Genomic DNA, 72,089 nt, shown 5'->3' on the forward strand with positions numbered 1-72,089 from the left:
GTCACTTCATTTGTAACTTGCTAAACTTGTGTTGTTATTGAGTGTTTACTGAAATTATTCACTATTTCAATTCAAATAAAACCAATACAATTCTCTCTTCGGTCTCAGGGTTGTACTGAAGTTGCCATATTAGGAGATCTTAAAGTTATTTAATCCTCGGTGAAAAGGCCTAAAGTTTTCTGCAGAATATTTAGATTTGCAGCTTGTCAGTTTTATAGCAAATTTTTAACTAAAGACTAAAATTAACCAACTCTCCTTGAAGGCATCAGACATAAAATGATAAGTTCCTTCTGGCAAGCCTGATGCATGATTCACAGGCAGCTATCTCTTTTTTTCCACCATCTTTTGTGCTCCCTGTTGTTCCTAAAATCCGTTTGACTTTCATTCTCACTCTTTTCTTTGTCTTTCTCTCTTTAGGCAGCCAAAGTTGTCAGAGGTCACTACTGTAAATCTGCATGCAGCTGATTGCCGTCCTTCCCAACTTCCTATTCTCCCCCATCCTCACCCACTGTAAACAGTCCTCCAGTTTGTCTCCATACTTTTGTTTGCGCCTCTTTGATTCCTTATTTCTTTAGTCTGGTGTGTGGGGTGTATAATGGTAACAGTTTGGTATCTACTGCATTCCAAATCCTCAACCTGGCAGCTTACACCTGCTGCTGCACCCCACACCCCCTGACTGGAATTTCAAAGAGGCTACAAACAGAGATGTGAGATGAAAAAAATAAAGGTGCAGTACACAAGGCTACCACTGCGAGGTTCTGTTTGACACTGGGGACATGAAACAGTGCAGTCATTTGAAAGTCAGTCAGTATTATTATCATCATCACTGGTAAACATGTGGACTAAATGAAAACACAAAGATTTAAAAATATAAGCCTAAAATTTGTTTAAGAACATGAAAACAGTGTGAAACATTTGCTCACTTTCACTTCACTAACATTTACAGTTCTTTCTGCATGCTTATTTTTGATGTTGGTCTTCAGTATTTTTGGAAAATACATGATAAAGGTATAAACCTAGGGATACAACTTCATGTTAAAGCAGGAGTATAGAGGATTCAGCCAGTTTTTGTAAATGGAAAACTGCAAAGACAGACATCAGTTCACAGAGCAATAGTCAGTGTGCTGTTTACTGTGATCAAACCCATGAAAAGCCAAGAAACCAACAATGCACTGGGTTGTCTTTTAGCACTGTTTTACATGCTCACTCTGTCTTTCAGTAAATATAAAAAAAACCGGCAATGAATATAAATCAATTCATCTTAAAAAGGCAATTCACTACCTGTTTAAAATTGAAGATGCCGTTTTCAGCTAAGATGTTTTCCACTGATGTTTTCATCTGCAACATTGTGTTTCACTCATGCTTTTAGGTCTAAAAGTTGCTATATCAGTTTATCCACCATTCTTTCTGTAAAGGGGATATTTGTAGATTTGCATGTTTAGTCCAGGAGTCCAAAAGAGTGCAGCCCCTCGGTTAATCCTCTCTCTGTAATCAATCTGAAAGCTAATGACTAGTTCACAGCTGCCAGTAATACAGGTTTTAATCATACCTTGTGGATAATAGATTAGTCAGGGTTAATGATTTCTGGGTCATTTCAAATGATATTACAAAGGCAAGTGGTCATCACGGGAAATTTCACCACTTTGTTTACTTGCATGTAGCCAAAACTCTCAGATGCAACTGGTTAGAGCATCTTTGATGATCAGCAAATTAAAAATGGAAGCTAAAATTCTTCCGCAATTGATATTTTGTCCCTTGCCTTTTCTTCATACCATTCATGAGTAGATTATCTGTTAAAAAGTGGTTCTAGCTAGCGTCAAGTGACATGAGCAAATAAAGGGGATGAGGTAACACAACTCCTTCCCCAGCCACAGTCACAGATGACAGATTAATCAATGAGGTGGCTTAGAACTTATTGGAAATACCACATAATGACCGGTAATGAGGTCATTATCAGACTTTGCTCCTTAAACACGTTTAAACTTCATAACAGTGAATAAGGAAAAGCATAACAGGTTCCGATTAAATTTGGTTATGAAACATCTGGCAAGCTGAGAGGTGTACTTTCAGTTTGTGGATTTTCTTATTTCTTCCCTAAATATCAGTCTGATTGCAGTATGACATTAATGTTTTATAAGCTGTGGTTGCTAGATGAACCACTTAGACCAGCAGCAAGTTAAATAAACATCACACACCTGCAGTAACAAAACTTGTCCAACCCTCCTTAGAGAAGATGACTTTTCATATTTGATTTTTATACTCAGATCATATATAACTTTATAGTGCAGTATATAAATTCCATATTGCAAAGGTTTTACTTTTTAGATTAAGTGAAACTAAATAGCAAACTCTTAAATCCTGTTTTCAACATTCTTGGATCTTAGAGCTCTGACAATGGCACTGTCTTAAAAAACAAAGGAAAAAGATACCTCTGAAAGAAAAAGATATTAAGAATAACACACATAATTAGTCCATAGTTGACAGCAGTCATCACAGCATGTCCGACTTTTGCTAAACATTATTTGTTTTGACTAATCTGAAAAGAAAGTTAATCTAAACCACAGCAAAAGACAAAAGATATAGAGAGTGATCATTGTAAAGGACTTGTATTTGTGAAGCGGCTTTTAAGATGTTTATTATATTTAAAAAAGAAAAAAAAAGAGCCTGTCAGAGAATGTAGTAAAACATTCAGCCTGTCCTGTCATCGAACAGTGTGGCAGAATGAAAGAAAAAAATGTGTAGCAACTATTTTTATATTGCTAGAAATAGTTAGAGAGAAATAAAAGAAATATATATTATTTATTATTTTCTGTATTTAAAATGTTATTTATTTGCTACTTATTTATCTTAATTTGTACCTCTTGTCGAATGTGAGCTGTTTTCTTTGTGTTTTATGTACAAATGATTTAATTCTCGATGCATTTCTTCTTAGAATGACAAAATCTTTGGATTCCCACTGTGTATGTATGTGTGCAGCTGCCATTCCAACAGGGATTAGTTAAAGTGATGAAATCTGGTTCCCAGCTAAACTGTTTCAGAGTGAAACCAAAGCCCTGTTAACACTGTATCATTTACAAAGCCCTTGTGCTGTAATAACCTACAGCCTTTAGGCTCAGTTGCTTATATGACACCAGGGTTACTGCAGGTTATCAAGAACTGATGCAACTCTGTCTTATCCCGCTGACACACACTGTCTCACACACACATTTATAGCATCTCATCAGCCAGTGAGGTGTTTGACCTTTGAAAATACATAAAGTAGGTGCAGTCTGCAATATCTGAACAGATAAGTGGACCGTCTCACTGTCCTAACTCGCCAATAAACGGTCAGTCTTTCTCTGCTGCCCTTCCGATCAGACAGTCAATATGAGAGAATCAAGACTGACAATTGTGGGACTGTACTGTGAAGGTGCCTGTGTTTCCTTTATGTTCTGGGAAAGTCAGGGACTATTAGAAAAGTTCATTAGAAGAGCTATTGTATTTTGGCTTTCTAAGACCATTTAACTGGCTTCAACCAGATGCCCCGTGGCTGTGATGTGACCCACAAATATGGATTTTATTCACTCTATTTTCCAATACCTACACATGTCTTACACCTCTGGAAAGCGATGATTCATGAGATATGAATGATGGATGCCATTTCAGGCTACAATCATAACTGTATTCAGTAAACACTTATTTCTGACCAGTCACCAGTGCAGTTCATCTTTGATGCCATACTATATTCCAGTAGATGATACTGCAACAAAATCAGGCCTGTTTAATCAGCAAGTCCAGTAAAAGTAGTCTAGTAAAACAGCTGGTCCACAACAAGTATATTAGCCATAAAAAACCATTTTGGGCAAAAATTGAATTATATCAAGGGGTTAAATAAAACAAATGAACTACCACACATACTGGCCAAATGATAGTGGACATCATACATGCATATGTTGGGTTGAAAAGAAGCACATACAATAACAACAAACACATTTGTGTTAATGATGGGCCTTAAATTAAACTACGCTATATGTTTTAACTGGAAATATGTAAAGTGAGGCTCAAACAGTAACCCCTTATTGAGCAAACCTGTGTTTGATCCAGATGTTGTGTGGAAATCATACAGAAAGCACGACAAACACATGCAGAAGAGGGATATTGTCCAAACTTCTTTTTTGTTTAATTGATACTTTGGAAAATGTTATTATAAAGTAACTAAGCACACACAAAAATGAATTACATTAATGTCTAAGTTTTTTTAAATTATTTTGACAATGACTGAATGATTTATAAAGTAATTGTGAGGATACTTTAAGTTATGTACTTTAATAATCAAACATTTTCCTTTTCTCCCTGGAGCACAGACCAGTCACAGATCAACTTATCCAATTAATGTACAACACTGACTTTAAAGAAATAAATTCTTAAATTTTTATTGTGTTATTGTTTGTGCCTCCTCTCCCCCTTTACTCTGAGTATGTAACACTGCAACTGTTTGAATTCGGTCACTGAATTTGGGGTTAAATGTGTTTACATAACCTAGATGTCCTGAAAGTAAAGGGTCAACCTGATATCGACCAATGAAACAGATATTCCCCTGATGTGCACTGTGGTTGCACACTTAGTTGCATATATAAAGGATGAGTGAAGAATTGTTATTTTTTATACTGTTTTGTCTCATTGTTTTGTTTGTCTTACGTTAATTGCAAACAATATAAAAAATATTCTGGCAAGATAAATAAAGTGTGATACTGTATCCTGAATATACTGAAATAACTGGAATGATAGAGTGGTTGCAAAATGTCTGTGTTTGTTTGTACAGTTGTGTCTTGCTTGATTTGTTTATAGTATGTGATGTAGTGCATGGAGTACTATTTTCTGTGGCTGCTGAGAGACAGCTTTCTTATCATGTGAAAACAAATTTCAATAAATATGATCCTGTGTCCATAAACTTGCTGGTTTTGTTTTTATTTAAAGGCATATTGTATAAAAAATATTTTCAAAGTTGATGTCATTATGGAAATAATTTGAACTTCAAAATATAGAGGTTATAATGATAACAATCTCACAGGTTGATAGAGAGCCAGGATGGTAAAATTGGCTTTAAAAAGAGTTTCAACGCTGTGGTCAATGTATTTTACAGACAAAAAAAAAAATAGTTCTTACACTAAAATTATGTTCATATGCCATCTTCATCTTTTTATAGATTACATATAATTGAAGCTGTAGCATAGTTAGCCTTGAGATGGACAAATTAGCAAAGCAAGACTATTTGCCATTACCGTCATTATTTAACGAATTACAGGGAAAACTCACAACACTGTTTAAGATAGTAAGTTATTTCTATTCTATTCTACAGTCTTTTAGCACAGAAATCCTCAACCCAGGTCCTCGGCAACCAGTGTTCTGCAGGTTTTCCAAGTGTTCCCGCTGCAACACACATGATTCAAGCAGCAAGGACACTAGGAAAACCTGCAGGGCACTGGGTCTTGAGGACCAGGATTGAGGATACCTGATTTAGCAGACACTTTCATTCAAAGCGAGTTACATATAAGAGTGAACACAACACTCTTTTGTATTTAACATAGGTGATCCCCCAGTATCACCTATGTTAAATACAAAAAATGAATACCAAAATATTTGTTGCAAAGAACTGGGCTACGTATTCAAACAGACACATATAGTTAAACTAAAGTGTGGAAATATTCCTCGAAGAGCTGAGTCTTCAGCTTGCTCTTAAAAGTAGACAAGGACTCCACAGATCAGACAGAGTTTGGGAAGTCACTCCACCATTGTGGCACGACAGAGGAAAAGAGTCTGGCTAGTGATTTAGCGGATTGGTTGAAGACCAGACATGCTGTGGCATTCTGGATCATCTGCAGAGGTTTAACTAAGTATGCAGGCAAACCTGCCAGTAGGGATTTGCAGAAACTGATGTGTAAAATGACCAGAGCCTGAACCAAAAGCTGTGTTGTGTGTTCTGTCAGGTACGGTCTGATTCTCTTGATTTTGTAGAGAGTGAATCGCCAAATATGGGCAACCAAGGCAACATGGGCCATAAAAGTAAACTAATCATCAACCATGACACCAAGATGCTGAGCAGCAGGCGTAGGCACAAGTGTGATAGAGTCGACCTTCACACTTATTTGCGAAGGTAAAGAAGAATTGACTGGACAGACAATGAGCATTGTCTTGGACTGAGCTGAAGGTGGCGAGCCTTTATCAATGCAGAGAGAGACGGTTGTGTCATCTGGTGGGAAGGAAAGGAAAAGCTGAGTGTCATCAGCATAACAGTGGTAGGAGAAGCCGTGAGAGCTTTTGACAGCACTGAGTGAGGAGGTGTATGGTGAAAAGAGAAGAGGGCCAAGCACCGATCACTGAGGCGCCCCTGTGTTCCACTCATGCAATCTGGACACTTCTCCTGAGGATACTCTCAAGGATCTTCCTGTGAAGTAGGACGTGAACCATGAGAGGATAGATCCAGAGATGCCAAGCTCAGAGATTGTGGAAGGGAGAATCTGATGGTTGACTGTGTCAGCCGCGGCAGACAGGTCCACCAGAATAAGGGCTGAGGATTGACCACCACTGGCAAGTTGTAGGGAGTCAGTAACAGACAGGAGAGTGGTTATAGTGGAAGGGCCATTCCTGAAGCCAGACTGCTATGAATGAAATAGGATTTTATCATGGAGGAACTGTGACACTTGGCTGAAGACAGCATGCGCTGGTAGTTTTGATGAGAATGGCACCAGTGAGACTGGCTGGTGGTTCTACAGCTGGGCAGGGTTGAGTGTGGGTCTCTTCAACATAGAGAAAGATACTTTTCTAAAGAGGAGTTGATACTATGGGTCATTGTAGCTTTGATTGTAGGAGAAATGCTCTGCAGGATATTGGTAGGGACTGGATAAAGTGGACAGGTAATAAGTTTATAGTTTAGTCAAAGTTTTAAAACTTTACTCTTATTCAGAGGGCAGAAGGTGCAAAGTGAGGCACCACTAGCTGAATGTGGTGATCTGAGTTGGTCAGGCTCAGAGAATTGATTACTGATGGTAGCAACCTTTTCTGTCAAAAAGGATGCAAGGCTGGGCAGGTGGTGGAGAGAGAAGAAAGTTAAGTGCCATGAACAGCTGTCGTGTGTTAGGAGCATCGTGGATCTTGTTCTGATAAAAGTCTGTTGCAACCTTTAGGCTGCACGTGAAGAGTGAGAGTTTTTGCCAGTGCTCTGACAAGTCAGTGAGTTCTTTTGATTTGCGTCTCTTTCTTTCTGGTGCCCTGAGAGCTGCTCTGTGACACCTTAGAAACTCAGTGAGCCATGGACTAGGTGAATTTCGTCTAGCTGGTTTGGACAGCAGAGGACAGGGATCCAGAGAGGAGCAGAGCGTTTTTGAAGCCTTATTAACAGACAGTAAAGAGAAGTCTGAGTCAGAAGGGAGGGTAGAGTGAACCTCATCAGACACTTGTCGGGGGCTGAGAGATTTCAGGTTTCTGCGGTAGGAAAACCATTTTTAGAGCCTTTTGAGAGCCATGAGAGAGAAAGGCTGAGAATTTGACTGGGAAGTGGTCTGAGAGGTGCAGTAGGGTGACTGACAGATCCGCTGTGGAGCAGTTTTTGGTCAGTACCAAATCAAGAGCATTGCCAGCTTTGTTTGTTGGAGGAGTCTGAATTAGTTAGAGACTGAAGTTGATGAGATTTAGAAAGTAACTTGCCTGTGTTCAAGTCTCCCATGACAATTCACGGTATGCCATCATCAGGTATGTCAGAGAGTAACATGTCCAAATCAGAGATAAAGTCATTCATATTGCCCTCTGGACGATATATGACCAGAATGTATGCATTGATTTGTGTAGAAACACTTATTGCATGATACTCAAGACATGAGCAGGTAGCCCTAGCACAGAGAGGAAAAGTTCCCTTGTTTAGGAAACAGGATGCCTGTTTCACCTCCTTGTCCGTCAGAGTGAGGTGTTGTGGGTGGGTGAATTCAGCATATTTGACAATCATATAGTAAAACATTTTTTCTAATCCAAGTTGCTTGTCATATTAAAATACTATTGAAATATTGTGTTTTGTTTTTTTTTTTATCTCTTTCTTTAGAACAAAATCATACTTGATATTACTTTAATTTTCTGTGAAGTATTAAGCTGAGGTACATAGCATATATGTAAATAAAAGAGAAAAAATTCTGATGTGAAAGACAAGAACTTGTGATAAACAGAATAATTTTAAAGTTTATTTTTGTTTATTTTCAAGAACTTCAAAACTGTACACAAAATAAAACATGTGTGGCACATTGTGTTTACTTGGAGCAAACTGCTTGAAATCAGATCAAGGTGTCATGGAAGAATCTGTCTTTAAGCCTGGAAGAAAAAAAACCCAAAAGAAACCATATTCAAGGATATAAATGTTGAGGATGCATTGTGGATTATCTGCATTGACAGTATCAGTCTTGATAAGGTGAATTTAGTGCTGTTCTTATCAGCAGGTGAGTCAAAACTGTACAGCTCTGTTTTTCAATATCAAAATGGAAACTTTATAACTTTGGGGTCCTTTTGTAATTTCACTTCTTAAAACTACTTGAAAAAGAGACAGCTGGAAAATGTTTTAAAAATTGCAACATTTCCTGTTAATTATAAATTAATGTAAACATGTACATTTTATTAATTTCAAAACATTTGCTTCACTTTAACGAAAATTACTCATCTTGAAAGCCTCAACTTTAATGATTAGCCCAGCAGTAGTTGGCCAATTTGGTGTTCACAAGTTAAAATCAGATTAAAGGAAAAAAATTTCACATTCAGCAGCTGAGAGATGAATCAGCTGTCTAGATAATTCATTTGTATTAATATATTTCTAAACTGTGTTAACAAACACATATTTTATCTGTAACAAGATTTAATAATTACCTCTAAATGTATATTTTGGGATGTCAAGTGAAAGTAATAATATATCTTTCAGTCTGGATCTTGCGTGACTGTATGACTTCAAGCAGCAAGTGAGGTGAAGAGGGGCTGGGCAGCAGAGGCTCTGGCTGGCTCAGGCCAGGAGCCAAAAGGCCAAAGTGCAAAAATATCTGTAAAAGAGGACAACACACATCACAAGAGCCATGACGCAGTCTTGCTTAAACATACACTAGCAGGTCTTTGTCAGTGGGAATCCTCAACACAAAGGTGCCTCTCAGCGGGCGACTGCCTCAGGACTGTGAGTATAAACCTGTCTGTGACATCTGTCACTTTCCTTGTTTACATTTAGCAGATTCTGCTGTCTGTAGTTTTTGAGTTGCAGTTTAGATTTAACAATGATGAGATCAAGTTTTTACAGGGTTTTCTTCATTTATAGTCCTTCTGACTGCAAATCTGATCAGTATTAACTTTAAAGTATTTGTTGTAATGGATTCAATAAAAGTGAACAATAAAATCCAAAATATATTTATATTGAATGTTACATCTATCCCCAACTTATATGGCAAATGACAATGTTAATTATTTTGCAAATTGATTTGCACATTTTAGGATATTTGATCTCTCTTGTTTAATTTAATACATTCATCTTACAGTTTATATTGTAGCTTTCTTCTCTATAATCAATATTTTTACTATTTTGAGATTAAAAGGTTATATTTTTTATTTCAGTTTGTATAGACATAAGAGCCACAGTGCTGTCCAGATATAAATTATGTATAATAAAAAAGAAACACAGCTGTGCAGGCTGTGGGCCTTTCTGTATTCGTAACATGCTAAACCCTCATATAACCCTCATATTTCCTTTGCTACATTATTAGGTTTTATGATTTGCCTTATATAAATACTGACTGGATCACAGTGAATTGGCTCAAATTAATCTGCCTGTAAAATGCCCAAAGATAACTTTGCTGTGAATTGGTTTGATGGACATAATGCTGAATTGAACATGCAGAACTACAAACAGAGCTGAATGGTTCAAAGGCTCTTCAATGCCTAAAGCTGCAGTATACAAACAATATTGCTACCTGTAGCTACAGAAGTATCAAAAAGGCATCCCCTCTCGCCTCCTTTTGGATTTTCTCCCTGTTTTGTGCAAATGGAAGTAGGTCATCTCCCTAATTTTAACTTCAAAAGCACCAGAATTCAAAAACCCACATTTGTTTAACATGCGTTTTATTCTTGTTTTGAACATGTCATGTTCATCACAATGAGCAAGACAGAGGAAACAGGACAGTTAAGTGAATATTCTCATCAACATGTGGAGGAATGATGCTCAACTTATCTAAAACTAAATTTAGACTGATTATGTAAGTCTCATTTAGCCATCACATCATCTGTACTCAGTAAAATCAGTTTATTCGAGCAAAGATTATCTGCTATATTGGCATTTCTCATGAGAAGTGATTAAACATCATAGATTAGTAAATGAGGTTACTCTGTGTCTTTCACCCCTTGCGAGAAGTCTGCACAACACAACCCCTGTGTGAGTTTTCTGCATATCTTATCTATGGTATGTAAACCTCCTCTGGTGGCAGGAAGGTTTATCATTATTTACATTTTTTAGCTTGAACTACAATGACTCCTGATATCTTATGGAAGATCTCTTTGAGGGTCACCATTGTTCAAAACTCCTGACTTACATGTCCCCACATTGTGCAGTACCTCATCCAGCCAGTAATGCTCCAACGACCTGATACAATCTCCTGCTTCATAGCTTGAGCTGTTTTATTCCATACCAAACAAACAAAGAATAAATCCAGCTCACACGCAACGTGGGGATTAATCTTACTACGTTGTACAGTGATGTCGAAACACTTAAAAGAGGGAAAAAATTACCTTATCTAATGCTATGTACAGTGTGCAGATAGCAGAGCTTTTGCATTTCCATCTTCTAAGTGACGTAATGCTGGTCCAGATAGGAGAACTTGAAACATTAGATTTTAATTTTATCAGAAGGATAACCCCTTAAAATGCATCATCTGGTTTTTGAAGTGCCAGAACACAAACAATAAAAAATCTAAAGTAAAAAAACATGAAAGAAATCACATTTCAGCCCATTCACCACAACAGAAAAAAGCTGCCTAAATCTGTTAACATGCAGAGGCCTGTCTGTAATTCCAAACCTCACCTACAATTATAATTCAGATTAAGAAAAACATTTATGAAACACAGCATGTCTGAAGAAAAATGTGCGCCCAATACATAATACTGAAACTCTTTAAGGAGCACCTTCTGGTGTGGGATCTCTACTTTTTTTTTTTTTAAATCTCATATTACCTTTTCTGTCCAACATCCAGCATTATTCATCTGGATGTCATTTTCTCTTGCTTTTGAATGAAATAGAGAAATGCCAACAACAGGAGCAGGTGGTTTGTAAGTAAGCAAATAAAGACAACTTAAAGATAAGTAGAGAAGAAATGGATCTAATTGAGCTTGGCAGGCTATTTCAGTCTGATGGAGCTTTGAATTTAAATGCTCAAATAACAATTTCTTTTTGGTACTGGGAAAATAGGAAAAGAACTGCTTTTTACAGTTTATAGAATTATAGAAGTCCCTTGATAGGATTAGAAACTGTTTTAAATATGATAGATAGTTGAGACAACATTTAAAAAACAAATGAAGCCAATAAAAATCAAAGGACATCGAAGCATCACATCCATAAATACTACACTGATCATTTTTATTCCCTCTGTTGGTTGTCATTTATATAATTTATCCTCAGGAAGAGTGTCTGAATCGCATGATCTTCCAGCTGAGATCTAGTTATTGGTTCTAACAGTCGTGGCCAGTAGTAACCATGACAACTGAAGAGCCTCCCAGTGGACTACGGCATCGAAATGCTAAGACCCGTCAGCCTGATGACATCTCTAGCCATGGTATGCTCCGAGAGGGTTTTGCACTGTATATTTTGGGAAGTATTTATATAAGTTATCTTTGTATTATTGAAAAACAAAATATAAAAGGAATAAGTAATAGGTTTTTCATCACTTGGTGTAATTTGGATCTTGTCAAGGCCAATAAAATCCAAAAGTCTTTTGTTAAAATGCAAAATCTCACGTTTTGCAGAACAACATGCAAAGTGTGCCATTTATATTCATCTTCTGATGCCCTTCTTTCTGCATTATGCTGATGGAAGTGGAGTACTGCAGTTTAAATAGAACATCTCCTGCATATTGTAAAGATTACCAGACAATTTAAGCTAAATCTCTTTATTTCTTTGCAGCTGGGAGCCATGAAAACATGCAGGAAGACGATGTAAGGCAGTGGCAAAAATATACACAGGTAAAAAAAAAATCACTTTGTTCATAAACAAACAAATTATTAGTGCTTTACACTTGAAACATTTTTAACAAAGAACAGGCATGAGAAAAAGACATCAAAGTCCACCATATAAACTTGTGTGTGTGTGTGTGTGTGTGTGTGTGTGTGTGTGTGTGTGTGTGTGTGTGTGTGTGTAGAAAGTAAAGGTAAAAGTTCTAGAGGAGGTCCAGGATCAGCTTGGTGAAATTCTGGACAGAGCTCTGACTGAGTCCGTCCAGTCATCAACATACATAAAGTCAACAATTAATGGGAAGACAGCAAATAAACAACCTTCAAGGTGAGAGGGAGACACATATTTCACAGGCTCGCATGTTAGTTTGTTTTTGTTAATATTAAACAGCTCTCTGCAGAAACATATGTCACACTGTTTCTCTGCGTGTTTTCTGTTAGATCTCAGAGAATGGATGATGGCAAAGTGTTTATGGAGCGAGCATCACTGCTGGAGTAAGTACACTGAAATCAAGAGCGTTATCATGTTCAAGGCTTCAACTTGAGAGATTACTTTAACTAATACAGCATGTATAAAAAATAGTAGGGAAGATTTGGTCATTCACACTCTAGCGTTGTCTGAATAAACAACAACGATGAAGCACTTTAATTACAATAGCATAAGACAGGTTCAGGGCAAACTTTACTAATAGAGAGATTTTGGTAAATCTTGTGCATCTCCAGTCAGCATCAGAATCAAAATCAGAATCAGGATTATTTGTCACTGAGTCAGTATGCCGGCACATCAAAATTAATTCCAGTACAACCTATTCAATGGCAGAAAAAACAACATCCATACAATATAAACAGGATCAGGCAGACTGAGGCAGCTGCCACAAAGCGGGGCATTTTTATGCAGGATGAGGAAAAGAGGGAGAGGGGAAAAGTCCAGGGCATCATATTTGTCATATTTATCAATACCTTAACATATGTTAAAATATTTATATGCTTGTTTGGTGTAAGTTCTCATCCCAACACTCTGAATATCATATAGTCATGTTTTCCAGGCTAAAAAAAACCAGTTTGTATTGAAGGCTTTTTGCATTTTTCACAAGCACCACAGATTCCCTGCAGTGTATGTGTAAGAGGGTGAGGTTGGCGTGCTCAGCTATTTGCACTCTACATGCATCAAAGAGCCATTGGTTTCCCCTGACAATATGTTAAGCCATAAAAATCTATTGTTTTGAGAGGAAACAGAACAGAGATGTCTGTACTCTGAAAAGAAGCTGGAAAATTTGGCTCTTTTGCGAAGATAATAAATAACCAAATTATTTAGACCACATCTCAGTATAAATACTGTGCAATTTTACACCACTCCATTTGTTCTTTTTATTTACCTTGTTGCTGAGTACCATGGGATTAATAATAATTGATCCAATATTATTTGGAAATTGTTTCTCTGCGTTTAACCCTTTCTAGTTGAACTAAGAGCAGCGGGCTGCCACTTTATGGTGCCCCGGGGAGCATGTTTTCATTCATTTCCTTAACCGCTTGGTTCAATAAGGGGTCGCAGGAAGCTGGAGCCTGTCCCAGTAGTCACTGGGCAAGAAGCAGGGTACACCCTGGACAAGCCACCAGTCCATTGCAGGGCGCCCCGGGTAAAAGTCAGGGATTAAATTTTGTTGCCAGTCCAAGGAGTCTAGGCCAGGCAAGATAAGGCAGATTTATTCGTGCAACACATTTCATGTACAAACCAATTCAAAGTGCATTACGTAAAAACATTAAAAGCAGTGGAAGGAGAAATTAAAAACTGACTAAATTAAATTAAAAGAGAAGAAAAATGAAAAAAGTAGAAATAAAAGTTACAATGTGAAGAATGACAGGTTATTATGATAAAAGGCAGCAGATGAAAAAATTTTAGACTTTGATTTAAAACAGCTGAGAGTGTCAGCAGACTTGCAGATTTCTGGAGTTTGTTCCACATGTGAGGAGCATAAAAACTGAACGTTACCTCTCCATGTTTAGTTCTCACTCTGGGAACAGAAAGTTGATTTGACCCAGATGTTCAGAGGGATGTGGTTGGTTCATAACAAACCAGAAGATCCTGAATGCCCATCAGGCCATCACTGCCCCATCATTAAGTAGTATTAATCACTTTAGTTCAGGATAACAGCTTTTCAGAGAAGAAATGCTCACTTTTATAGAGGAGAAATAACATGGATGTGCACTTGTATTCATCGCTTTAAAGGTCCTATACGGGGTTGTTTGGCATTAACTGGTGCTGTCTGAATTTTTTTGCTCTAAACAAATTCACATGAAAGCAACATTTTGACTTAACCATTAAACCTTTTTCTTGTTTCTGTGTTTTCTTCTTTAATCAGTGAATTATTTGAGATCAGCCACATCAGGACCATCTACCACATGTTCATAGCTGTACTGCTCATTTTCTGTTTGAGCACGCTGGCTGTTGACTTCATCGACCAGGGCAGGTCTGTGGAACTTACTAGAGGGAAGAAAATATATGATGATGAAAACTATGTAGTGATGCTGATGATTGCAATCCACCAAACAACGAGGAAATTTCCTTATCAGGTCATTGTGAGACTCATATGATTCATACAGTTTTCATTCATACGAATATTGCACAATTTAGTGATTCCTTGTGTTCTTTTGATTGATTTTTTTAATCTTTTGATTATCCCTGAAGACACTATTTCCATCAGACTTAAAACCTGGCTTGGTAGGAGGCAAAAATTGGACCTAGCCTTAAGAAATAGCCCCTTGCAACAGCCGAGCCGTCACATCCCCACTCCATTAAAATAATCATCCAGCTTTCAGGCTTTTTCTTTAAGTTCTCAAACATCTGTTCATATAGCTAAAAAAGTTGATGTTCATGATTCTGTCACATCTCAAACTCTATAACCCTGAACCAAACCAAGCAGGACTCAATTATACCCCGAGGCATTCAGAAAACTTCTTTCTCACCTCTTATCATCTGCTTCTCCTTGCTGTGTCTCATCATCCTTCCCTAACTGGCTCTCTGCTCATCTGGCAGCAGAAAGATAGCACAGATCAATCCCACTGAGCTTTCCTGCTGTTGCTTTAGTAGTTCTGTAATGATTTGGTTTGTTGTTTACTCTTTCAAATTGTCCTCAACAATGCGAGTCTGTGCAAATTGTCTGATGGACTCACCTTCAATAAACATCGACTTTAACATGGGTAAACAACATAAAAAAAAAAAAACAACATAAAATAGGGGAGTGGGGCCTTAAATGTGAGAAAAATGCTCAATGTATTTCATTGCTCCTGCCAATCTTTAAAGTATGTTTTGCTTTAAAAACATTAGATGGTCAGTTAGAGTCCTGTTAAAAGCAGAAACTGATTGAAACATGTCTTTGACAAATGCAGACTTTTGCATTTATCTTCAAAGTTAAGTTCATGCTCAACATTCAATTTTCATGTCCTAGTAATTACCAATTTTCTCTTTCTTTACCTCAGGCTGGTTTTGGAGTTCGACCTGCTGTTCTTTGCTTTTGGGAAACTGGGGACAGTCACCTGGGCCTGGGCTTTAATGTTTGTTTATACCCTGTTTGTGCCCTACTACACTCTGCTGTTTTGGGCTTCCTGGTATCACAATTTTCCCTCCAAGCTGGGTCTGTCTCTGGGTACAGGGTTCATTTTAACAATTCTTCAGACCTATGTACTGGGACTGTTCCCAATCTACACGGTTGTGCATCATCAGCTGCCGCCTGCCTCACGCTTCATTGTGATTTTGGAGCAGGTAAGTGTGTGTGTGTGTGCATGTGTGTGTGTGTGTGTATGTGTGTTTGTGAATGAGCATGTTTTTTGTGCTAGTTAGGCAGGTGTACTTTTTTTGTGCTCTCACAGAAGCAACATGTTAATGTGAATTTCCTGAAAAAAAACAAAATAGAAAACTGAGTTGAACAATGTGGAAACATTGTTACTAAGTAAACGGTCTAATTCTACAAAATATTCATATCAAACTTCCTCAGATTCGATTTCTGATGAAAACCTACTCATTCTTAAGAGAAACAGCTCCTAAAATTATGAAGAATACACCAAAGGAAGGTAATGTACCACACTGCTTTGATGTCAGGTAGGCTTGCTCCATGGGCTCTAGATCCTACAGGGATATAATGTAAACCCATTTCAAACAAAGGATACATATATTATAATTGATCAGTTTTATGTGATATTAAATTAATGCAGTAAGGTATAAAAACATAAAATCTCTGGGATTAGCAATTAGGTTGAAGGTGAGTCAGGTGTTGTCATTTAGTAAACCCAGTAAATCTATGAAAAATTTGCAAATGATTATATAACCTAGTTATTTATTTCAATGCTTCATTGTATGCAGCAAAGAAACAGGGTAAAAAGTAAAAATGAATGCATCTCAGCAATAAGTCTCCATCACTGTGAGTTAAGACATCAAATTTAATAATATATGAGATACAGAAAGATATTAATCAGCAAAAAGCATGTGCTTATCTTAGAAGGCACATCTGTGACAGGAAACAGATTTCCTGGTATTCTATATGGTTTATTCTGAGAAAAGACGATGCATCAGAGTTACTATTTGATAAAATCATATTTTTGGTCATGCATCCTGCTTATTTCTGTTGGACTGCAGGTCTGTTGAAATGAAAAAGTGGCAAAAAATAAAAAGGACTTCTAGATTTAGAAAATGAGTTGCTAATGCTCTTCTGCTGGAAAAAAGCAATACAACTCCACCAATCCACAATCAGTTATATATAGTCAGCAATAAATGGAGGAAATTCAAGAGGATAATTTCCCTCTGGAGGAGTGGTCAACCAAAGGCTTTTCTTATAATAATTTATCTTCATGGGACCACCGTCAGGAAAACAATAATCTGCAATGATGCGTGTGACTATTCTTCAAAGAGAGTATTGCTGGAGGTTTTTATAAAGCTCAGAGGGACGAGCTTATAAAAAATATTTTTGTTAATCAGTCCAAAATGGAATCTACTGTTTTAAATAGGAAGATTAATATTTTGATTAAGAAGCACTGCATTCCTTTGCAAGAACATCATGTTGTCTGGTAAACATGGTGGCAGTAGTATGGTTTGGGTATGTTTTGCATAATCTGGGTCAGAATGGTTTGACCTGGTCAACGCAACTTCTGCTTGATACCTTTCTAATGAAAAGAAATCTGTTAGTTAATTTCTTAAATGATTTCATGCAACAAAACAACAACCCATGGGTTACAGAGATATTCAAGCAAAATGAATGTAATGTTTTGGAAAAGTGAATTAAAATGAAATCCCGCCATAAATCCAATATAAATGTTTTGAAAAGATATTAAATTAACAGTGATCATAAAATAATCCACCAACATCCCATTACTGAAACTCCATCAAGTGGAACAATGTAAATTTCCCCCTTGCAGCTATGCAGGACTGATACACCACTGCTGAAAACAATACTGCTTATTAATGTCATATATATTAATGCTCAGAGTCACAATAGAAACTAAAAGCAAAGTTTTGCATACCATTCCAATTACAGATATATAATACTGAATCTTTAAAGATAAGGCTTCGGAATAAAATGATTATACACGGAATAACATGATTATACAAGTGTCCACAGTCTGTATAATTTGACTGTAAATGAAATTAAATTAATTAGAAAATAAGATGGTTTTTTAAAGTGGCAGATAATAGAAAGGTATTTTAAGTACAATTAATAAAACATTTAGCTCAGCACTCTTTTACTGGTTTTTCTTCAACCACAACAAAGAGTAGCAAATATTTAAAAAAATTAGATTTCTTAATGCGTAAAGTTTGACATCACATCTTATTGATACACTGAAAAAATATTATTCAATTTTAAGGTCAGGCACTTATTAGTATTGCATTATATCAGGGTAAACTTTTATCATTTGCAAACAGAAAAGTTAACATTGTTGATGATGTGACTCAGTTTGACACGGATCTAAAATAATTTAATTAGACCTAAAAATTTTTTCAAGTTTGTTTCAAGAACCTGTCACCGATTAAATCTTTTGTGACTCAAAATAAATCCTTAGTGCGATGGTGTTCATAAGTTAATTGTCTTTGCTTTTCAGGGGAAAATCCCAAGTTTCCATCATTTTCCAGCTATATGTACTTTCTGTTCTGTCCAACCCTCATCTACAGGGAGTCATACCCTCGGTAAGACACACTGGATCATTACAACATTTAGACTAAAAGAGTCAAGTTCAGTTTAGATAAAAGGAACTAAATATTCTTTTTCAGATATGTTAATTTTTTTAACCTCTCAGTCCAATTGAGGGTTGCGAGGAAGCTGCAGCCTACCCCTCAATCCCTGGCCGCAAGGCAGGGTACACTCTGGCCAGGTCACCAGTCTATCAGAGAGAGCCAAAAAGCCATTCACACTCACATCACTTTTAGGGTCAATTTAGAGTAACCTATTAACCTAACATGCATGTCTTTGGACAGTGGGAAGAACAGAACCCATGTATGGGGAGAACATGAAAACTACAAACTGAACCTGCCTTCAGGCTCGAACCAGCAACCGTCTTGCTGTGATGCCACACTGCACACCATGCAGACATCGTTTTCAAATTATTGTTTTCATTTCAATTCAGTTCACTTCCATTCAATTCAGCTTTATTTGTATAGCGCCACTTCACAAAGATGTCACTTCAGGGCATTTTAAGGACACATCTATTCAAGAAAATTTCACACTGTGGATCAGGGGTAGGCAACTCTGGTCCTCAAGGGCCACATTCCTGCAAATGTTAGGAGTTTCTTTGCTGCAACACACCTGGTACACATCAGACCTAACTAGCAAACTTGTGCAGAGCATGACATCAAACTCTACACAAGATTACTAAGTAGCCCTTGATTTCAATCAGGTGTGTTGCAGCAAAGAAACTCCTAACATTTGCAGGACTGTGGCCCCTCGAGGACCAGAGTTGCCAACCCCTGCTGAAGATGAACTTTCTTTAACAAGAAAGCTCCTGCATTTTAACCACAGAAGGCCATATATACAGTATTTATTGTTACATTTTCAGACAGCATTGGACACAACTTCATTATGGATAAATGCTAGTGCAAGATTGAATTGGTGGGACTTATGTGTTGTTGTGATGGTTTGTCGAGTTCAGGGTTGGTTCAGGTTTAAATTTATGATGCTGTAGATCTTCCCTCCCTCTCCCTTGATAATAAACGCAGAGTTGATTTAGGTCAGTTTAGACCAGCAAGGACTTCTGTTCTGTCTGACAAAGGTTTACAGTTGATTTGTTAAAGAATATGTACTAGATATTTCTCTTTGTTGGGATTAATGTAGCTTTTGATGTGTAAAGTTTGCAAAGTGACACCAAAGCTGTACTTTCCCACAGAATGCATTGCTCTTGAACAGTTGGAAATACCTCTTTTATATTTAAGGTTATTCCCCTGAACAGTAGTGCTTTGTTTTCTATATTTTACTTTCACAAAGTAGTCTCTTTCTTTACGTAATGTGTTTGCAAAAAAGGCAGTTCTTCTGCTCAGATTTGATAAGAGAGGCGTAAATACTTCAAGTGAACACAGGGCCCAAATTTCTTTATTTCATACTATATGGGAAGAAATTATTGTAAGAGAAAAAGAGATAAAGCGAAGCCAGGATGAAGGAAAATGAGTGTAGCTTTAGCTCTTGCAACATCTTTATTAGCTTTATTCCACGTCACCTCTCTCTGGAATTTTAACAGCACCATGAGGCCTTCTACCGCTCAGACCTGAGCAGCATAACAAAACATAATAGAGACATCCGCCAGGGAGAAAGTAATTCATTTTCCCTCTGTGTGACATTTCATATCAACTTCATCAGGTTAACTGAAGCAACTGTATTCCATCTTAGCTGTATTCAGCTTTTTCTTCTTTAGCATAAAACAATTGGCAGTTTGTAAAGCATGCTTTGATAGTTTAATCAGCATTGAGGAATGATACAAAATATCAGAGCCCAGGTCATAGTAAACAAAATGTAATGAAAAACTTTTTGCTACAGTAATCTAGTGCCTTTTCTTCACAGAAATAGCCACATAAGGTGGAATTATGTTGGTGTTACCCTTGGCAAGGTAAGACAAAACTGCCTTTCAGTAAAGTTTTTCTTTTTGTAATTTAATCCCCTTATTGCTTAAATTTGTGCAACAACCCAGCAAGATGGCCTTCAGGTCACTGGCCTAGAAAACACAAAGTTGTTGTGACCATGAACCAGTCACTAACTACGCGTGCCTGATAATCTCACATCATCAGGCCCCATTTCCTTTCCTCTTATCTTTTATATCCCTTTTAACCGTCCACTTTTTGTTTTTATTCTCAATTGATAGATTTTGGGATGCCTGTTTTATGGGTACTTCATCCTGGTGCGTCTCTGTGTCCCCGTCTTCAGACCTGAGACCAACCAGCCTTTTAGTAAACGAACAATGGTTTTGGCTGTGTTTAACTCCATATTACCAGGTGCGGAATTTTCTATCTTCCAAAAATTAACTTATTTGCAAAACAAATATGAAAAAAGTTGAAAGAAAGTCAGATGCACAAATAAACATGTAAGTTAAAATTAAACTCTGCGTTTGCTCATAAGGTTGTATCTGTTTGTAGCATCTACTATCTTCAGTGAGTCATTAAGTATATTACATCCTGTGAAATGCAAGGGAGGAGTGTTTCTTAGTCAGTGATAAGACTGATCCATTATGCAATCAGGTACAAATAATCAAAGACTGGCAGGTTTATTACCTTCTAAAAGTAAAAAGCTTTTAGAGTCAATGTTGACATTAAAGTGTCAGTGTAAAGTTATAGTTCTGCTGAAAAACCTGGAAACTGCCCAGTGGAAAAGTGGTCTTCTTAATGGTCTCCTCTCCCCTTCTCTGTAGGAATCATGCTCCTTCTGCTATGCTTTTTTGCCTTCTTGCACTGCTGGCTTAACCTTTTTGGGGAGCTACTACGTTTTGCTGACAGGATGTTCTACAAGGTGTGTGATACAGAGGATTTTCCTTGACATCATAAAAGCAGTTTGATGAGCTGCAATTGGCTTGTGATTACAGGAACCTGATACTACCAGTCTGTTGAAATGAGGTCAAGCTCTGACACACATTGAACCTTTACGAAAGAAAACATTTACTGTAACTTTTGCTTATTTTCTATAACAAAAAAAAGTTGCAAAAGAATTAATCTTGAACCCAAAACCCGTTTTCTTTTTTCCAAAGTGCAGAACAGGCATGTTTTCATCTCCAAGCCGAGCTTTGAAAGCATCAAGCTTCTTGAGTTTTAAAGCCACAAATTGATTTACCGTGCTCATATGCTTTCAGAAAGATCAAAGTGTTTTGCATCTGCACCAGAATACCCTGAAAACAAAATTTAAAAAAAAAACAAAAAAAAAAACCAACCAGTCATTCATAACTGTGTGATTAGTTACAGCCGGCTAGACTTCAATACTAATGAACTATTTCATTTTGATCTTTTCAAACTGAAATTATCTTTTTTTTTTTTTTTTTTTTAACCAGGACTGGTGGAACTCCACTTCCTTTGCTAATTATTATCGCACTTGGAATGTAGTCGTTCATGACTGGCTGTATTACTACGGATATAGGGACATCCTTTGGGTGAGTGAAATGCCAGAGTCTAAGATTAAAGCTGACTGCTTCCAAAGCATAATATCCCATAATGAAGAGCTTCTGGCAGTTTCACACCAACTGATCCTGCCTGACCTCTAAACCCTGACCCAAACTTTCTCTCTGTTCTGTTTGATCCCTACAGCTGTCAAAAAGGAGATGCCGAGCAGCTGCCATGCTCTCTGTATTCATCATCTCCGCAGTTGTCCATGAATATGCTTTGGCTATGGGCTTTGGCTTTTTCTATCCTGTCATGTTTTGTCTCTTTGCAGTCTTTGGAGGTGAGGATGACAACATTATTAAGGGAATTGTTTCTACCACAGTATTAACATAAATTATAATGATCTGGTACAGCAGCAGAAAAGTGGCCTAAAAGCCTTTTCAAATGACAAAAATGGAAAATAGACAGCAAATATGTGTCTACATCATCAAAAATAAACCTTTGCTTGTCCTTAACCTGCTAAAATAATCATAAGCCTCCAGTTACTTTCTGGGCTGTGCCTTTAAAGTTATATTCTCTAGACACATTATGCAATCCAGCACACATTTAAAAATTCTTGAGTAATTATTATTAAGGCAAACACACTTGTGTGTTTTTATCTTTTTTTCCCAACTTATCTTCTGGGACTCACATTATTACTTTTAAAGTGTTTTGACTTTTACACTTCAACTTTCACCCAAGCAATTCTTGAATAACTACAAACAACTCCCCTAACAATGTGCTATCCTCTTTTAGTGGCATTCAACTTTACCATGAATGACAAGCGGCAGAGCCCAGTATTCAATGTCATCATGTGGATGTGTCTCTTCATCGGTCAGGGCGTCCAGGTATGCCTGTACTGCCAGGAGTGGTACGCCCAGATACACTGCCCACGGACTGGGGTATGTACTCCACTTATTCTTTGGAATATTTTGCAATTACACTACACCTTAATGATGAAAACAATGATGAAATATACACTGGACTGCTTCTATAAGTGAGGTTTCATAAAAAAGAAATCTATTTGCTTAAAGCAAGTGCATGAATAAAATTAGCAAAAGTCCACCTTTTATGTAATTGATGAGGTAGATGCATATTTAATGTATTTACATAAGTTCTTCATTTGTAATGTTGGAAAGAAATGACTAAATAGTACTTTGATCCCAGTCTTAGATTAATAGAAAACAGGTCAGCGGGTGAATGAACTTTAACTACAGTTGGCATCAACATGCTTGTACAAAACCCATTTATATATATTCCAGTAGTTTTGCCATGTGATGTGGCTAATACTTGAGAACTAATCATAATTTTGCTATCCTATCTTTTTCATCAGTTCTTATTTTTAATTATTAGTATTTATGTAAAATATATTTTTATTTCGACACATATATCGAACAGAAAAATGTTGTGGAAAATGCACACTCAGCTTACACACATAAACCTATCTAACAGTGATGAATGTGTGAAAACTTGACATGTATTTAACTCTTAGAAAGCCCCTTCCTATGCCAGGGGTTTTAAAAAGTCATAGATGTAACAGATTTGTGTGACAGATGGGCACAGATGTACTTGGCATACTTAACTCCACTATAAACCTCTCATTTCAGTGAATCCCAAGACATCCTCTGAAGCCAACAGCATCATTCACACTCACAATGGCTTAACACAGATAACCGCTCTCTAAAAATAGTAGTTCAGTCTGCAACATTAGATTGTCGAAAACAAGAGATGTTAAATCATCCAATGGTCAAATGCAGCTTTTGTTATTGGAAGAATGAAGAGGAGTGAAGCATGTATATTTCCAGTAATTCTTGAACTCTCCCCCAACAGGAGGACTTCTGGGAGGTGATGTTGCCTCGATCCTGGTCCTGCAACTACCACACATGAAGCCAACTTCCTCCTGAGCCGGAGGAGTTAAGGTCGTGAAAGCCATTAAGAATTTACCACAAGAAGGGAGATAAAGGAAGGAAACAGCTTGGAAGATGTGTAAATAGACTACAGTGGATTTTTTTTTGCTAATATGGTGTTTAAGATTTAGGATGTGATCTTGACTTTCATCTCTGCATTGTTATTCAGGTGTTATGTTGCTTATTTTAGGTTTTTATTTGCACAGATAGCCTGAAATCTGTATTACTTACAAATAGTAAGACTTTAACATAAACAAATTGCACTGGGGTTTTTTTTTAAGTGCAAAATAGAGTGCAGTGTCTGGAATTAAGTTTACACTCATCATTAAGTAGCCTGCTTATTGACAGTTTGGGTAATTATACAGTGCTATGTCATTATGCATTTCTACTTAATGCAGTCTAAACATACATCTGATGTTGGTTTTTTTGTTTTGTTTTTTAACCCTTAGAGGTGCTATATTCATACAAAGCCAAGCCCCATATTTGCATTTTTCTATTCTTTGTCATGTTAGGCTACTCATCTGAATGATAATTTATGGAAGGAGAAAAGTACTGTATGTTTTACAAGCTAAGGAGGTCTAAAAACATCAATCCTCCCTGAATGTAATTTCTTGAAATTTACATATTTACATTTAATGAGCCCTGAAGGACTCGCGCCACAAATCATTTTTACTGACTATAAACTATCTAATTGCCTTTTTTCTACTGTATTTATAATAATCATTACAAAACCTGAAAAATATTTTCATTCTTTCAAGTTTGCACAATTTGTCTTTTTTCCTTTTGTAATAATGGGAAGGCTCAAAACCTTGCAGTTGTGAGGCATCTATAAAGAGGCTTTGTAGCAGTTAGAGGCAGTGTCCCTGTCCTGTAGTGCATGGTACAGGTTTAGCCCTGATTTGGTAGCAATTCAGCTGGCAGGGATTGGTCAATGTAGCAACTATGTTAACCAACCAGTCACAGGCTGCAGTGTCTTTATCAGCATGCCACAAAGCTTCTGTTTGGCTGCTTGCAACGTCAGACAGGAAGAAGATTAACACTGGTACAGTGTTTGCATGAGTGATGTAATGCTCTGAAAACTGATATAGCATCATGTCGGAGCTTAGAGAAGCAAAGTTGTGACAGAAAATATTGGAGGCTGGAAATTCAATAGACTTGTGTCAACCATTAAATGTAAAAGGAATTATTTTCTTGTATTTTCTCCATTAAGATCAAATTTGAAGTACCGCTCATCTCCAAATGTTGTAGTTATATTGCATTTCATTTTTTTTTACACCTTATGCCTCCTCATTTAAATATACTTTGGACACAGTGGCCAGAAGAGGAGCCAACCCCAATATTTAACACACAAGTTATTTTACCCAATCCATTACCTTTTTATAAATCCATAAGCTATGTAACATTATCATTTATCTGCAATAATTTTTCCAGTATGAGTTAGAAATGCCACACTGTTCAGCTACTAAGCGCTCCACTGTGATAACCAGCTAGCTGCAAACCTAATCCGTTGCTCATTACAATTGCCCTATTTGAGGAAAATTACTTCATGCAGCCCAAAAGAAAATGGATTAAAAAAAAATTAATAAATTAAAACACAGAAAAGGTAAAGTGACATTAAAAATCCAGAGTGGTTTATTGATTTTATCAGCTGGCAGGTTTGCCAAAGCACCATAAGAAGCAAAACTTGACAAAAAAAACAAACAAACTGCATTTATAAAACACCTTCATAAAAGGAGTTTACATAAAAACACATCTTAAACAGCTGTTTTCATACTCTCCACACAATGTGTAATACCATTCACAGCGGGCGGTCGTTTCTCAGGAAGCAGAGATTGAAATGAAACGTATTGGAGCCACACACAGGCTGGGGGATGGGCAGCATAATGCTGCAGCGATAACCAGGGATTAGAGATGAACGCGCAGATACTTGCTTACTTCCATCTGAAATACCAGTCAACACTGTCCTGTTGCTACTGCAGCTGTGTACACATGTAGATGTGTGTGAGTGTGTTTGTGGAAGAGTATGAATGTGTTGTAGGTGAGAATGTGTGGGAACAGATCAGCTTTGAGTAGTTCATCTAGAACAAACTGGCTCAGGAAGCAAGCAGAGCTGTGATTTTATTCCATAATGTCTGTAAACATTTATAATCAGGGCTTAGAGAGTTCAGTTCAGGGATGAGAAGAAGATTTAGAGGAACTCCTACAGAGACCGACAGACTCCATGCATGTAAACGTGCATGATCACACATCGTGGGCATGCTTTGTTGAAAACATTTTCCCGAAATGTTACTGTCAGTAGGAAGAGGAGTATGTATTTCTCCCTTTTTAAGTGTACAGAGAGCAAATCTTTCCAACAGATTTTTGTGGGCTAGCAACCCGAGCCATAGTCAGATCAATTCTTGGCAGTACAAATAAGAACCCCAAACCACATGATCAGTACGATGACGCCGACGGCGAGACTTCACTAATACGGCAGCAGTCCTCTGGAAATCTTCACCTTAAGGACAAATATCTATAAGACAGCTTGAAACTATTGTTGTTTTCATCCTCCAAAGTGTAAAAAAACAAGGAATTCTTTTTTTCTTTTTTTTTACAATACCCCTCATACAGAATCTCATGAACTTAAGGAAGCTATAACTCCACAAACAAAAACAAAGAAATTATTTTTCAGCGGTATAATAGTCAAGTAATAGGATACGAAGGAGCTTTGGTCCCACTTCCATTTTTATCCAAGTGCTTTGAAAGAGCAGAGAAAAGTGATGCAGAATGTCAAAGACAGCTGCATGACGAAGAAACATGGTGCTTACATTACAAGTGTTAAAACAACTTAATTCTGTATTTACATATTCTAGTTCAGTGCAATAGTTTCTCACCAGCTGAGTTAGTCAAACAAAGCAAATCTGTAAATGTCATCATAGGAAAAGAATGCCTAAAATTACAAATGGTGCTCAGTCTGCATCAGAAAGTCCCCAGCCAGCAGCTTACTTATTAAACCCACAGACAGACACTTTGTTTACATGCACAGTGGTGCTGGATGCTGAACTATCGAGTGTCTGGAAACTGAACTGCTTCCATCAGCATTCATGTGACTGTAAGCAGTAATATCGCAACCATGCACATTTACACATTTTTAGGTTTTGAGTGGGAAAAAAAAACCCACACCATTCTGAGATACAGAACATTCCTTGTTTGTGGGAAGCTTGCACAGTTAGTGGTAAGACAGCCTACACATCCGGCATCATTTAAAACATCAGATGAGTTTCGGAGCGACACACGATTTAATAACTGACTCTCTGAGAGAACAAGCGCCTGTTCACAAATAAATATCTACAGTTAGATTAATTAAAACAACTTTGCAAAGCCCTCTTCAGTTTTGACCTTATCAATGCATTCTGACCTTTTTCCAGAAAAAAAAACAGAAGAATAAGCTGAAATGAGGAAATCACTAAAACTGTGGTTACAGATAACAGAAACCGGTCCTAAAAACGTCTTTAGCTACTTGCAAAAATCTATGCTATGCTTATTGTTCTTATCACTAAACAATGTTGTGTCCAGAGAAGGTTTGGATAGAAAAATACAAGAGAATACAAAGCAAAAAGTTTTTTTTTGGCATTAATGAGAAATTGAAGAAAACACAGTAAATGAGATGTCATTTTTAACTTCTTTTTGTCTTTAAATCATTAGGAGGAGACGTTGTTCCCATTATTATGTGTGCACCACTTCATGAGCAGTCAAATGCCAGACAACTGGCAACAAAGTGTACTTTTATTTTTGAGCACGCTGCCTCGCCAGGCGTTTCATGAAGCAACAGGTTACCGTTGCAATGATGAAGATTCCAACAAACAAGGCGGATGACACGCCAATCACCAGAGGAATGAGGAGAAGGTCAGTAGCTGAAGAAAAAAGGGGAAAGAATAGAAAAAACATTGTGACTTAAAATTAAATTTACATAATAATCGAGCATCTACAATTACATCAACCACTGTTGAACACAACAGAGGAAAGTGTTTTAAGGCCCATGCTTGATATCAGGATCATATGACTCAGTTTTAACTTGCTGAGGCCTCTTGATTTACTTTCGGTGATGACAGAAGGTATGAAATAATTTGACAGCAGTTTTTGCACAAAACAATGAGCAAAGATCAAGTATGTTAACACAAGCACAGTTGTATCACTTCACTGGAGTCTAGAACAATCAACCAGCTCTAGTTGAAACCGCCTGTCTGAAATGATTAGTGACCTGATTTTATTTTGGAAGATTTATTGTGGAAGAAAATGACCGAAGTTCATCTGAATATGTTGGCTTCAGAACTGAGGCTGAATTAATCTAGAAGCCTGAGTATCCATAATCAAATCCACAGCAAAGAGTATTAGGTCTAATGATCAGGAAAACCCCAAGGACAGCAAGCATATGAAGTTTTACAGCACCATGGGCTGAGAGAAGCCTGTTCACCAAGAATAATCACTGTCAAACCTGGCCAAATGTAGCAGCTGATGGCATGGACAACCTCAAACTATTAGCCAGACAGTTGTCACTTGACCATAACTAGATTCATAAAAAAGGACAACAATCCCATAAGTCCTAACTCCAACAATACTAAAAACATGGGGAAAGCTTAAACATGGAGCAGGACTCCGGTAACAGAGCAGAGCAGCAATAACAGCTCTTGTGATATGATATTACAAATTATATTGGACAAAACCCCTACATAGCAGCTACGCTATAAAATTTTAGTTAGTTAGTTGGTTAGTTAGTTCCCATAAACTAATTATTTCTTTACCTTCAAGAATGTCATATTTAAATGTGTAGGGTTTCCAATTGTTCTTTTTTTCACTTCTAAGATATTTTGGACAAAATTACTAGCTTCATAGCTAAATATATCGTAAATATTGTCATTGCTATTAAGTATGAGTATTTATTACCACAGTAAACAATGACTATCTTCATTTAATGAATCTAGTTTTAATTAACTAAATCCATACTGATGAATTAAGCAAAAAAAAAAGAAAAAATCAAGTAAATCCAGAATTCACACAGAAAATACACAAAGCACGGTTTTCTCTTGTGATTTAGTTCATTACTACACAAGGTCATTTACTAGTTGCAAAAAAAGGATTCAGACATTCAATATGTTTTGTTATAAGACAAAATAAATTAATATTGAAGGCTGCTGCATAAAATGATCATTTTCTCAGTGCAGGAGTGCACATATTTCAAATCATTACACATTATGGATATTGAGACTGTAACGGACCCTTTCTTCAATACACCACATTGATCCTTAAAGCTAAAATAAATCACCTGTCACTAAAAGCCCAAAAGCTCTAGAACTAATGATATTTTTCTGTTTCAACACACTTGATTCAAATGAATGAGTCAGTGAGCAGAACTTGATAAGCTAATTGGTTTTTTAAGTTTAAATCAGGTGTTGAGCAAGGAAACTTCTAAAACTTGCAGCACTGTGGCTCTGAAGGACTGGAGCTGGATGCCTCTCTTTTACAACAATGTTCCCATCTTGTTTTTCCAAGGATGCTCTGCATGCAGCTACCAAAAGGTTGTGGACCCCTGCCTGTTACATGCTGAAACTTTTTGTGTGTGTGTGTGTGTGTGTGTGTGTGTGTGTGTGTGTGTGTGTGTGTGTGTGTGTGTGTGTGTGTGTGTGTGTGTGTGTTATACTTTTATCAGCTGCTTCTCATCATAAATGAAACATTCTAGCTGAGTTCTGCCCTCAGATAAAATCCATTTTAAAAGGTAATTATATACATATAGCTTTTCTTCAAGAATGAGGATGAATCATCTAAACCGTGGTATGTATTATACATGTAATAGTATAAATTAGATGGGTTTTCAGGCTCACAAAAACTGGCTACATGTAAATAAAGTAACCAAATGATTAAAAAAAAAATTGAACTCGTCACTGTGTGGACATGGACCACCAAAGCCTCAGTGATTCCCTGTCCTCTACTGCTGTAGACGAAATGCTGAAAAGTCTTTTTTTTTTTTTTTTGCAGTGGTTGCAGAATGTAACAAACACATAACAGTAGTTGTAGCTGAACTAAAATTACATATAAACACGTTTTTTTCATGAAAGCTGCCTTAGATAAAATGTATCATTTATATATTTTACATATATTTATTTATGTACCACAGCAAAGATTATGGCAAAAGAAAAAGTCCAAAAAAAGGCTCTTACCTCTGGCGTACAAGTAAACAGTCACTGCATTTGACTCTGCTTTGGCCCCAGTGTTGTACCAGCCTCCATGTGGGTCCTGCCCCCATGCCTCAGCATGACAAGAGTACATGCCCTGGTCCTCCAGAGTTGCCACATGGACCCTCAGTCTATAGCTGACGGCTGAGAGCCGGTCAATGCTAATCTCACTGCCATTAGCATAGATGTTTGACACACCATTGTACATTAGGGCAGCTATCAGTGTAGGCTTTTGTACAGTTGGTGGATCTGGTGGTGCGACATCAGATTTCCTTTGGGCAACCGGTTCAGGGATTGGCCAACGCAGCCATTGCACCTGGGCCTGGGCAGGACCTGTGGTAGTCACTGTGGCGTTACAGATTAGGGTGATGGTGCTGCCCCGTTTGAGCAAAGGGCCACGAGGGAGCTGAGCCACAGCTGAAACCAGCACATCTGTGGAAAGAGGAGTGTATGAAACACAATTGTTGACATGTCATATGGTTCTGAGGCAAAACACACCATATGATCAAATAACCAGAATCAAACAACAGATTTGAGTATTTAGAAGTCATATGCTGATCCAAAGAAATGGAAAAAATAAAAAACATTTTAATGTTTTTCATTTTTTGTTCAAATATTTTCCTATTAGAAATTACTTAGGACACATCAGTAACACTGGAACAAAGATTTAAATGGCTTGCTGGGGGTTCAGCGTGACATTTTTTAGCCAAATGGCAGACATCCCAGGCTTCTTGGCCAACAAGACACTTAATAAATCCAACATTTCTAACAATGTCTCAGGCCAGAATAACACAGAAGCTCAGAAAGAATCTTGGCAATCAAAACTGAAAAGAATCAGGCTTTAGTGCAGAACTTGTGCAAAAAAAAAAACATCAAATATAGTTTCAAAACCACCAACCATCCCCCAACTGTGTGTCATTAGTCTCACCTTTGGTTTTCAAGTTCACTGTAATTCCCTCTGACCTCTGGGTAAGCGTCGCAGGTGTGGAGAGGCCAGGGTTCCTCCTGCCAGCGTACACACTCACCACACACCGATACACTCCTGAGTCGGAGGGCCGGGCTGAGAAGAGCTTCAGAGCGTACTTCCCCACTTCCACTTTCTCCACAGAGCCACCACTGGCTCTGCTGAGGTCATCCCCCCAACTCACAATACCATCTGGGCTCATCTGGGCCACCTCAACCTAAACAGACAGGAAGTGTACAGTTAGACTGTCAAGTGAAATGTAATTCAGAGGACTTAGATTAAATGCATCCATACTTTTAAATGACAATTACTATCAATTATCAGTCATTTTTGTAGATTACTTATTCATTCATCCCTTTACATTAGCCTTGTCCCATTGGGTAGAAAAAAATTACTGAGTAGCAAGTTATAAACTGCATTTGTCTTCAAAAACAATGAGCTGAATGAGAATGACTTTACCTCAACTCCTCCAGTTCCAACTACTGCTTCACGGCTTACAGATCCCCTTTTCATCCACTGAACCAGCAGGCCTGAATTTACTTCGGATGGCAGCCCCAAAACCTCACAGGTCAGAATGAGGGGGGAACCAATCTGGAGGGTCACCTCGCCTTTGGGTGAGGATGTTACACTCAGAGACTCAGCTAGAGAGGAGAAGAGATTTAAAAAAAAATCTTGGTGGAGGCTTCAAAGATGCACTAAAACTGTGACAGTAAAAAGAATAAAAATTCATAGGCAGTGAGACTGTTGTGAGTCGCAGTTGTGGGAACTCAGGAGCATATATCAAACTGGAACAATGCATAAAATAACTTTGACATAAATCTGAAAATTAATGTTGTTATAAAATGAAAGACAAGACAGCTCTGTTCCCATTTTACGCTCTGATCTCTGCTTTCTTTCACTTGAATTATTGCACATTTAGGTTGTTACTGAACACACATTAACGGTCTTCATAGATACACTATCAATGCGAAGAATAATAATCAGATGCAACCTTGCTCTTAAGGTGCTTGGTAAATAACTTGGAAATCACATTTAAGATGGCATCTTCTGTTCATAATTCTTAAATAAACATGATGTAAGAACTCACTATTATAATCAGCTTTATGCAACAACATAGATACATTCAAGGGTCATGAACTTACAAAAGCCCCGTTCAGCATGAATAAACCCATCTTTACTCTTTGAGTTACACATAAATAAACTACCTCACTAATAGCCTGGCATAATAAGATGTCAACACTAATCCATTGTGTGCGCAAAGCCTCATTTAACCACAACACATATGCCTCTTGATAATAGATACATTATTTATGCACACAAAAGAAGACCATTGTATTATTCTGACAACAGGCCTCAAAAATGCGCAACTAAGTAGTGCTTGTCTGTGAGTGTCTGTAAATTTTTTAAAAAAGACAATACATGCACTATAAGTCCCTAATTGGTCATTTCAGACTATTTTACCACAGAAAAAAAAAGAATACAACCTAAATATGTTAACCTCTACTCGGTATAAGCTCCTGCGTCCTATCAATATCAAATAATGTTCTTTTACAAGTCATAAAAAAGCTGGTTAAAGAAACATTCAAGGACTGAAATCGCAGTAGCGCTTTAAAAAGAATGGAAATGTCAGTCTGGCAGAAAGATAGACATTCAACCCAACAGGCTATAAGAGGGCAAGGTGGGAGAAAAGATGATTTAATCCTTTAGATCTACAGCAAGGCCACAGGCAGTTTTCTGCCAGTGCAGTCAGCCTGCTATTGACTTATAAAATCCAGCTGGATTGGCAACATGAAGGCTGAATATTTCAACTCTGTCTGAACAGAGAGATCTGAGGAAATTTTATTGGTAAATACTTATGTTATGATCATATTCAGGAGAAATGAAGTAAGAATTTATTTAAATAAACTTTACAATAAAAAATAAATAAATAAAATAAATATTTGATGAAGTCAACCTCCTATCATGTTTAGTTTGAACCTTGAACCAGCCAGCATGGAACATCCTGCAAAACATTCATTGCACGTACTCTACCAAGAAGAAGGCAGGACAACAACTTGAATACGAATGTTTGTCCTTTTCTTCAACCAACCAGCCATACAAGCGCCAAGCAAATGGATCAGTCAGCAGGCCAAAACATTCACTTGAGCTCTCAGTAACACAGACATCCAGGCCTAAAACTCTGGACTCAGTCCAGTGTACTCAGTGACTCTGCAAGTCCAGGCAGGCTCCCACTGACTCCTCATGAAGAGAAACAGTTTAAAATAAACAAAGTTTTTGCTTTAATTGATATTTATTTGTGTCAGATTCTGTCACTCTGCTAACTTTAGTGATGCCTCTGAACTCATGTACAATAAGTATCTTTGAACTTTTAAATTATAATTATGTTTGTGAACTTATTCATCTGACATGTTTAGACATCTTTTGTTTGTACCTGTATGCCTATTTTGTTATTGTACAGCACGTTCTAACAGAGTTTGTGGTTACAGTTGCTATACTTTTTCAACTCATTCTTTTTTCAAATATATGTTCATGGGAGAAAAAATCCAGCTGTTATACCATGTGTTTGTTGTGATCTTTGGCTCCTGCCCATAGACTGTATATAAAAGATGGACGTAGTCTCCGTGACGTCACCCGTAGGTTTCTGAAGAGCTGAATTGAAGCTCAGTGGGCAGTTCCTACCATCGCCATCTCGGCAGGGGCATGCGCGTCGTCTCGCCCGGAAAATACAAACATGGGCAAAGAGGTGGAGCTGAGAGGGGGGGGCTGTGAGCGTCATGGTGGATGATTGACATCGAGCAAACTTCGAGCTGCCTGTAGCTAAGAGCTTACTGAGCTAACCCGGAGATAACAGGAACTAACCAGCTAACGGAGATAAGCGGGCTAAAGCTAAGTCACTTTGTTAACCGGCTGAAAACTGTGGTTGTTCCACATTCTTCTTACTTGAAGCCGGAGATTGGTACCTGTCAATCAATAGGACACGCCCCTAAATATGCTGAATTTTGAGATTAAATTACTTTTATGCGGGCGAGTTAGAAAAAAAATTCACCCACAGTTGTCATGAAGGTAAATCTGACCTATTAAACCAAAAATGGATTTTGTACCAGGCTGTAAACATGTTTATTTCTGCTGTGAAGTTGCTCTTTTTAACATGGGAGTCTATGCGGATTTGCTCTGTTCTGCAGCCAGCCCCTAGTGGATGAGGGGGGAACTGCAGGTTTATGCACTTCCGCATAGGCTTCACTTTTAACCACCATCTTTCATATAAGGTCTATGCCACAAGTTATTTTGGCACAGTTTTCCTCGTTATACTGACCTAATTGCTGAACAGTCAAGTTGCCAATGTCCAGGGTCCTTTGAGCAATCTTCTGCCATGATCGATCAGGGTCCAGAATCCACTGTGAAGCCTCGCAGAAGTACGAGCCGGTATCATCCGGCTGCACGGCTCTCATCTTCATCATGTACACACCCTGCCCACCTTCTCCATTCCTTTTTTCAATCGTGATTTCTCCATCATCGTAGCGCTTTTTGTAGAATCGCCCGGGGACGACCCCCAGAAATTTATCAATGGCAATAATTTCTCTAACGTTGCTGACCTCCCCTCCGGCTCCACTGTCTGCAGCCTCTCCACTGCCACGCTTCCCAAATATGATGGACAGATGAGTGAGTTGCTCTGACTGGATGCTGGCAGAGCATGTTAGGGTTAATTCAGCTCCTTCTGGCATGGGCTGGCCAGTGAGTGACCGTGTATAGCTGACCTGGAGGGTGTCTGGAATCACTGTATATGCACAAAGAAATACAAACAAGTACATCACATTGTGCATCTACTTGAGACAAACAGGAGAAACAAGCATGACATGTTTCATTTCGATTGTCTGTGTGCTGTGTTTAGAGCACTAAAGCACAGCATGAAGTGTGCCTGCTGAGTGGCTCCAACCCTTTAACTGGGATCTACAAACTATGGTCAGCAACAAAACTAACACCCAGAGTCCTACACAAATAAACTTAGTCATACAAAAAGAGGATGACTGACTGAAACTAAACTGATCTGCATATGGTTGGTGTAAAATTGTCTCTGTAAGTGTAACAAGTTCACAAAGAAAAGCAGAGTGCAAACTCAAGCTGCAAAGTATAAACAGCATTTTCAAATGAGGAATCTTGCTGTAGAAGAAGCCAAACATGTTTTACAAATACTCACTGAAACATCGATGTGACTGATGCAAAGCAAAGTTTCTGAACAGATAGTTGTATAGTATAATCCTCAAAACAGTAAGCTGTATACATCCCAACAAAACTATGATTGTCATCTACAGTTGTGCTCATATTAATTTACACCCTATCATTAAAGAAGGAAAAAACAGCTGCCTGTAAAATAAGGTGAAATTGACTAAAGTAATAATAAATAATAAATAAAAAAATTATGAATATCATTGCATTATTTTCTAATTCTGGTTCAATAGTAATATTTTTTTGTCCCACTGTTCAACCGAAAAGTGCTCTAATTTGTCCAAGACCAATTTGTTTGTTTGTTTGTTTTTTATTCTACAACACAATTAAATGAATTAAATTTTATTATAATTTTGCAAATTTTTAGTTATTGTTCCTTTTTTAAGTCTCCAGTTATTTGAGTGACTGTTGTAAATTCAGCCTTTTCTTTAATGAAAGGGTTTGAATTCATATGAGCACAACTGCAGCTGCATGAAAGTTGGGGTATTGTTTCAAACTTTCTGACAGTATATGATGATAAAAGGCTTTTGCAATGGGAACCAACATAAATATTCGATGTTTACTTGAAAATACATGTTTTACAAAACTTTGAAGCTAGTGTGTCTCACCTTTGACAGTGACTGAGGCGCTGTAGTTTCCCTGGTAAGTGCTGTCCGTGCTGGGTGTGTAACATTCGTATTTTCCCTGGTCTTCAGCTCGCAGCCTGTGGATAACCAATCGGACCTTGTCCCCCGAGTCCCTCTCCACCCTCACCTCCCCGTTTCTCACACGGGCCTGGAATGGGATGTACGGGAAGCCTTTATCCCTGGTGGACACCACTCCTATTTGCCTTCCGCCAGAATCATCCCTATACTGGAACCATTCAAACTCCTGCGTTCGTGGGCCTTCATATCCTGACACGCTACATGGCAGGGAGAGAGGGAAGCCGGCAACACGGAATAGGGGTCCATTAGGAAGAGTCACATCACGGCATGTAGCATACTGGAGCACTGTGAGAAAAATAAACAGACAGCATGAATGTGAAGGACTGGGGGGGAAAAAACGTGCCACTGTCAGTGTGGGACAAAGTCAAGGCTCTCAGCATGTTTGGTACATGAACTTACGGATCAATATCTAGCGCAGATGACTCCCCAAGACAGAATCAATACATTAAATAGCTGCAGAGGTTCAGGCTGTGGGCCATAATCAGTATACAATTTCACATTTATTAAAAGGAATCCAATCACCTACGTGAGCTCATTGTCTAATTATGTTTGTTGTTAAGGCAAGAGCTGATATTTAAAAGAACATCTCATTAAAATCAACAGAGTTTTATTTACAACTAGAAAAGCACTTGGAAAACGCAAACCTCCACCAAGGGCCACAGTTCTAAAAAATTCTTGTGTGTTGTGTTTCTAAAAACACAACCTCTTTGGCGGAGGTAATAATGTAGAGCGAAAGCAGCTGTAATTAACTTGATGACTCGAAATTTTGTCTATCTAAGCGAGACTTAATGAGGAAGTTAATGTTATAATTTTCTAAAACCTACATTTGTGTGTTCATCTCTTATACTTAAGTCCACTCTAAATGAAACCTAAATAGTTCCTTATCATACACATGTATCATAGAGCAGACAGATGTCAATTTAAGGTTATATACCTTTTTGGTATATTTTGATTGCACGAAGTGTATTTTATTATACTTTTTTTTTCTTCTTATAAAATCAACTTGAGACAAAAGCCACTAATATCATGAGTTAAAGCTTATTTTTGTCCTGCAAATCACACTAATATTAACAGAGAGAGCCTTTTCTCCATAGCAAAATTATTAATGCGAGGGCCTGGGGGGGGGTCAGAGCAACCAGATTTCAGGTTTTAGTCTGTTCTATTTCTTTGTGTCTCATTGTCTGGCTTAATTAACCACACTTCCCCTAAAATCTTCTCAGAGACGGCTGTCGACTCAGATCCATCTGGTCTGTTTAAATACTAAAATGAGTCCTTTAGCCACAGACACAGAAACTTCTTGTGTGACAGTTTTACTATTATAATTTCATTCCCCTCCCAAAAGATTTTCAAGATGATTTTAAGTGTTTCAAAAGTCAGCAAATGATAAAGTAATAAAGATCGTCATGCATTAAGGCCCCTTTATTAGTGAGAAGTGAAGACAAGTCATGGGCTATGTTAGTGTCACATAATATAATTGAGCTGAGAGTAAAATTAAACATCTATGATTGTCTCACAAAGATATTTTTCTTAAATATAGGCACGCCCCTTTGCAGAATAGCAAGCAAGCCAGAGGCCATTGTTTATCACAATACTTTTAAGCAAAAAAAGCCAAGCAAAAGGACACATGGTATAATCGTCATTATAAAACCCCCAGCAATAAGTGTTTTGGCAAGACCTAAGATGCCTGAACTGCTACCTAAGCATATTCTATGTTTAGGGAATAATTGATGTCAAACATTGTAGAGATTAAGTTGACAGGGACAACAAACACAGTGTGAACATTACCAATTCATCTTTCCCTCCCTAAGACCAGTAACTACCTGAACAACTGGTAATACAAGACAGGTCTGATTTGACACTTCCAGACGGTGTATGAGTGTGTGTGTGTGTGTGTGTGTGTGTGTGTGTGTGTGTGTGTGTGTGTGTGTGTGTGTGTGTGTGTGTGTGTGTGTGAGACAGGGGGAACATGGTAAAACAACTTGAGCTTTCTCACACAGACAGAGCAACAATGACAACACACCCATAGATAATGACATGGGAGACCAGTGGGAGACTTAAGCGGATCAAGTCCTAATTAACATTGGGCTCTGTCTGATACGGCTGGGGGGGTACGGCTACTGATCACAATGCTCAATACTGTCTGGATTAGACACTGTACAAAGAGGGGGCCAGCATTTTCTGATGCAGAGGACACAGCGATGTGTGTTGGACCTCTCATCCTTTTCTGTCCCCAAAGGAAGTGTGTTTGTACAGCTATTAGATCTAACCGATCGAAATATAAATGCTGTGAGCAAGAATATCAAGCATGTTACATCAACACTTTGGATGAAAGAAAATAAGCTTTGGTGAGCTCGCATAAAATAAACCAAGAAAGCTTTAAAGGTAAACAGGCTTTGGCTTTACAAGAAGTAAAGCCATTAAGTCCCATCAGGAGGTGAACATAAAGATCAGTGGAACAGTTCTTGTCCTCAGGACCTCCTAAATTTCACAACAGAAAGACACCTGTAGCCTACATCCCAACTTGGACTGGGGATTCCCACTCTTGCAAAAAATAGGTTAAAAAATGTATTTATTCCTGAAAAGTATGACACATATTTTGATATAACCCACCATTGACTCAATCATTCAAATCTTGTTAGAAAACAAAGCAGATTGAACCTTTAAAACGAAAATTTGCCATGAATTCTACCAAAAACAAATAGCTGCACTGAATAAGCATCATGGCAGTATATTCATGGGACAGATGGCGAGGCGGTTGAGTGCAACGCGAACAGGCACAATAGGGACGCCAATGAACTCACCCCAGTGCACAAACACGAATAACACCGTTTGCATCGGAGCCATCATGGTCCTCATCTTCCTCCCTGGAGTCCAGATGGATTATGTTGAGCCAAATTTCTCTCTCCGTGCTCCTCTGCTCGGTTACCGCCGATCATAGTTCACCCGCCTGGGAACGGATCATTTGCAAAGGAAAAACAGATATAAAAATGTTTTAAACAACAAAGAGAAAAAAGAAAATAAATACAATGTTGTAGTGCATTGATTACACAGGGAGGGGAGTAAGTGCCGTCAGCAAGCTGCAAGCCGAATGAATGGCAGCGCAAACGTAAATAAATATAGCTGCTAGTTTAATCACCTTTATCATGCACCATCGCATCTCCATCAACACATCGACTGTTTGATATACTGGTCAATTCTCAGATGATACCGCCACGAGAAAACAGGCTATCCAGTCCAACCGTGGAGTGCCTGGTTGGCGTCACAGGGGGCTGGGGACGGCGTGTGTGTGTGCGTGTGTGTGTGGGGTGAGGTGGAGGAGGAGGGGTTGGTAACATAAAGGGAGGGGCATGTGTGCATGCAAAACACAGTGAGAAAATGAAGTCAAGCTTGTGCCATTGGTCACTGTAGGGACGATGACATTTCGAACCAATCACAATAGAGATGAAAATAAGTGTAAAATAAACAGGCACCACAAGAGGGCGACAAAGTAAAACACACAGAGTTTGTAATGTAAGCGAGCAAAAGGTCGAAGGGCCACATCAGGGCCACATCTAAGGCCTTGTCCAAACGTGGCAAGGTATCAATCTCTCAAAAGCAATATGTTTTTCAACGCTTTGACCTGTCATCCACACGAATGTGCAGATTTACTACGATTCTTTTAAAATCCTCCGACCAAAGCTAAGATTTATGAATACTCCGTTTCTGCAGCATCAGGTTTCAAAATGTCACTGCCTGTGACAAAAAATGCTCAACATCACATGTGCAACCTGTGTTTACACTCAAAAACAGCACGGATGCCCTCTGAATGGGGTTATGCAGTTAGGTGTCGACAGACAAGGTGGTGTGGACTCAAGTTTTTTTTCAGGGGGGCTATTCGGTTTTCCACAAACTAGGCTACATGTGTACTGTGATGGCCAGATAAAGTTGGCTTGTTTTGTTTTGTTTGTTTTTTTGTTTTGTTTTTGTTTTTTTTTTTTTACTGAGGCTTTGTCAACATGTAGCAGGATATCTCACAAAACAAAGACATTTTTTTCCCATCTGGCCTGTCATCCGCACAAAAGCGAAAACAACTCTTTCAAAAACCTCAGACCAAGGCGAAGATTTGCGAATACACCGCACGTCTGCATGTGAACATATATATATGGTTTTTAGCTCTTGAAACATCACTGTCTGCGACCAAAAAATACCATGACATCATAAGTGCGACCTTTGTTTTCAACAGCATGGACGTCCTCAAAACTATATTGGCCTTCTCCATTGTCCAGGCACTCTGTGTTCGTTTGTTTGTTTGTTTTTACACTGCTCTCAGTACCACTCCACATAGATAACCAAAGGCAGAGGATGAGATAAAGCAGTGTTTTTCAACCACTGTGCCGTGGCACACTAGTGTGCAGCGAGAGATCATCAGGTGTACCCTGAGAAATTACCCAATTTCACCTAATTGGTCTAAAAAGCAGCTCTGTGTTCATCCAAACAGGCCCCAGTGAAAGATAATAAAATTCCTTCTTCTTGTATTTATCTGATTTCTATTCAAGAGGCTTTGACAAGATGGACTTTATAATAGTATTTTTTTTTTTTTTTTTAAACATTTTGGTTTGAGGTGTGCCTTGTAATTTTTCAGTGAAAAACAGTGTGCCTTGGCTTAAAAAAAAGGTTGAAACACTGAGATAAAGGACAGTTATTTTCCCACACTTAACCATACCATGTTCGAGGCATGTTTTGTGAAAGTGATGTTGTGAGACGGAAAGTTATTCTGAATGGATAGGATTAGAGGCGAGGCTGCTGCCCAAAGGTTTGGTATGTTTATAAATGTATTTAACAATACGGTTATGATGATACACTCAAAACATGCAAAAAAGCATGTAAATACCATATACTAAATATTCATTGTGGCAGACGAACTGGAAGAATGTGCTATTCTGTGCTTTTGAAAGATGCAACCCACAGGGTGCGCTGTTAGTAAATTAGTACCTTTTTGTATATTTTAGTGTGTTAAGGTAAAGACTCAAGAAGACTCATTTGTAAAGAAATGGTTTACAAACAGCTCATTGTTCCTGCGGCCACATTTGGTTACACTATTGGGAAGTTTAAGGTCTGTGGTATCAGAAACCACCTCCCTGAATATTACTGCAAGATGGAAACTGAGGAGAACAGATTAAACACAAGTCACAATTCATTTATTATCCTAACCGCTTAGTCCGATTAAGGGTCGCGGGGAAGCTGGAGCCTCTCCAAGCAGTACAAGTCACAATTCTTATTAGAAAATTCCAGAGTCTTGGTATCAAGTTATGCCTCATTCAGGAGTAAAATGATCCAAATCAGATGTTTTAAATGTGCTGGTAATAAATGAAGGACACTGCTGCTTGAGTCCTGATCTTAATCAAGTCATTGAAAACAGCTAAATGTGCAGGTAGGAGAAGACATATAATCAGCTAAAAATACATTTCATTCCAGTATGTTATGATTTCTTCTGAGGAGTATGCTGCAAAGTTATTGGTTAGGGGCCAATATTCTTGTCATGTGCTGGAACTAGAGTTAAAAAAAAAAAAAAAAAGAAGTGATTTAATTAAATTGAAAGTTTGTAACAAAGAATGATTATGACAGTTATATTTTGCACTATACTATAAACACACTCACACACACACACACACACACACACACACACACACACACACACACATATATATATATATATATATAGATAGATAGATAGATAGATAGATAGATAGATAGATAGATAGATAGAATCTTGTAGTTTTGTTTTGTGCAACTCAGCATTACCACAATAATACCACAAAGGATGCTAAAATTATGCATCATGTTTTGCATGGTACATGAAATATAATACTGATTGAGGCACAGTTTATTCAACCACAAGATGGCAATATTTAGTCGCTATATCAACATGTAGCAGTGTGTTGTTCTTTTTTGTGTGTGTATATATATATATATACATAGATAGATAGATAGATAGATAGATATAGATTTATATATATATATATATATATATATATATATATATATATATATATATATATATATATATATATATATATCGATGTATAGATCGATATATAGTCCTAATGCTCTCTTTCTATCTCTATCTCTCTCTCGCTCTCTCTCTTTCTCTCTCTCTTCCTTCAGAGAGTCAATTAGATAAGAGTACAAATCATTAGTGATGCAAGTTGCTGGCTCCTTCATCCTGTCTAGCTTCTTTCCCTTCTCATTATACTCCTCTCCTCACTTTAAGCTACACGGAAAGATAGATGACTTCACACTGTGTCTCGGCAGCTACAAAGAGGAAGCCACCAGGGTATTCTGTGTTAACAAGACTGCAAGAGGGATATGCAGACTTCAGCAGCACTGAGGGATGGCACTCGTGCAGAGTAAACTTCCTCAGTCTTCTGGTTTTAAATGTAAAGCACTTTTCTTTTGCCAAGTTGAACAGTCAGAGCATGCAGTGCAGACCGCTTTTAGCAATATTAAACTACAAAAACAGCACTGATATTCACTCTTCACTGCACATTCTATCATGTGTCTTTATTACTCAAGCGGGCAATCTTTCTCTCCCTTGGTACTACAGTTTGCATTGTCTGGCTTTGGTAAACTTTTAGGCATTCCTTTCATATTAAATGCCATGTACCAGCTATATTCATTCATTTTACTTAGGCAATGGTGACATCAAGAACTCTTTTTAAGTTTTAAGATACATGTGCTTTATTATTGTATGACATTTCTGCAAATCATTTATTTTCCTTCTTATTTCTGTATGTGGCATAGGCTTTTAATCCCATTCAGGATGTACCCCACGTCTTGCCTATACGTTTGTTTGTGTAGTTGATTTTTTTTTAAACCACACAGGAGCAGTGAAGCAAGGCAAGAGCACAACATCCAATATACTAATACCAGACAGACATTTTTATTCCTTCTTTTTTTTAAATTAATCTTTACTTGCTTGTTTGTCTGCTATATGTTGGTTATGCAGATAGTTTCCAAACAGTTTTATCAGATTGATCTACAAAGAAAGGTTTTTGCTTCAGGAGTCAAAGAACCTCCTAAGAGCAGAGGAGGATTAAAAATATAAATTAAACATATATGTGCTCTGAAAAATCTGTAGAGTTGGTTGACAGAACTCTGTGGGTATTTTAAATTTCATAACTTTAATGTTGGACACAAAAATGCAGCTATAATTTGAATTATAATTATCAGTACCCTTATAATAAAAGATTGACACACTGATCATAGATCATGACTGCATTTGAAGATGAATCTTTATTACATCCTCTGCCTTTTCACCTTCTTCTTTGTGCACTCACTCCCACTCTGTCTCTTGTAAGGCCACTATAGACTAAACTGTGACTTTGTGGAGACCGCCTTTAATTACTTTGTAGTACAGTCACTACACCCTTGTCATCGCGGGGACCTCACTATGACTGTGGAGAGAATCCTCTCACTGTGTGTGGCATAAGCACACACTGTATATATATATATATATATATATATATACATACATATATATATATATATATATATATATATATATATATATATATATATATATATATACATATATACATGTACACACACACACACACACACACACACACACACGCACATACACACATATATATATATATATATATATAAATATATATATATATATATATATATATATATATATATATATATATATATATATATATATATATATATATATATATATATATATGTTCACCTTTTGTCCATTCACTTTGTTCATGTTGCTGTGAAATTATTTTCATTGGCAAAGTGATTCATGGTTTCTGTTTCTTGGTGTTTGCTTCTTTCTCTACATTTCCATCCTTTCTCCATGTGTCATGTCAACCACAGTTTCTGAGCATGACCTGAATGCTTCCCTGGTTTATTTCTCTCACCTTTAGGTACATTACATACATAAATACTTCCACCTACTCCAAATAGATCATCCTAAGTTGAGCATAAATCAAGCACATGTACTATGTTTATCCTCAAATTTTCCCCATCACTGTCAGCAGTTTTTTGGTCCATGATGTCTCAGTCTCATCGCTTCAGGGGACACACACTCAGTAAGCAGTGGTGGTAGAAGAGCTATTGCTAGACAAAACAAAAGAAAAGAGCAAGGACATGTACAGTTAATTTACTGCTGACAGGGTATTAATAACTTTCCCTCAGAGGACTTTGGTTTCCTCTCTTTATTACAGAATGCAGCGACAATGTTTAGCTAAGCATTTGACCACATCATTTGACCTTTTTTGGTTGCTGTCTTGGACTAGAAATGTGTGAAGCTGATCAGTCAGTTTTTCTTGGAACAGATGACTCATTGGTTTTTAAACATCTTTTAAAATAACATGCAAAAAAGAAGAATTTTAGAACATATAAAAAATGTATGTGAGACTGAATGATGGTCAAATCAAATCATATCAGACACTTGGATCCTTCATTTCTTAAAAACAATGTAGCCTCTATTCAGAAGGGTGTTTTCCTTTTCTTTTCTTCCAAGGCACAATAATGCCATGAAGCACATGCACATGTATGTTCCATTCTGATCATAAATTGTGCATGTATTTGAGCAAAGAGAAGACATAATTGCCAACCATGTAGCATAAAATGTTTGAAGTGGTCTCCTATGGTGTATTTGGCATAGACCAGAGGATGGTTTTAGCTGGCTGCCATGCCACAGACAAGTGAGCCTGTAGATAGACAAACAGAGTCTAATGGGCAATTTGGTGGACACAAAGAGAAAGGAAGATGTAGAAGAATGGAGGAAAGAGATGGAGGGCAAAAAGAGGAGTAAAGGCGTATTGAAAACATATGCTGACTGCTGGTCTTCCTCCCTCTGCCTCATTCAGACAACCACACACAAGAAAGATTGGAGATGGGCCAGAAATGGTGTGAGGTTCAGTGCAAAGGTGATGACACATGGGCAGTGACTGACAATATTTTATGAAACAAAGATGGCAACTATCAGGGGCTAAACAAATGCAGATGACTAAAAAGGTCTCTCTTTTTTTTTAAAACCTGCAAAGAATTTATGTTTTACATTTACATCTACAATACACACTTCAACAACCCAAAAAAAAACCCAATATGTTTTATGCTTGGGTATATTTGCCTTTCCATGATTCATTTTGTTGTAGGAAGAATCAGCTAAACCGTTTTCTAACCCTGACGTTATACATGTAACATACATTATATAAAATACAGTAATATATTTGTGTTCCCTCCAAAATGGGAATACCTTAAATCAAAGCATTCTTATAAATATCTTCTATGCTCTGAGAGACAGACTTTTCATTTTCAGCCTGATGTAATCAAAACTGTCTCTTCTCAGTTCTTGAGCTACAGCTAATCAATTTGATGAGCTGTCCAAATTACCAAATTAAGGTCTTGGCTGTAGCTTGGTTAATGTACTTCATCCCCGGTTTCAGGATCTTTTCTTTGTGCTCTGCCAAAAGAAAGTCAAACCTGTCTGGACCATTTGGATTTGTTGCCCAAAACTAACCAACAAAGCAGTGAGTCAAAGATATTCCTCTGCAACAATTAACAAACCACAGCCAAGCAAGAAGATGACACATCACACTAAGATCAGGTCTGATCACAGTACTTCATTCCAGGCACACAATATGGTAATCATGCTTAAGACAACAAGTTGGTCAACAGTTTCCAAAAACTGAGGATACTATCTGAAATGTCATAAAAACAGATATGAATGATTTCCAAGTTATTTAACTGTATCGAATTGATATCATTACTGAGACTGAAACATATGTATATATTTTAGAAATGTGTATTTTCATTTTTGAGTTTGGTTTTAGAAACAGTTTAATAAGTTGAGGCTGGAGTGTTTTTACTCTATATTAATCAGTCTGTGATAGGCAACTAAGGAGATCAATTTCTGAATCTGTTCAAGCCAATTGTTATGTTGATTTAGTATTTAAGACTAATTTTTGCACTTTTCATGTGTTAAATGTTGTCAGTATGCATCTGGACTGCAGGCAGGAGGTTTTTATACCCATTGTCTTACACGCTGTTATATATTCAGAATCAGGGTTGATATTTTCTGGAAGATCCTGACCATTTCTCATGTTTTCATGCAGTTCTTTGGATTCACTGAAACATTTAGTGATATACAGGACATTTACTGTGTTTTCAGTTTGATGTTGTTTGGATTTTTAATTGTTAACTTATAACTCAACTTTCTTGGTTTTGCTACATCTGAAAATGTCTTTGTAGCATCAAGTTCAAATTTTCATTTAAATATTGGGCTGAAATTAACAAATTTAATGAGTCCCCTCCACCCCACCAAAATTTTTATTGCTCAGAACTAAACCCTTCTACCACCTCAAGCATTAAAATATACTACTTGACAGGAACCAATAATGTAAAAGAGTTCCTCCAGCAATCTTAAATGTCAACAATCTTTTTTTTTGTTTTATTGTTTGTCACTGTTGCTTTATTGACATTTAATTGGAAAACTGTATGTGATTCTAATTTGAATCTTGACAGAGTATCTGAATGTTGCATGTGTGATGTGAGACATCAGAATTGGTCATTGTTTGTGGACTGAGTAGCTCTTGTACCATTCCACATAAATAATTGTCAACCTGATGGCTGATGATGAGAAACATTAGTATATTTTGGAGATGAAAGAGATGTCAGCTTTATTTTATTTTATTTATTTATTTATTTATTTTTTATTTTATTTTATTTTATTTTATTTTATTTTATTTTATTTTATTTTATTTATTTATTTATTTATTTTATTTTATTCTATTTCGGTGGGGTAGTGTTATTGCAAATTGAAATGTTAGGAAAGGTCAATTATGTATAAATGTTGCACATTTTGGCTAATATGTCTTCTTGTCCCCCTTTTCTATCAATGAATGGTGTTCAATCAGAAATTTTTTGTTTAAGTTTTTATAAGACATTGTTGAATTTAATTGATAAAGCACATCACGAATCACTGCATTCATAACTATGCACATGTCTTTGCCCCATACAAGCAGTATGCTTGTATGGGCCACTTCCATGGCAGCGTGGAAGTGACCCACTTGTATAAAACATTTGCTTTTGTATGTGTGCACTTGCACAAGTGTGGCTGAAGTGTGTTTGACTGCTTGCAGTGATTAAAGTCAGAGTTAGAGTGTATGTATCATCAGTGCGGTGATGGTAGTGGTGGTTAGAAAAGCAAGAGGGGGAGAAGGAGGAGGAGGGGTCAAACACAGAAAGACAGACGCCAGCCTTGGTTTGGATCTGAGCCTGAGGAGGGACTGTGGCCGATGGAGAGTGGAAGGATGGGGAAAAGAGGGAGAAGAGGAAAGAGGCCTTAAATACTGAAACATGGGCACAGGATAGAGGAGAGGAAGAAGCTGTGATAGTGAAGAATGAGTTAAAATATCAGAAAGAGGTCATAGTAAATGATATAAGTTGCATGAGAACTGCTCAGTGATGTGTGGTGAGGATATGGGGAGGTAAAAAGGTAATGTTAAAGGAAGAGGGTTATGTTGTATGAGTTTGCTGCTGGAGGGATGCAAGGCTGGAGAGTGAGGAAGGAGAGGAGGAAGAAAGAGGGAGAGGAGAGGCTCATTAACCAGTGCGAGATTGGAGCCTCAGTGGCTTGCTTACATTCAACCACACGCCGCCTTTGATGAGGGCTGGATCCTCAAGCTCAATCAGTCCCACATGAGTCCAACTGCGAGAAGAGAGACAGAGAGGCCAGAGATTGTGAGAGGGAGACGATGGGGGTGGTAGAGTTGGGAAGAAAGAGCTAAGGGAACGAAAGAGGGCAGGAAAATAAAGAGGAAGCATCAGATAGTATAGGACAGGAGGCATGACAGCCCAGGGGAAGGAAAACAGCAGGAGAGAAAACAAGCATCAGGATATAAGTGAACTATCTACAAGGAGCAATTGGAAACTGGTTCTGTTTTTAAACAACCATCCAGAATAAAATTGCTTTTATAACACAAACATATCTGTATGGATACATGAGTCATTGTGAGAAAGCAGGAATTGTACAAATAAAAAGTTCACCAGTGTTTGTGACTGTGCATATATTTGCAACACTGAACAGCACTGTGAACTAGATGCTTGCACACTTTTATGTTTCCTGTATGTCAGATAGTTTGTGTGTCTTATGTGAATAAGAGAATGTTTAGCGTTTACAAATTTGGTGTAATGCATGTAATACATTGCATATTTCAACAGTTGTTACACAGAAATAACTAAATGCATACAGTTGTTCCTGAAAACACTGCACATATGAAAAAAGCATGTAAAATTTAGCTCTATTCTTTAATACAAAGCAAAAGAAAAGACATAAGAAGCTTGAAATAAAATACAGTTCCCATTGCAATTTTACAACAGACAGCCAAGTCTTACCAAAAACCATGTAACTCACACAAACACAAATCATGCCCATCAGTCCTAAAATAAGTACATGAGCACTGAGCAGTCAAGGCGTCAAGCCATGCATGTTAACCTAGTTATGCATATAGAGCATACGAGATGTTATTGGAACACAATTTACACACACACCCCAGACTACACTATCCATGGTCACATGTCCAAAACATAGCAAACAAATATCAATGCTTCCTCTTATTTGCTACAATTCTCAATCTACTTGTGCCTAAATATACCACTACATCATCCGCCAGTTCAAACGCATCTGTGTGTTCCCTGCAAATGCAGTAGTACTGACAGTGTTACACTGTAATATTGTAAATTTTCGGAAGCCAAGCTATTGTTTTCTGTAGTTTAGTGTTCACAAGATAAAACAGAAAATGAAACACTTGAGGTATTAATGACAACAACTTCAGTTTTGTCTGTATAGAAAGGCAGATTATTCAGTCAAGGCCCAAAGTAACGGTATCATCTGATTAACAATGACAATTACACCCATACTGTTTAATAAAGTTGCCTAATTTGAGCATGTAAAAAATATTAACCTGTACATTGTCTTAAATTGGTCAGTTTGGCATTAATCTAAAAAAAAATGGAGGGAAATGTTAGTAAACCAATCTCAAGTGCACCATAAGTTGGGTATTCTTAAACTTATTTTTTAAATCTAGTTTTCTATATATTTGTTCTGTATTTTTGTATACATTGTATGCCATATTTTAGCACATAGTCAAAGTTCCTGATATGTTTTTTTTGTTTGTTTTTTGTTTTGTTTTTGGAATGCCTTGCTGCTTATTTATTTCTCCAGGTTCCTGGTGTAAAGAGTTCCTTAGTCAAAATATACAACAGAAGTTAAATACTTTCAGAGTCACTGAGGCAATCAGAGGGGAGTTTCTCAACCTGTTGGAGATTATCGGAATTTCCACAGGATCGTCTTGCGTGGAAAATTACATTTGAACATCCTTTATTTTTGGAAATTAGACAATTTGTTTTGAACAAAAAAAATATTTGAATTTAAATGTGTGGTTTAAATGCACAGAATAATTAAGAATAATACATTCAGACTTGCATCCAGTGATCAAGCATTGTTCAACTGTAATTTGATCTGTTATCAGTCATAATAGATGCAGGATCATGCACAATTATCAATGAATCAATCAATGAATCAATCAATAAACAATCAATCAATCAGTCAATCAAACTTTACAAAGTACTTTTCATATAAATGTAGCACAAGTACAGCAAATTAATGTTAAGCAAAAGTGCTTTACATTAAAAGCAAAAGCAAAGAAAAAAAAGCAATATTACCCATCAAATCTCCCAGATCAATAACCAATGACACCCACATAAACACAACATACAACTCATGTTTACAGATGATGACACGGCAACATGTGGATACATAAAATTATATCTCAACAGATGCCGTTCCAACCCTATTAACTGTATTAGAAAACCAACACACTGCAAGCAAGACAATGAATCCAGAACTAAAATGGATCTTTCTAATCAAAATATTTTACCCTACAGCTCATTTTAGATTTTATGAGCACAACTGAAAATGTTAACTGGAAACACGAACTCCAGTTCTCCAGTGGCAGTGCCATTCAGGTACTGAATGTTTCCCTGCAGCGATTAAAAAAAATGGGTCATTCACAGACTTGTGCAGAACTTAACAACAGACTGTTGGAGATCCATTTTATCTGAATCAGGTGGTACATTAAAGAAATATTCAATGCCCACAGGACACTGGCCCTTAAGGATCGGACCTGGAGATTCCTGGTCTATCTGGTCAATTTTGTATGGGATTATATCTGTGCCCTCCTGCAAAAAGAAAGACAGAGGGTGAGAGATAGTTTGTGTGCATGTGTGTATAGTATATGTGCCTGATCGTGTGACTGGCGTGTGGCATGGCGTCACTGCTATGGATGAATGTGGCACCATTTAGTGGTTCTCCCATAAGCTCAGGTCTCTTTCTGTCTTTCCTTTCTCTTTCTCTCTTTCAACACCACATCAGCACCAGAGGGCTGCGAGATCATTACCCCATTACTGTGTCTCTACCAGTATTAAACCTATACCACTCCATCTGCTCCCTTCCTTTTTCTGTTTTCAATGCAGACTTCTGCAGGAACCAATTAATCGCAGCAGCCATGAGGGTTGCAATTAGTAAGTGTTTAACTAGATGAAAACATGTCCTTCATTCTGCTCTACTGTTAGTTGTGCTGCCATGTGGATGCAAATGTTGACTTATCTAATGAAAGACTATGAAGCCACCCAAATCAGATGGAAAGAAAAACAGTGAGATAACAAGACATTAAATCAGCAAACAAGTTAATCTCAAGTCAAAGAAAGATCTGTTTTAATATGAAGTGTTGCTTCTGTAGAGGCAGAGGGGAGGGCTACACGCTGAATAATGCTATCTGGATGATAACCTAAAGGCTTATTGGATGTAACTCCACACTCTCCAGTTAAATCCCCTCTACAACTTGGCAGAGACATAGAAGTGAGGTTACTCTATTGGTTTCCTTAATTTGTGCCAGTTTCCATTTTCATTTCCAAAAATTACACTGGTGTTCTGTTCACTCTGCATGCATCCACACCATGTGCCTGGTAGGGAGACACTGACAGAAAGCGGAATGAAGAATAGAGGTAGCAGAGGGATACTCTGCTGTGTAAACGTATGCAGTAACTCTGTGATAACTGTTTGTGCTTTGTCCTGTTTATGTGTGTATAATGAGTCATCAGTGATTGGCCAAGTTGATGTGGTCAGCAATGGAGGCAGAGGGAACACTTTACAGTAAGTTCACCAATGGAAAAGAACCTCTCTGGGAGGGGGGGGGGGGGGGGGGGGTGCAGGGGGAGCACAGCAGATGAGCACATCATTCCTCCAATTGTAGGAGTAAATTACACAGAAATATACAAAACTCACCACAGTTGAGCACAAAAGCCACCGTGACAGGGAGCAGAAAAAAGAAGACGCAAGATCTGAATAAACACACGTGCTGGGGCTGCAGGAAAATAAACAGGGCATAGAATTTTCTGGGCTTGGATTCACCTCTTGAAATGGTGAGGCTGAAATAAAATAAGGTAAAACAACATTAGTGAAGATATATAAGAAACAGAAGATAATCACCACTCACCATTTAAATATTAGGCTCTTAAATAATGAATTGGACTGTTAGTTAAATGCTTCCATGTTCCTAATCTCATTTACACACATAAACTAACACACACACAATGGGAGGGGCTGAATAAAGGAGGATCCACTGGCCCAATTCTACACTCACTGTGACCCATTATTCAGCAGCTCTTCCCCGTAAATGTGATAATTATATACTTGCCCATTCTTATAACAACACAAATATACAAACCATCCTGCTTCTGTTTGTTCTCCCTGTAATTCTCCCTTCATTTCCTCAGCACTCATAGTTAATCCATTATAAACCAACACAATTACTCCATTGAGCAGCTCTGTTTCATGGTGACTTGTCATGGGTCATATCAATCAAGATGCAGGACAATCAAATATGTGAATTTTAGCAAAAAAAAAAACTTTTTTGAACACATATTCATTTGGGCTTCCATGTGTGCATTGAAATGTGTGTGTGTGCATCAATGTGTTTGTGTGTGTATGTGTGTGTGTTCGTGTCTGCTGGCAAGCCAATGCACCATTGTGCAGCAGCAACCACAGGGCCTCCTTCTCCCCCCCACCCACCACAACAAAGAGCAATTAAACGCTGCTGCCTTGCCAGCTGAGGAGCCAACCACCAGCCACACTTCCACAAACAGGCAGATCTGTTTAAAACCAAAGGGGAGAAGCAATAAAAGCTAACCTACCGAGAGCAAGCCCCTATCATCCCCTTCCACTGATTCAAACCAGAGGGCGAATGGCTGGCTTCACCCTATCACTCACTATCACTGTTCAGGCTGAATTACCATCACATGTGCCGATTTACATCCCAAACCGAACCAGTTCAGTAGTATGTTAATATTAGTTTGCATCATCTATAGGGGCCAGGGGGTAAAAACATAAGCCTGATCATTAATTGAAGAAGCACTAAAATATGTGTGATAATACTGCATGTCAAAGATTCATCCAACTGTATTACAGGGGAATCTGGTGGGGGGGACTGAGTTCAGATGCACGGTGTTCCTCTGCATTTGTGCGAGTTGGTCAATGACAGACTACTTCTCAACAGGATGCGTACATGGAGCTGTAATGTTTGTTTGACCTACCAAAGATCACTTTAAGGATTAAAGCCTTTTCTGAACCACATTAAAACAGGAGTAATCGTGGCAAACAGCTTGTTTTGTTCTTTCATTTTTTGGCGTCAGGCACCTACTGTCGACTGCATAAACTGTCTGTGTTTTAGATAAGCTCAGTGTTCTTTTTTTTTTTTTTTTGTTACTCACTTGTTGGTGGTATATTCAACAGTGGAAGCAAAGTTGAGATATTTTTAAAAAATATTATCAAAATGAAATATTTAATTTAAGGTAGCCTATAGAAATACAATTATTATTGTGTACTGTGTTGATAGCAAAGAAAAGATAGGTTGTACTTTGTTATAAATGGACAAAACTGAACTACGTTTACTTTATTATTAAGTATTTTGGAGGATTTACACTTCTATGTCATTTATTCCTAAAGTCACTTTAAAATTACTTAGTATTATCAGCAATAGACATTTGTGGTTTTACTCAATGAAACTCTGTTTAGAACCATTTTTAAATTTTTAGAAAAAGTTTAAAAAGTCTAATAAAAATGTTATCATTAAGCAATCTTATGAAAACCTTAAATATATTCAATAAAACCATTTGAGAAAGTAAACCTTAAGCTTTTATCACAAACAGATTAGCCTTAATATTTGTTCAATTGTTTTTAAAAATAAAGATTATAAATGTTAAATTTTGATGAGTCATGGGCATTATAGTCCAGCATAAAATGACTTTTATTTTGCATAATTCTTTTTTAAAAATATGTGTTTGAACTTACAATGAAGAAAGAAAAAGAAAATTTCCTATATATATTTAGATCACATCTGACAATTGTTAAAAAAAACAATTTTAACATTACATAGTGAGATGAGATGCTTGTCTTTGTTTATTGTCGTCATTTTAAAAGAACACCGTGTTGACCAACAGCTAATGAACATCGGTAAATATAAAATAAGAAAAAACACACAGACAAAAGAATTTTTTCTTAAACACCATATGACCTGCATTTCACAAATGTTCAGCTTGACAGACATGGTCATACAAAATGTCTTGTTTTTTTTGTTGTTCATTTTTTTGGTTTTGTTTGCCTTGTTCCTCTCTGACCCCAGTAGAGGGCAGGAGTGCAGGGACCTGCCCTTGCGGCTGTTATGGAGATTGTCCTTGCCTTGGCCTAGCCCAGCCCACTCTAGCCCGGCTCGGCCTGGGTTCAGCGTGGGCCGCATCGCGGTGTCTCTGGTCAGGCAGCCTGGAGCCCTTGGGCGCTGGCAAGGGGTGCGGGCGTCCGGGAGGGGCCCCCTCAAAAGCCATCTACGAGGGGCCACACCCACACGGCCATTACGGTGGAGGCTGTTCTGGGCTTCTCCCGAGGCCGCCCGCCTGCCATTTTTAGCACAGCAACTGAGTAGACCACATACTGTGGCTTCAGACAAGTGGGGGGAAGGAAGGTTTCTTCTTTATTTTCAGTTAAAGCACCGTGGCCTTTGGGAGAATTTCTGCATTTGCGATCCAGTAGAATAAGTCAGCGTGGAACCATTGTTTATCTCTCAGATGAATTGAAACAAAAGGAAAAGAACAAAAACTAAACATACAAAACAATGGCTTTTTGATAAATGTTAGACCGGACCTTTGTTCAACAGCAGGGTTTCATTCAGGAGAAATAAAATTCCTTGTACAGTTAATTCATCTGTTTTACTTGTGTGGTTTGGTGTTTCTCCCAATCATATAAGAATGAGATGACCTGAAAGTATTACACTTAGTTCCAAGATCTTGTGAAATAAGTTAATGTAGGTTTATATAGTCCTGCACAGTCTTGGTGCTTTTCAGGAGTGTGTGGGTGAAGCGTTGGGTGGTCTAAAAGAGAGAAGACTTGAACTTCCTCTTGCACACATATGGTGCGGCTTGGTCTTTTTGTTTTGATTTTAGGGGTTTTAGCTTATAAGAACATAAGTCCGCTTTAGGTAAGACCTGCTTATTTTACCTACCTATAATATCATTCTATTTCTGTACATATTCTGCCCTCTCCTCTCACCATTTATCTAAGTACTTTCAGACTTTCCGGTTAAGCCTTGCCCGACATTGAAAACTAGACCTTTTGCATCACAGCACACTGCTTCAGTCTCGAGTTACATCAAAATTCTTGTCCTGTTTTTGCTTACTTTTATCCGTGCATTGCTTTTTATTGATAAATATCACCAGGAAATCACCACATCAGTCTCCTCCCAAAGAGGGAAACATAGGTCAAAAATATTCCACTTCTGTTGCATACAATCACTCAGTGGAAGTGGACATCTGATACTCGCAGTCACCCAACTCTTACATGGGGGGAAAATATACTCTTTTGACCCACTTGAAGATATTATCCCTCTCTTGGAGTGCAATATGTCTCTCATAAATAAACGATTGTTCCAATCCTTCAAACCACATCGTTATGGCACTAAAGAATATAATGTAAAGCTCAGAACAATTTTCTGTTAGAAGTGAAGGAGCTGAAAAGATGGAGGCTTTGTCTTGTGAGTGGCAGACCACAGAGCTGGAATGGATGTCATGAGGGAGAAAAAAATGCAATACAGACAAACAATGATAGTTAAAGTTATGCTACATACTCTCACATTGTGCAAGTTTGTCAAATCAAAGTTTTATTACATGAGAGCTTTCAAAGTACCAAATATTTACATTTAAGTTTAATCAAACATGCATTACTGGGATCTTTATTGATACAATCAGTAAACAATTAACTTCATTTTAAGAAGATATGTTTAAAAGTATAACGGACCATTTACACAATGAAAAAAGTCGCAAGTATTGATAGGATTTCTGAAATATCAAAAGTAAGAATTTTACACAATAGAAATTTGGCTCTATCAGTACGGAGAGTGAACGAGGGGAAGTTCATTAGATCAAGGGCAACAGGACCAGAGCTGACTGCTGGTGGCACACACACAACACATGGAACAGATCACACGACACATGGGTTTGGATTTGCCCATAGAAAATAAAGAAACCCAAAAGAGAAAACCTCAATTTACTCCCTTTAAAAATCCCTTCCTTCTTTTTGGCAGGGCTCCATCATGGAGTAATGAGCTCCCACCCAAACCTCAACACCAGCTGCTGTCAGGGTCTTGGGGGGGGGTTGGGGTAAAGATGTATAAACTAACTGAAGTAGAGAATAAGGTGGTCTGCAGTCCTGCTAGGTACAAATCAGTAGTTTTTGACAAAGCTGTGCTCCAAGAAATAGATAAACATACAGTAACACAAAGGAGCTAATTGACCAGAGGAGTCACTCTAAATAAACAGTAATTCTGAATAGGTGGAAGGGCTTTCAGGCTCTTGGGGCCATAAGGCTTACGTTTTGTCTGCCCTGGGTGGCTGGTACCCAACGGAGTCAGCGTTTGCCAGTCTTGGCCCACAGGGGTATGTGTACCCTGACTGTGGGGGGCCCTGACTGGGGCCTGCCTCTGCTGCCTCCTGGGTGGATACAGAGCAGACTTCGGATGGCTGGGGGCCGTGCTCGGGGGTGATTGCCAATCACCCAGCTCTTAGGGTCCCCCTGGCCTGCTTCTGACCTTTGTGTGGCGGGGTTGTATTGACATGATCACCCTTCTATGAACACTTTTCATGCTGTATCTTCTGCATGCTGACACAGTCTGTGTTGTCCTGTAGGTTTATTCACTAATAGCAACTTTCAATTCATTTTCTGTGTGTGTTACTGGTTTGAACTGAAATACTTGGTTTCTGTTTAGCTTGTTCATCACTGGTGCTTCTGACAGTTGTTGACTTTCTCTTCCTGCTGGAGTCATGTACTTTGTTGTGTTTTTGTTGTGTGTATAGGTGTAACAGATTGTCTAGAATCTGTAGTTTGCAGTGCTTTTTGTGTGCTGTATGTCTGTCTCATCTGTTGTGTCTATTTTTGATTTTCTTTCTCTTCTCTGTCCATTCCTTTTCTACCTCCTCTGCTGAGCTCCAGCAGTACAATGTAAAGTCTGTGAAGCAAACATTCAAAACAAACAAATAAAACCAAAATTCAGATTATTGAGGGGATTTTTCTATCTATGAAGCTTGTCTTAGCTAATCAAATTGGGTCAGCACAACACAGCAGCCAGGCCGTCAAAGTCAGTTTCAACAGATGTTTTTTTTTTGTTGGTTTTTTTTTTTTTTTTATTTCAGCAAAATAAATAAAAATTTCTTATGGTTTCATGATCTTAGTCATTATAGTTTAATCCTTAGTCAATACAACATCAAATATTGTAGAATTATGAAACATTCTGGCAGATTTTATCAAAGATTTGCCCCCTAATGATGGTTAATTAGGTATCCATCTTGCATCCTACCTGTACTCTGAGATTTTTCCAAAAAGTAAAGATCAATCTGATGTTGATATTGTCTCATCTCTCACTCTGTATCTTTCTGTCTTCCTTTCCTTACTTCGTTTCACAATGTTCTCTTGCAGTTCTTTCCTTAATCATCCATGGTTCACTTTAAAAATGCTTGAAACTCTTTCTGAAACGGGACTCCACCAAATGTTCCCAGCAGACCCTTACATAATGTTGGGCTTGCCAGATCTGACCATCATCCTCACCTGCCATCTGAACCAACTCACCATCAGATGGTGAGTAGTTTAGAGCTTAGCCACTGCCTTCATTCAAGTGTCCAAGATGTGGCCTGTAGTGTTCTCATGCCAAGTGCACAGGTGGACACTCTTATTCCTAATCATGGTATTTTTTATGGCGAATCCATGACAAGCACAATAACAAAACACCACTCCTGTTTATATCAGAGGGGCTTTTCCTCCCAATCACACCCTCCAGGTCTAACTGTCTTTGTCCACACGAGCACTGAAGTCCTCTAGCAGAACAAGGATGTACTCAAAGGAATTGCTTTCCAATACTCCATCCATGGACTCCAAAAAGGGTGGTTATTCTGAACTACTGCATAAGCACAAACAACAGTCCGGACCTGTCCCACCACCCGAAAGCAGAGGGAGGCTTCCATCATCCACAGGGTAAACCTCAACATAAAGCCCCAATTTACTGCCACCAAGTTGGGGGGTAGTGAGTACCTGTTGGCACCTCTCACTGGAAGCAACTCCAGAGTGTAGGAATGTCAAACCCTTATTTGGGATACTGGTTCCAGAGCCCAAGCCAGGTGAGTCAACTAATCTAGCAGAAACTGCTCAAACTCATTGCTCCCCGACTCAGTGCCTGTATGTTTGGGATTACCCCAGTGGACAAGAGGGTAGCCTTCAGGTAGGGGGACGGGTCCTAACTGTTGTTTATGCTTATGTGCTTATGCACCAAACAGCAGTTCAGAGTACCCATCCTTTTTGGAGTTCTTGGAGGGAGTTTTGGAGAGCGCTCCCTCTGGAGACTCCCTCGTGCCACTGGGGGACTTCAATGCTCACTTGGGCAATTACAGTGAGACCTGGAGCAGTGTATTTGAAGATCACCTCCTGGTGGTGAGTTGGCTCAAATGGTGGGTGAGGATGCTGGTCAGGTATGGCAGGCCCAAACATGTTGTTAGGGCCTTCTGGCAGAGTCTCCTGTCAGAGAGCTTTAATTTCTACCTCAGGCAGAGCTTCAACCTCGTCCCAAGTGACATGGGGAATATTGAGTCAAAGAGGACTATGTTCCATGCCTATGTTCCACCAATGAAAATTGACAAGGCAGCCAGCCAGAGCTTTGGCTGTAAGGTCAATCCCAGAACTTGTTGTGGTGGTAATCACAGAACTTGTTGGTGTACACAACAAGTGTACACCAACAATGAGGGATCCTGTCAAGCTGAAGAAGGAATCATATCAGGCCTTTTTTGGCTTGTGAGGCTCTGGAGGCAGCGAATAGGTATCAACAGGCCAAGCGGACACCTAAGTAAAAACTTGGGCATGTGAGGAGTTTGGTGAGTCTATGGAGAATGACTGCCAGACAGCTTTGAGAAGATTCTGGTCCACCATCAGATGACTCAGGAGGGAGAAGCAGTGCTCTGTCAACACTGTGTACATTGGGGATGGGGAGCTGCTGACCTCGGGATGTTGTGGATCAGTGGAGGGAATATTTTGAATCAGTCAACCAGTCTACAAGTGCTTTGTAGACTTGGAGAAGGCATTCAACCATGTCCCCCAGGGACTGTTTTCGACATTCTACAGGTACTCCAGGACCCATTCGTTTTCAGTATGGGTTGGACTCTTTATTACTGATTCCGTTCATAATCATTATGGACAGAATTTTTAGGCACAGCTGAGGTGTTGAAGGGATCCGGTTTGGTAACCTCAGGGTTGGGTCTCTGCTTTTTGTAGATGATGTGGTCCTGCTGGCTTCATCTGATCGTGATCTTTAGCTCTTGCTTGTACAATTTGCAGTCGAGTATGAAGTAGCTAAGATGAGAATCAGCACCACTAAATCCAAGACTGTGGTCCTCAGCTGGAAAAGGGTGGAGTGATAAATATAGTCATGATAGAATTTTTTAGCTTTTTCTGTGACAGCAGTACATTTTCCACAGGGGACCTGTAAGAGTCATAATAGTATATCTTAATAGTCATTTAGGTGTCACAGGTGACTCAGCGGTAAGTGTGTCATTGTGGGTTTGTGTGTGTGCATGTCATGAAGTTTGAAAGGTGCCAACTCACCGGTGTTTGGGGATGGATGAGGAAGTGGGGTGAGCTCGGAGGTAGTCCAATTTTCTGTTGACTGCGTATCATGCATCACACATACTGGAGGAGTCTGTTTAGTCAGTATACTGTTTATTCATTTGTTGAATCTAATCTTGGAACTGTGGATGGAAAGAATAAAGGTATCGCTGCTGATACAGAAGTATTTTGGAGTTTATTGGAACGTGTATCTTACGGAGAGCCCAAGTTTAGTCCACAGCAGCCCCGTTATAATTTATCTTTTGCCGCAACAGGACCAATATCGCTTGTACACATCTTATGATAAGACTGCGTTTGGTATATATAGTAGTAAAGCTTTACATGATTTGCTGTACATGTCTATGTTGCATGGTACTTATGAGACATCATGTGATCCATTGAACCAACACAGAATTTTAAAAGTACCTTTCTTTTTACAAAACATGTATAGCGCAATATTGAAAAACACTGTCATTGCAGTCATTGCTGCCATTGCTACCATTGTGCAATCCTTAGAAATTGCACATATGACGCCTGTTGGGGTCATTAGATGGCCACAGGCCTCCTCGACAGACAGTGAGATTACAGGCCAGATGTCAGCTTGTATACAGCATGAAGGCGGTGGGCTGAGATTTGTTTGGGGCTAAATGTACTTCTGTATTTTCCAGAGCTGATACTTGTGCGCAAAACTGAATGACAAACAGCATATTCAGCATGTTGCTCAAGATAATGACTCATTTGTCACTGCAAACAGTAAAAGTTTTACATAGAGGAAAACATTTAATGCATCCCAATACCATGTGGAACTTTTTCCAAGATGTGTGGTCACAAAGACATTATGGTGATATGGAAACAGACTTTACAAGGGGTGGTGGCGTTCTTTCTAAAATAAAGAGAAGAACACCCCTCCCCTCCTGTCCCTCTGGGTTTTTTTTTCAAACATGTACACATTAGAGATTACTGGTCTGTATCTTCATTGACATGACAACTGCCATGTCTGTTCTTGAACATGTTATGTCCACTGGTTAAAATGCAGAGTGCTAGTGGTTGAATTTCTCAAAACCACCAACATGCCCCAAAGCAGAGACAGACCACTCAAACCAGTAAGGCCATTTTATTAAATCCATGTTGTTGTTCGTAATGTCTGACTTCAATACTCCCTAAGTCACTACCATGTGATTTCATAATCAGCAGCATCAAAAGCAATCCAAATGAACATGATATTCCATGCAGTGTGTGTGTGTCACATACATATGTAGCGTTAGTGTTTAATGTATACTTAATTATTTATTGTGTGTATAGGCACTTACTACAGGCATTGTGAGTCAATGACAAATTTCCCCTAGGGAACAATAAAGTTTACTCTATTTTATTCCATTCTGTTCTTTTTTTTATACCATATTCTAATATGTTGTATAACATGTCCCGTCTCTCTTCTTCCTTGTCTCACTGTCTATACATCATCCTATTTCTCTCTTCTCCCCCACTTCTCTTGCTCTCCCATTTTCCGTTGACAAGCTCCCTGAAACTTTGACCACACAGCCTGGAAAAATAGCACGGAGTCATGCTGCACGGCAAGTCTATCCCTGACCCTGATTCCCGCTCACCACATTTCCATCAGCAACAAAGTAAAACACATCTAATCATTTCAATTTTCCCCCTCTGTCGCAGTATTATTAACATTGTTAATTTTCTGAGGGTTGCAGCCTGGAGGGGGATGTCAAGGGAAATGCATTACGGCAAAATATTCCATTGATCCATCATTACACACACTTTTTCTGTTGCTCTAATGGCCTAATGATACCAAGAGGCCAATTTAATGCCAATGTAGAAAACAGATGACTACTCAATAAGAAAAGAAAGATTAATAAAAATCATGCCAATGTATAGACTTTGTTCAATACCTGAACTACTGTGTTTAATGCACAATTGTGCAACTGCAACCTGCTGGCTTTCCCACAATTTGGAGTAAGCGGAACAGAAATGGATGGATAGATGGATGGATGGATGGGCATGCTATTCTTTCATGCTACACCATCAATATGACATTACGTACAACTTTATTGTTGGCACCTATGGTGGTTAGAATGAAGTTCAGGACAGGATGTTGTTTCCAGGATGTTCATTATAAAACACAACAGATAATTGGTTTATAAATCAGTGAAATACTTTCCTTCCATAAAGTCTATGTAAAGGTGCTGTGCAAACTTTAATACTCAATAAGGAAGACTTATAAATAAAGAACAACAACTCCTCTGAACATTTGGCTTCAAGTTATTTGCTACTTTCCAACATTTTCTGTGCTAAACAAGTTAAGAATGTTTGCATACACCCATGAAAAAGGGATGTTTTATACACTTTGGTATTCACTTTTGCATGACTGACCACCTTTGTCCTTTGAAAGGTGGAGGCACCACCTCAGTGCAGGAAAACACTAAATGTCAGCAAACATGCTTCAGGTTTAGTGCAACACAACTCTTTTTGATCACATTGAGAAACCAATGAGAAGTTGTTAGACTTGTTTTGCACAAAAATGTGAATTACTGCTGTATATGACGGAAACTGTCTGTAATGTAGGTCTGAGACTTTGCCAGCATTACTCCAAATGACAAGGAACTGGGTGCCATCAGAGCTGATGATCATGAAAATGTCTTCCACAGTCATATGTGGCCTCCCAATATATGACCATAAAAAGGCCAAAAGGTAAGTGAATTTTAATTATAATGCATACATATAGCTAGAGAACTATATTTTTGTGTCTGTATTCAGAATTTAATGCAGGTGAAATATAAGAAACTCAAAATCAGTGTAGCTATGGTATGTAAAATCATATTTCTTATGTTGTATTTTCTTCATTTCTAACTTTTTTTTTAAACATAAGAGATTAACGAAAACTAGCCAAGCTCAAAGTTTGTCACTTAGAAGTTGAACAAACACAATGAGGGCTTCACCCAGAACTCTCTTAGGGCCTTTGGGCCACATGGAATGCATGGATGCACAATTTTTTTAATAGTCTTTGATAAAATAAACTATAAAACACAGGCCAATTGTATTTGAAAACATACTTCCATAGGATAAAACTAAATGATGATCAATGAGTACTTTTATTTTTTCACCAATTGCATGGTATTTGCTCTATTCAAACAGTAGAGTGCAACTAATGAGTTAGCTTTGCATCTGAAACCACCTTACACATCTGATAGCTGTCATATGGACAATAAGCATCCATATAAACATGCCCACCCAACTCTCCAGTAAGGTTCATCATGCCTACAGTGCTTATACCCAAAAATCTCAACCACACAGGGCAGAAAATAGCAAATAGAGTAGAGAAAGCTTTTTGAAGAGGCTGTTAAGAGCAGAACGTGTTCTCTAATTATAGATCTCACTTATTCTCTTTTGAAGACACTTTAAATGGGACACACCAAAGTTTTAGATTACTATAAGTCTTTTAAAAGTGAGGAAAAGCAGCCCATGCAGACCACTTTGCAACAACCTAGAGGCTGTTTTTTATACCTTCCCTGTCATTTCACTTTAATGTAAAACATTAATGGACACTAAAAAGAAAAGGAACATTTCACTTAACAGACCATGTGTCAAATGAGAGGCAAGGTTACAGCCTCAGAAAGTGTGAAAAGATTGCCACGTAACACATGTATCCACATAGATAGATAGATAGATAGATAGATAGATAGATAGATAGATAGATAGATAGATAGATAGATAGATAGATAGATAGATAGATAGATAGATAGATAGATAGATGGCATATAGGCACTGTGCTACAAAGAGTGTGTGACAGTATGAATGATTGCACACGGATACCTTTGTTCTCCTACTCACACGCCTTCTGGAATAAGAAAATAAAACGATGAAGGTCAGATTGAGAGCAGACTGCCAAATATAGCCGTTGTGTTCATGTGAGGGCCAGACTCTCCAAAACGACAAGCCCGGCTCTGACCATGCCCTGTAATTGAGAAGAAAATAAGGACAGAAATTATATGTTTATTTTTGACAACAATTTTAATCTTCTGTGCTCTCCTTCAGAAAACGAGACGCCCACAAAAAGGCGCTGAGAATCTGTCCTATGCTTCAGACTGAAAGCGGAGTTTTGACCTTTTCAGCATTGCAATAGATGAAAGTTTAAGAAGAGCATAAACTGTCAAAAGTTTTTGTGAATGTCAATAACAGGCAAAACTATCTTTGAAATGACACTTTTGTCCATATAAGCCATGTCAAATAATCTATGACCGCTGTAAGCGTTACTTTAAACTTCATTTGTTTACTTGTTTAAACTTTATTTGTTTAAAGTAGGCCTTTAATTAGAACATAAACAAATTTAAAAAATTTAACTTGTTTGTTAGAGAGAAGACTTTCATCTGTTTTGAACTCAGTGTTTTTAACAAATGTTATCATTCAATCTTTTATCTTACTAAAGTGAACAAAGGCCTTATTGTTACTGTATGTGAATGTTTAGCTGACTATTAGTTGGTGTGTTTATTATTCTGAAGAGCTGAATGTAGTATTAAGTACATAGATAAGATGGGCTATGTTGGAGGGTGAACAAATCTCTAGGCTTTAATGTTTTATGAATAAATTAAGTCTTATGATCTTTGGCATGATTCATAGGGAGTTTTATCGAAGGCAACACTGTCATTAGCACTCTTTTAAAAGAAAAGGTTTTCATTTGTAAAATCTCACCAAGGATTTTGTATGTTTTGTATTCCTCTAAACTTTTTTCTTTATTTTTCTACAGCTGTTTCACTATAATAATTATTTTGATTTGGGTTTTTTTAACCAAACATTTAACTCCAGGAAAAAATCTTGACAGCCATTTCCTCTCCTCAGTCTTTGGATTCATTTGATTTGAAGTGATAATCTCTTATTTATTTTATTTGACGACTTGATCCTTTTCTTTTTTTGCTTGCCTCTGTAGTTCAGCCTCTTTTACCATCGCACTAATGTCTGAAAATGCAGTTAACTGCATTTAAGAATATTGGAAGCAGAGCGAGGGTTTAAACCAGGATAATAAAATCTCGGATATAGAAACCACAAACTCTCTCAACTTAATTTCTTTTATTCATGTGGCGCAGGCTTCGTCTACTTTTGTTATTTTCCCCCCGCTAAAGGATAAAATCGGGGGGGTTCATTCTTTCAGCGCTTTTTTTTTTCACGTGCGCTTCCACTTCTCTTACTGTGATCTGTCCAATTCATGCCGTTTTAAGCAGCCTTTAAACGCTGGAGAAATCTGTGCAAATAATTCTCTGAGGGACGATGTTAAATGTAATCTTTTCCTTCAGACTCCACAGGACTAATCCTAGCGGAAAAATAAGACCAGAGAAATTGAAATAACGTCCATTTGGTGATTGATGAGTAACCCATTCATGCATCCGTACTGAAAAATGATTCGACACTCTTTTGGGTAGGTGGGATATCCTCGTTTTAGCTACCAATCTCCGTCTATTCCCCCCCCCCATTTTTGGGTTTTTATTGCTTCTTAGCGAGTCTTCAAAGAGCCCACAGCCTATAATTAGGGGGCGGGCCCCCAGTGCCTCAAAACACGTCCCCGCGTTGGAACCCAACTTCTTCTAAACTATCCCGGGACTCAGAGCTGCGCCTCTCCCACTCCCCTCAGCTTCCTAAGGATTTTGTTTCTCAGGGATGGCCGCATCTATTCTGGAGGTAGGGAATGTAATTGTAAGTAAACTTTCTTTTGTTTCTTTCTTCTTGTCTTTGAAATATGCCAGGCATTTATTGTTGTGATTCTGTGAATGTTTTTCATTCTGCACAGCGAAGACATGATGTGGGACAAACTAATAGCATCATTTAGTTTAAAGGCATTTGGTGTGTGATAAATTCAGTGTATATGTTATTTTATATGTTGTGTTATTTTATATCATATCATATAGATATCATATAAATACAAGTCATGATCTCAGACATTTAAAGCACCTTGACATATAATTGCACTGAGTAGAATTATGTCGTACAAGCTATATTTGAACCTCTGCTAGGCTTCGTTAATGTCAAGGAATAATATTACTTCCAGGTTTTAAGAGCAAAAGAAACATCATAGTACATGTTAAATGAAGTTATTCCCTGTGACTCCAGGAAGCTGGACATTGTCAGTGGTAAGGGGTACAAGAAATTAAAAGAACAGCAAGAGTAGAGTTAGATATTCTAAAATAATTATAAAACATATTAAAGTACAGAGGAGAGCTCATCAGATCAGTTTTTTTGTTATGTTTTTTTGTTTGTTTGTTTTTTAGGATTTTTTTTTAAAAGAAACATTTAGTAATACGGAAAGATAAAAACATGAAGTACATTTATTTTTCCTTATTTCAAAACCAGCAGTAACGGCTTATCACTGTAAACATCATTATAACATTATATAAACTCAGAAATACTGAAATTTGTCACAGCCATGTGTTTAATGTATAATCAAAACGATAATGAAACTGATATTCTCTTATATGGTTTAGTTTGTCAACAAAGGAAACTAAAATATTAGTCAAAGAAGAATAAAAGTTCTTCTACTCCAAAGGTTGATTTTTTTTTTTTAATTTCATTTATTTCTTTCAAGATGGGCTAAAGAAAATTCCCAATGTTTACCAGGAAAAAAAAAAAACATAAGAAAAATCTATTTTAAAAAATGTAACATATATCCTTTCAACATCATGGCAGTCGCAACAGATGTCTGCACTATTTGTCCAGCTTTTGTGCAATGTACTTCTAAGACATGCTAGATGCTAGGTATATATATATATATATATATATATATATATATATATATATATATATATATATATATATATATATATATATATATACATATATAGTAGTGGTTTAATTTTAAAATAGAGTGAGAGACTAATCTCTTTTCTGAGCAGAGAAGAATTAATTCACTGCTTGAAATTGCCTTGACCACTTTGAAAACGGAGAGAACAGGAAAAGCCAGTGGTGGCAGTCGGACATACGTTTTTTATTAGAGTTGACACTGACAGAAGCAGCAGCAAGCAGCCATTTCCTGCAGACAGACAGTATAATTTTCCCCCTTTTCCCGTCTTTCCCAGGAAGACGCACGCTATGGCTCCAGTCCTCTGGCTATGTTAACTGCTACCTGTAACAAGTTTGGCAGCACCAGTCCAGTCAGGGATTCAGCTACACCTGGCAAAACCAGCAGCATCACTCCAGTAAAGAAGGCCTACACCATGACCTCTGACCTTCAGACAGCTAAGAACGGCCGAACAACAGATAGCACAGGCCTGACGGACTCCTACACCGGCTCGTTCACCACAGCTGGAGGAGGCGGAGGAGGTGGGCTGCTTACTCCCACTGGAAGCCCCCCTCATTCAGCCGGAGGCTACACCACAGAATATAACCCTTTCTCCCACTCCTTCCAGACCTCAGTCTCCCAGGATCCATCTCTTTTAGTGTCCAAGGCCCACGCTACGGCCGACTGTCTTACCAGTGTCTATACCTCGCTGGATATGACACACCCTTATGGCTCCTGGTATAAGGCCGGGATTCACCCTGGCATAACTGCTGCTCCAGCTAATCCGACATCCTCCTGGTGGGATGTGCACCCCAATTCCAACTGGCTGTCAGCAACTCAGCCCCAAACTGATGGAGGCCTCCAGGCCTCTCTGCAGCCTGTAGCACCCCAGGCGTCCCTTAGCCCACAACTGCCAAGTTACAGCACCGACTTCACACAACTCAACCCGGCTCCATACCCTTCTGTGGGACTGGGCTCCTCATCACATCTCCTCCAACCTTCCCAGCACATGCTGCCCCAGGACATGTACAAGCCCAAGCCTGTCCCAAGTGCAGGGCTTATTGAGAGTCCCATGGGCCTGAAACCCGCTCGGGGATCAGGAGGTTACAGTGGAGGGGCTGCACCCAGCAGGTCGTCATGTGACTGCCCCAACTGCCAGGAGCTGGAGAGACTGGGAGCCTCTGCTGCATCCCTGAGGAAGAAACCAGTCCACAGCTGTCACATTCCAGGTTGCGGGAAGGTGTATGGTAAGGCCTCCCACCTAAAAGCCCATCTGCGTTGGCACACCGGTGAGCGACCCTTTGTTTGCAACTGGCTGTTCTGTGGGAAGCGCTTCACCCGCTCTGATGAATTGGAGAGGCATGTGCGCACCCATACTCGGGAAAAGAAGTTCACTTGTCTACTGTGCAACAAGCGCTTCACACGCAGTGACCATCTCTCAAAGCATCAGAAGACCCATGCAGATTCTGCACTGCAGGGTAAAGCTGTAGCTGTGGAGGGAGATGCAGATCCTCGGAGTGAAGAGAGCACAGAGCTCAACTCCAGCTCTATACCCACCAATCCTGTTCCTGACCAAATCACCAATGGAGATGAGAAGACTGCCACACCAAATGGAGTAGAGAACAGCAGTGGATTGTTGGAGATCTGACTGCCTTAAGGTTTCCATCCAATGATATGTTGTGACATCACAGGTGTGTCTATTTTATGGAGTTAGAAAACATTAAACCCTTTTTCTTTCTTCAAAAACAGAAGGGATTAAAGATGATGTGTGGAAAGACTTATGGTAAATGACTGAATATGGTGCATGTAGCAATAATTTTATCTTTTGACCACCCACACAAGCAGAGCAAATGGAAGCAAGCCTGCAAACATATAAGCACAAATATATGCAGATGTACAAGCAACTTTATGCACAAACACACAACCAAACCTTGATGTATATGAACAGAAATATGACACACACAAGGACATTTCCATGCACAGAAATAACTATGAGCAAATGCGCAAGCATATATAATGCATTCATGCATGCAAGGGTACCCACAAAGTTATGCCTGTTCAGACACACATACAAGTAAACATGCTCATGCACACAAATTTCGTAGACTGCACACATTTTCTGCCTTTCAAATGAGACAAACCACTGGGGAAATTTAATCTGCAAAGGCAGAAGGAAAAGAGCTCTGAGGCTGCAAAAAGAACATAGTTTTACAACAAGACTTATGGTTGGGTTGACGGAGTTGATGGAGCATTGCATGCCCAGAGATGAACTGATTTGCAGCTGTACTTTGATACTTATTCATTATTCTTGAAACAGTCAACAGACAGTGTTACATACAGCTTGGAGTTGTCAGACACCCAGATGTAAAAGAGTATATTGCATTTCTCTTTTGTTCGCTGTTTGCTTCTTATGTTTAATTTAATTTCATAATTTACATTATTAATCTAATTTATGCTTTAAATTATGTATGAGGAAGATTATGTTGCACCCTGCAAGAACTCTTATAGCTACATAAGGAAATGGTTTAAGCTGGCCAAAAAGAAAATAAATGCATTAAATTAAGAGGGGTTTTTTTCTTATTTATTAGTTTTTAGATGGAGCATGGGAAAATGTTTTTTAAAGTTTTATTTATAGATCTTAAAGCTTAAATCTGTATCATCTCTTACTTGTGAATTCTTTTAAATCTGGAAAAATAAGTGTTTTCTACTTTTATGTGTACATACTATATATGTATACATAATATCTATATATAAACAATATATAGATTTTCTTGGGTGTGCTATTTTTCTACATTTGTTATGTATTTTCTATGTTTTGTTTAAGTTCTCATCATACAAAAGAACAAATGACAATAGGATGAAACGTAATCATAAGAGCTTGATTTTTTCATGAATTACCACTGTTTGCTGACTTGTCAAATAAGTTGAAATGAAATTGTAAATAGTGATGATCATTTAAAATCTCGAAGGGAAACAAAGTGTAAGATTTACAACATGAAATTGTGAACATTTTGGTGCTGTCAAGAGTAAAGATTTTTTCAAAAAGTATTTCCTGTGTTGATGTTATTTCCTACAGAAATGCATTCTGAAAGTATAGTTTGATTTTAAGATGAAAGAATTGGGCTGCTGTCGCTCCTCATGTATGAATTTCTCTCTTATGAGCAGCATCTTGATCTTCTTGCCTTCCTTTTTCAATATCTCTCTCCATCACTGTGCCCAAGCAAATACTTTCATTATCTTTTGCAGCACAAACAAAGCCGTTCACTGAATTGAAATATTAACTCCACACAATGACCCCCTTTCAGGGAGCCACTGTAGTTACACTCAAGACAATTACTCCACTCTCTAGCCTGAGAGGGATAATTACTAAGAGCGATGCTCCAGCAGAGTCAGTAGAGAAGAGAGGAGGAGATTAGGAGAAGGAAGATGCATTGTTATGGAGGGAGGTGGTCAAACAAAAGCCCCAGATTAAGGCAGGATGCGAGACAAAAGAGGCGATGTGGAAAGGCAAATTCTGAAAAAAGCTGAGTCAAACAATGGCTATGTTTGACAAATTGCACCTTTACACGTGGTATTTCTCATGGTGTTTATGACAGGATTAACAATCACAACAAGTAGCACTTGCATGTCTTTCTATTGACGTTCCTGTCAGGCTTTTCCACACTAATAAAAATACCAAAAGTGGGAGGACTTCCCACACTGCATTAAAGTAAGATAGCCTCAGGAAAGACCAAATGAGCCCAGATACATTGTCCAGCAGAGTTGCATCAGAATTACTCAAAGAGTATCTGAAGACACACTAATTGCTATATCAATTGCAGGTGATGTAACAGGATATCAAGGAAGACTGGCACATGAGGCAAAGTAAAGCTGATGTTCTTTTCACTTAGATTCAAATTTCCATTATTTTACCTGTCAAAAGAAATTAAACTGCAAGGTGAGACAAAACACAAACAAAACAGTTGTTAAACTGCACAAGTGAAGAGAGGACCTGTGCAGCTGGAACACCCCTGAAGCTCCTGACTCTGCTGTTGTTGCATTTACACTTCCCAGGCTGCATGGTTCCAATTTAGGGCTTCTAATGAGCTGTAGTTGAGGTCAATTTATATAAAACTTCCCGGGGCCGACTCTGTCATCAGGGACCAACATGTTTATGGTGGTCTGAAGTGGGCGCAAGGTCGAGTCCACAACATAAAAGACAAACATGGGGAATGGGGTATGGGTAGGGTGTGTCAGACCAGTCAGTAAGGGTGGGGGGTAAGAAGATGGTCAGTGGCTTTTAAAACCTACTGCTGCTACTGGTATTTTCTGCCTTTTTAAAATACACTCCTTCTGTAGGGATGGTGGTATGCTGTAACCTTAACTTTATTTTTACTTTTTTATTTAGAAAGCCAGGAAACATTAAGTGTTGCCCCAAATAAGGTCATAAAAAGAAAATATACACACAGTGACACATGGAGGCAAAAGCAGAAAATGGACAATCTGTTCCATATGGTTTGCCCACAAGTGCCCATTTACATGTACAAATGTGAGTCACTGCCAACTTAATAGGACCAGAAAGGTTATTCAAAAGATCCCAGACCCACCTGTTTAAACCATCATACAACTCATTTACAGTCTAACATAGAGAAGAAACTTTAAAACATGGTGTCGTGCTGTGTTTAGTTAAGCTCTTAGACTTGATGAATTGCATGAACTTACCCTTAATGAGTTTGTTCTGGGAGAGGCTCAGATTGCACCTATTTAGAATAAGACCCCATCATGATGTGTTCAACAAAATGCTAATTGTCCTATTTTCCCGCTATTATCTGGTCCTAACTGAGTAGTGAAGTAAAACAATTGGCCATGCTTTGAAATAGCCACAGGCATGGATCCTTACTTCTCCCAGTCAGTGTGTGCAAGGCAGAGGGACCATGGGAGGCACTGGTCAGGACAAAAGCACAGCACAGGTGTTTGCAGGTGTGACTGAGTTTCTTTGGCAGAGAGTTGGGGGGGGGGGGGGGGGGGGGTCTAAGGAATGTCAACATGCCCAGAGGCTCAGGAGTCAGGCTTTAAGTAAAAACAAGATAATGCTTTTCTGGCAGAAAGGAAAGGTAAACTGACTGGAATGAACCATAACATGACCTGGAGAACAGAAGGGGTCAGGCTAAATAAAACAAAGGTGAAAGAGGAAAACATAACAGATAAGAGAGGGCAAGAGGTAAAAAGGTAAATCTATTTTGCAGGTGCACTTTATGTGTTCTGTTCTAATCATTTGTAACCATCATTTACATGTCTGGAGAGGAAGTACCAGCATGTCACAAAAAAAGACGAGCCACTAACTCATCTGAGCACTAGATTTTTTTAAATTTTGATTTAACACTTTCTGCATTAAAGGATAGACAACATAAAGTCAGTGAAAAGAGTAAAAATTGACTCAGTATCAAGAGGAGATATATTAAAATAAGAATGCATAATTTTAATCTCTCTGTGTGTGTGTGTGTGTGTGTGTGTGTGTGTGTGTGTGTGTGTGTGTGTGTGTGTGTGTGTGTGTGTATACATGTGGTATGCTTATGGAATGTGAACTGCGCATAAGGAAGTGTCAAACCATCCTCATACAAAACAGATAAAAGAAAAAACAAAGCAGAGCAGAAAAAGCTATAAGATTTGCTCATCAATAGAAATAAAGAAGGCCACACTGTAACCTCTCTTGCCCTACTTTCTGTTACTGCTTTTATCACCACCACCACTGAAGACCCAAAATGTTGGCATAACAGGTAACGATGCAAACAGGTCATCCATCGTGGGTTTAAACCTCCTCTGTAACTCTTTCCAGACCCTTAGAAACACCTGCTTATTTTGAGGGGCATGGAAGTAAATGGTACGGAACTAAATGATGAATGGTTACCCTAAACTCCATTCACAATGTCACAATGTGAATGTCCTGCTGCATAACTTCCTATCTAGTTTCACGGTCTAAATCATTAAGGAACGAGTTTCTGCTACCATATCTTTAAAAAACAAAGCTGCATCCCCTCCTTATGTTGCATCATCAACACTGGAGTGCTTTCACACTTTCCATCTCTCATCATAAGCTATTACAACATTTTCTAACTTGAAATTTTACTTTAAAGAGTAGAAGGAATCATCCCTTGATGCTCAATGTACCAAATGCACCACTAAATGAGACCGTTTTGTTTATAGGAACTGTGGGAGGGTTGTGGGTGACTCTGTGCCCCTTTAAAAAGATAATATGCTTCCCATTTAATGGCCTCCGGAT

At 38.2% G+C, this 72,089-nt stretch overlaps 4 protein-coding genes across 4 annotated transcripts in view; 3 read left to right on the forward strand and 1 right to left on the reverse strand.

Annotated features, from left to right (window-relative positions):
* Positions 1-552, forward strand: part of kif5ab (kinesin family member 5A, b) — a gene marked incomplete at its 5' end in the record, with an annotated part of 65,883 nt that extends 65,331 nt beyond the window's left edge. The window contains one exon of the mRNA XM_079241847.1: positions 418-552. The remainder of the gene's footprint in view (positions 1-417) is intronic.
* An 11,182-nt stretch (positions 553-11,734) lies between these two features.
* Positions 11,735-23,686, forward strand: soat2 (sterol O-acyltransferase 2; the record flags this gene model as incomplete). The annotated part of the gene is made up of 15 exons (XM_079242049.1): positions 11,735-11,813; positions 12,161-12,219; positions 12,396-12,535; positions 12,649-12,702; positions 14,568-14,675; positions 15,685-15,967; positions 16,200-16,275; positions 18,295-18,379; positions 20,241-20,286; positions 20,539-20,668; positions 21,082-21,179; positions 21,712-21,810; positions 21,965-22,100; positions 22,556-22,701; positions 23,630-23,686. 15 exons carry the CDS (start codon positions 11,735-11,737, stop codon positions 23,684-23,686), a joined length of 1,596 nt encoding a protein of 531 aa, XP_079098175.1.
* Positions 23,687-27,471: 3,785 nt separating this feature from the next.
* igsf8 (immunoglobulin superfamily, member 8) lies at positions 27,472-38,699 on the reverse strand (the record flags this gene model as incomplete). The annotated part of the gene is made up of 7 exons (XM_079242816.1): positions 38,609-38,699; positions 35,712-36,092; positions 34,193-34,654; positions 31,339-31,520; positions 30,844-31,096; positions 29,901-30,347; positions 27,472-27,599 (listed from the first exon to the last, which is right to left on the reverse strand). The coding sequence occupies exons 1-7, from the start codon at positions 38,661-38,663 to the stop codon at positions 27,472-27,474; spliced, it is 1,908 nt and encodes a 635-aa protein (XP_079098942.1). The 5' UTR covers positions 38,664-38,699.
* Positions 38,700-64,716: 26,017 nt separating this feature from the next.
* sp7 (Sp7 transcription factor) lies at positions 64,717-67,478 on the forward strand (the record flags this gene model as incomplete). Its single annotated transcript, XM_079241810.1, has 2 exons — positions 64,717-64,737; positions 66,129-67,478. The coding sequence occupies 2 exons, from the start codon at positions 64,717-64,719 to the stop codon at positions 67,476-67,478; spliced, it is 1,371 nt and encodes a 456-aa protein (XP_079097936.1).
* Between the last annotated feature and the right edge of the window lie 4,611 nt (positions 67,479-72,089).

The sequence above is a fragment of the Telmatherina bonti genome (assembly GCF_933228915.1).
Source record: "Telmatherina bonti genome assembly, chromosome: 6".
NCBI lineage: Eukaryota > Metazoa > Chordata > Actinopteri > Atheriniformes > Telmatherinidae > Telmatherina > Telmatherina bonti.